General features: G+C 31.2%; 2 protein-coding genes across 2 annotated transcripts; one reads left to right on the top strand and one right to left on the bottom strand.

Annotated features, from left to right (window-relative positions):
• Nucleotides 1-134: 134 nt before the first annotated feature.
• On the top strand, nucleotides 135-13733 carry LOC132724946 (histone-lysine N-methyltransferase 2D-like; the record flags this gene model as incomplete). The annotated part of the gene is given in 10 exon segments (XM_060709930.1): nucleotides 135-247; nucleotides 1101-1344; nucleotides 1830-1945; nucleotides 4470-4596; nucleotides 4717-5016; nucleotides 5532-5662; nucleotides 5945-6119; nucleotides 6863-6979; nucleotides 7537-7719; nucleotides 9473-13733. Coding segments are annotated over 10 exon segments (1599 nt in total), but the record flags the coding sequence as incomplete, so codon positions are not given.
• Nucleotides 13734-15100: 1367 nt separating this feature from the next.
• Nucleotides 15101-38664, bottom strand: LOC132724947 (serine protease inhibitor dipetalogastin-like). The gene is made up of 7 exons (XM_060709931.1): nucleotides 38525-38664; nucleotides 38021-38165; nucleotides 37720-37862; nucleotides 35936-36062; nucleotides 17010-17101; nucleotides 16030-16156; nucleotides 15101-15252 (listed from the first exon to the last, which is right to left on the bottom strand). The coding sequence occupies exons 1-7, from the start codon at nucleotides 38550-38552 to the stop codon at nucleotides 15165-15167; spliced, it is 750 nt and encodes a 249-aa protein (XP_060565914.1). The 5' UTR covers nucleotides 38553-38664; the 3' UTR covers nucleotides 15101-15164.
• Between the last annotated feature and the right edge of the window lie 33425 nt (nucleotides 38665-72089).

Below are 72089 nucleotides of genomic sequence, written 5' to 3' on the forward strand. Positions count from 1 at the left end.
AAAATGTTGTATATTAAATTGATAATTCTGATATATATATACACTCTGTATGAAATTAAAGAGTACGGCAAATTGATATTTTATTAACTTAAGTTAAAACATATAAATTGATGTATATGAAATATATATTTCAGTTATGGCATAGTTTCTCTGTGGCTATAAGACATGATAAAGAGAAGATAAAGGACAAGAGAATATGTGAATTCTGTCAGGAATACAGTGATGGTGACTCTAATGGTTCTGGAAGGTGGGTATTATAGTCACTAATTTATGTTATTAGACTTGCATTCACATATGTAATTCAAGTCTGTGATTTGGTGGTCAGAAGCAAGTTAAGTATGGCTTGACATGAAGTTCCAAGACTAAATATGATGTAACAAGACTTAACATGATGTGGCTGGACATAACAGGATTGGACATGTTGTTGCAAGACTGAACATGATGTTATAGGACTTGGCATAATGTTACAGGACATAACTTGATAAGCAGGACTTGACATTATGTTACAAGACTTAACATGATGTTGCAGGACTTTACTTAATAAGCAGGACTTGACATGATGTTAAAGGACTTGACATGATGTTACAGGACTTGACATGATGTTACAGGACTTGACATGATGTGACAGGGTTGACATAATGTTAGATGACTTGACATGATGTTACAGGACTTGCCATGATCTTAAAGGCCTTGGCATGATGTTACAGAACTGAACATAATGTTACAATGGAAGGACTTAATATGATATGGCAGGACTTGACATTATATTACAGAACTTGACTTGGTGTAGCAGGACTTGACAGGTTACAGGACTTGACATGATGTGGCAGGACTTGGCATGATATGGCAGTACTTTACATGATGTTACAGGACTTGACATGATGCAACATGTATTAACATGACTTTTAGAAAGAATAAGATGAGAGAACATTTTTTATGATACCTGATCTTTATAAGAAATATAAAAATAAGAAATACTGTGCTTGGTGTTAGTGACTCCTTAACTTTATATGAAAGATTAGAAATAAGTCAGATTTTGTCATGTTTGTGACAGAACATGGTATGTTGATACTAATAGTACAACTGTAATTTTATTTCAGGCTTCTGAACATGGATATAGACAAATGGGCTCATCTAAACTGTGCCCTGTGGTCTCAGGAGGTGTATGAGACACTGAATGGTGCACTAATGAATGTACAACAGGCATATAAACGTAGCTCCAAACAGAAATGTGTTGTTTGTATCAAAACTGGAGCTTCCCTCGGTTGCTTTAAGCAAAGATGTAACAATATCTATCACGTAGCATGTGCTCAGCTGGTGGGCTGCATCTTCTTTGAAGACAAGGTAATTGACTTGATTTCAAATAAAAAAAATAATCCAGGTCAACAAGTCCTAAAAGTTTGGGATTTTTTTATCACTTTGTGTATTGTTTGTAAATATGAGAATATAAGATTTATAAAAGGAAGGAAAGATAGAATAAAGTAGAAAAGCATAAAATGTTGCTTTAAAAAAATCATTTCTATGATCCCACTTATATAATTAAATAAAAAAATAAAAATTTTCGAAACCAGTTTGTCAAGCTGTTTGCTGTCACACTGTTCATGAAAAGACTGCTGTCTGTCGGGAAACTGACAATGCAGTGGAATGTGGGGACATTTGTATCCTATGGATGTATTTCTGGTTAATAGAAAATTGCCAAGTACTTAAATGAAGACATAAATTATGTAGAGTTGAAATATTTTTATGTGAAATTATATTGAATGTGTTATTTGTATTAGTTTATGTGCTGTACCACTATAATTTATTATAAAAACTCCAAACTTTTTCAGACAATTCTGTGTCCACCACACACCCCAAAAGGTGTTCAACTTGAGCAGGTACTCAAATCTTTGATTGTACATCGTAGAGTTTACATCAACAGAGAGGAAGATGAGCAAGTTGCCAAGTAAGATTTTAATATTCTTCTCTATTCATTATACTGTATTTATCTTGCTGGTAATTTTACTGGTATTTATGTGTTTTATTTTGTTATTATAACTTGTTCAGAACAAGGACTTGCACAACCAATAATGTTTAGTACAGTCAACTATCGTTATCTCGACATCGCTTTTCTCGATATTTCGTTATCTCGATCAAATTCTGAAAGTCCCGTTTTTTCCCCTTCTTTATCTATATTGAATATATTTCTTTATCTCGATATTTTTATTTCGATTTTTTCAGTATCTCGATGTGATATTTCAATCCCAATAGTTATTTTCACACTATAATCCTTTGTTTATCTCGACAAATAATTGTTTGTCTGCGCCCTCCCGCAGAGGTGTGAAAAACACAAAGCGGACGGTTATCGCTCAAAGCGCGTGTCATAATAATTAATGATGATATGTTTGTAACAAGTCAAGGTGTTTTGAAAGTATTGTTTATCTAATTAGCGTGTTGATTGACTTATGTCGAAAATGAGTGAATTTTCCGTTATGTATAAAACATACGAACACTGTATTTTGAAAAGTGATTAAAATGTGTTTAATACTGTGTGCTATCATTAGAATAAACTTTACTGCAAGTGATATCAGTTTGTAAACTTGTTATCGAATAATCGGTAAATTAAATAAACGTGCTAACTATTCATAAATTGTGTGCTTTTATAAATACGCTATTACTCTCACAAAATGATTGCTATGAAATGTGTTCATGTAATTTATATGTGTTATTATGCAATGTTAAAGTAAATAAATAAATAAATAAAGTTAGAAAACAACGTTTTTGTTTTAGTGGTGTATAACTGAGTAAACCTCACTATGTGTTAATCACATAGCACCTAAATGCTGTATTTCCGCTGGTAAACATCCGTTAAATTATGTAACAAATTGTTATTTTTTATTATAAGGATTGACACAAGATTATGAAACATCGTACTTATTTGACTTATAAGGTATGCGCATGTCTTCTGTAAAAAATTAGTTTTTGACATGTTCACACCCAAATACGTTTATCTCGACATTTCGTTATCTCGATATTTTTTTGACGGTCCCGAAGACTTCGAGATAACGAGAGTCGACTGTATAATATTTAGAGGTGCAACGATACCTTTCGATGCATCGAAAACCGGTTTTATGAGCGCCGATTCGATTCCCGATACCAACTGTAACATTTTCGATTCGATTCCCCACCCAAAAAATAAACATGGAAAAAAGTGAGAGTTTTAGTCTTTCCCTTCGCGCTTTATCACGTTACATACGATTGGCCAGTTAAAACTCGGTCATCCAATCAGTGGGTGCGTAATGTTTTATTTTCGTCAAAATGGGTACCAACATCAATGTTGATAATATAAAATTAAAAAATTCTCCTAAAAAATTAAAATCAAAGGTTTGGGAACACTTTTGGGTTTCGGGAAGGCCAGGACACGGATAAAACTTGCAAAATATGCTTTACGGACATGTCATATATCCAAAGTCCGACAGTACGTCTAATTTAATGCAACATATGAAACGAAAACACGATGTGGACTTGTTTGGTCAGCTTTATCAGTGTCCTGGCCTTCCCGAAATAAGTTTGATTAGTACTACAGTAAGTAGGCATATTTGACATTGGGATTGATTATTATTTCTTTAGTCAAGTGTGAAAAAATGTGAAAAGTTCATGAATTTCATTATTTCTGTATTGTTTACTAGACTAAGAAGTATTGTGTGACAACACTGACATTAGGATTGATTATTCATTTTACATTTTATGGGAATTATAAACAGAATATCTGAATATCAGTTCTGACAACCTTGTGAAACTTTGTTCATTATTATTAACTTTACAATTTACATACTTTGTTAAATTCCTAGTCAGCAGAAGGTATCTGTGATAGTCATGTAACTGAGATGAATGATTATATGCCTGATTAAAATTATTTCTAAATAGACAAGAGCTTTTTATTCTCATAAACAGAATAATTAAGTCAAATAAGTTTATATAATAGTTATATTACAACAGAAAAGCAAAGCACTATAGGTTGAAGGCCACTCACTTTTTGAGCAGACAAGCAGAATTATATACCAAAGATAAAATATTAATCAGTTCTAAATGTATCGAATCGAAAAAAATCGAATCGGAGTGTCTAAAATCGAATCGAATCGAACATTTGGTGTATCGTTGCAGCCCTAATAATATTGCACTAAAAAAAAGCGTGCCTTACTGATATATGTCATTTAGAAAATAATAAATAGGGGATATTAATGCATTTGATAAATATGATTTAGACTGAAAATATGTTCACAATATTTATTTGCAGTGTTCCTAACTAAATTTTCTCCATTGAATGATAAATAATTGTCACTGTTTCTGTCATAAGACCTTGACTTATCAAGATTTTATATTAGATCAAGATTTTAACAGCTGAAAAGGTTAATAGTTGTGTAGAGTTATGAAGTTTTATTTCTTCCAATTAAATTTAATGTATGATTGTGATCTATGTATATTTACAGCATGTTGCTGCAGGAAGATGGCCAGCATACATTACGTCTTGGCTCTATGGTTTTACACTCTATCGGTCAATTGCTACCTCACCAGATGGCCAGCGGCAAGTACAATTCCAGGGATCATATTTATCCTGTAAGTTGATTTTTTCCCCCCAAACTTTTTGAATTCTTGCTGCTACTCTAACTACATTACAAGATGGATTTCCTTAAAACATATGTAGACTGCTTGTTATTTTGACATTTATTATTTCAGGTTGGGTACAAGGCCTCTAGATATTACTGGAGTATGCGTCAACTGTATAAACGTAGCAGGTATATCTGTAGTATCCAAGACAACGAAGGTCAACCAGAGTTCAGCGTCAAGGTCGTAGAGGATGGTCATGAAGATATTGTCTTGAAGAATCCGTCCTGTGCTGGTGTTTGGCGTAACATATTGGAGCCCCTGGAGAAGCTGAGACGGGATTCAGATCTTGTGAAAGTGTTCCCCACATTTACAACAGGAGAGGAGCTGTATGGATTGACTGACCCAAATATTGTCAGATTGGTGGAATCTGTGAGTTTACAATATATATCACTCAATGTGACAGTAATATTATGAACTTTACAATACCTTTAATGCCCCCCACTACATGAATATAGATTTGTCTTTGTCCATCTGCCACACTGTCCTGTTGACTGACAAAACAGTGAAATGTAGGGACATTCATTTCCTATGGAGACATTTTAAGTGTTTATATTATTAGAAGTAGTAAAAAGCAGTTCTATAAGGTATAAAAAAAGATTTTATTTGTTTCAAAAGACTTAATTGCTCTTTATACATGTAGGTCTATTGATGATGGAATTATCAGTTAACATGATATTTTTGTTGTTTTTTATAACATAAATTTTTGTATTATACTGTAAAAAAGGTAAGACAACATAAGTAGTCATTTCACTTGAACAATAATGAAGCAGTGTTTTGAACAAGATATTTTTCCGGCTCATAATAAATTATTTTGAAACCTTGTTACATTGAGAATCAGGTTAAATAAACATATTTTTTAATACAAAATTTGTTGTATATTACAGCTTCCAGGCACAGATCTGTTGAGGGAATATGTGTTCAAGTTTGGTCGTCGCCAGTTGATTGACCTACCTCTTACCATTAATCCATCTGGCTGTGCAAGATCCGAGCCAAAACTCCGAACACACTTTAAAAAGTAAGACTTAAATCAATTTGTAGTATATTTAAAACTGTCCGAGAAACATCCCTCTATTTAAAGTTATGAGATAAAATCACTTTTTTGATCTATGTAATTTAGTACACCTTTTATGATCACATAAACTACAGCCCTGGGGTGTTTAAAGCCATATAATGAAAACAATATTACACTTGTATAATAACACTTAGATGTGACATCGTTTGTGTTACCTACAAACATTAAAGCATGCTAATGTTAGAAATATCCTCTATGTTATAAGTTATTTTGATCTATTTTTAGACCACATACTCTACAGTCAAGCCACACCCATTCCCTGCCATCTACTGTAACAAGCCTTACAGGAGACGTAAACTCCCCATACATGAAACATTTCGTGCATTCCAAATCTCAACAATACCGTAGACTGAAGACAGAATGGAAGAATCTTGTCTACCTTGGAAGATCAAGAATTCAGGTAAGAGTTCACCAGGCCCTTGAATCTTCTACCATTGGATCAGTGCACGCCAAGATTAGCTGGCACATCCATGCAGTCTGATCATGGTCTCCACTGTCACTACATATTTGAAATATTTCCTAACATAATGAATAGTTATTCAGGCTGAAAGATAGACAAGTCCATTTAAGATATTTAACATGGTTAAGGTAAATTTTACTTTAGATTTGTCTTAATATCTTGCTGTAAAATTTGTCATAAAAGTTTGTAACACATATTATCAAGACATCATTTGTTACCATTTGAAGAATTGTTACAAATGTTTCCTTTTTAAGTATGGTACACTTAAACTATCTTTGTATTTTGTTTATTATTTATGACTGGGGAAAATTATTTAATAATTTGAATTTTAGTTTTTAAAATGCTGTCTTCATTTTGTTGTCTTGTCTGCTTAGCTCAATAGGGAGAGCATTAGCTAGCACTCACATTGCATTAGATTCTGCCTTTTCTTTGTTCGACTCATAACAAATTCCGGCTATTTTAACAACTCACACTAAGAAACCAAGTTGCTACAGTCAAATGTAGACCCCTGTTTAGTTACAATAGATTTAACCACAAACATTGACATGTGCTCTTTTGTTAATAAAATCTTGTGAAATTCTTATTTTAACCACTAATCTGATTATTTGAATTAGACAAGTCAGGGGTCTATGCATTAACTAAGAAAAGATAAACTTATAATGTATTTGGTTTTGTGATTGTAGGGTCTAGGACTTTATGCAGCTAAAGACCTGGATATGCACACAATGGTAATAGAGTATATAGGAGACCTGATTAGGAATGAAGTTGCCAACAGGAGGGAGAAGACTTATGAATCTCAGGTAAAATGATCAAATTATTTACTGTCACTGCAAGCAATAAAACCGGTATAATTATGTTCAGCATTACAAGATCAATTAACATGGTAGTTCCTAGAGTGAAAAAGTCTAAAATAAGGACCATTTTCTCCCTATATGTCACTCTGTGGCTCTTTACATCTCATGATCTGCCAAACATAACAAGTTTTTGTTTTTTTTTAGATATTTATATATTTTTGATAGTGAGATTAGCAAAGCTTTATTCTTTGAACATTTTTTATTCATTAAAAATAAAACAGTTGCTGTATTTATATAATAGATTTACTTATTTATAGATTCCTTACAGTTTAAAGGTACGATGTATGGGCTTGTTAAACATGGATGATGTATAATATATGTGAATGCTTTAATTGCAAATATAAGAGTAGATTTAAAAAGAAACAAAGACAAAGCAATTATGAGAAAAGCAAAGTATAATTTTGGTTTCATACAGAAGGATAATATAAGCATAATGTTTAAACATAATGTTTAAAAATGTTGTTATGGTACAATATAACAATGTATATTAACATATATTGTAGAATCGTGGAGTTTACATGTTCAGGATAGACAATGACACCGTTTGTGACGCTACAATGGCCGGTGGGCCAGCACGTTACATAAATCACTCCTGTGACCCTAATTGTGTTGCCGAGGTTGTTGAGATAGATAAAGAAGGCAAAATTATCATCATCACAAACAGGAGGATCTCAAAAGGAGAGGAGGTGAGTAGAATATGGAATATAAAATATGTTTGTTAGACAGGGCTAGGGTGTCCCATGGGTGACAGTAAAGGATCACTGATTTTAGGTCACATCACTGTGACATCTGTAAACTGGAAACTCTTGGAAATAGAATTCTTTCATGTGAGGAAGTTGTATTTTAGCCAACTTATTCAAGATTGTGGTTCTACTCAGGTGCTTGCATGAGCAATGAAATATTGTCTTGTTCCACATTGGACTCGAGGGTCACCATATGACATTCATAGTGTCTCTGTGTTTTTAAACACACTTGTACTAGTTAGATGTGTTCTAAGTTTTCATTTTGTTTCTGATGGTTAAAGAAGCAGAGATTTCTTCTGCTTTGAACCAAGACTTTTGGAATTTGTTTTTCTTTTTGTCTTATATGAAATGAAAAAATATATCAAATCAGTTGAGTAATGTGATTTTCACAGGGACATGGATGTTGCATGTTTGCTTATATATTGCAACAGACTTGCAGAACTTTCCCTCGGAGTTTCTTTGCATGTTAACATGAGTATAACTTATCATAAGATTAAAGTGATACTTGATTTACTTGCATTGTTTTAATTTCTTTAATCAGCTGAACGTTTAACTTAAACATATAGCTTTTGTGAATCTGTGTGCTTGGTGTATTAACTACATGTATGTTTACAAGCTTCAATAGAATGTCTTTTATGTGAACATGGCAGTTGAAATATTGAAAAAGTTGTGCAAGTAGAAGCAATTCTAATTTATCTTGAATATAAATTGTTTAAATGTTATCCATTATAATTCTAATTGCATGTATTGTTCTGCTTAAATGTGTTAACTTTGTGCTTATTTTCATTTCTAATTCATGAATTATTTGAATGTCTAATTTTCTGCATAACTGCACATTCTATTATTTCATAGAGAAATTGGATTAGAAACTTCAAGAGTCAATATTTGATTCATTTGGGTTCTTCATGTTTTGTAGAGAATAAATACTTTTAGCTGCTTACTGTTCAGGATGCGAAAATTAAAATTAAATCTGTTCTATGAAGAAAAAGTAGAACAGTTTTAAAGTAGTGGGGTGTGGTGGGGGAGGGGGGAAGTGTGGTTTAGGTTAATGTTCTACCTGTTTGTAACAAAAGAAGACATGCAATTGGTGATGGGTATTTTCATTGAGAAGTTCAGACTAACTTTACTGCAGCTTTGTGTTTTTTTCATTCTTGTTACAGCTTACGTATGACTATCAGTTTGATTTTGAAGATGATCAGCACAAATACCATGTAACTGCAGTGCTCCAAATTGTCGTAAATGGATGAACTAAGTGACCTCATTACCATAGTGATGGTGGCTTGGCACATCGCCATGGCGACTGAGACTGATGTGGCATCAATATATGTTTACATGGCAACATTGATGAGAGCTTTGTTGCCATAGTGATAATAATTTGGTTGCTATGCAATCTAATATTGAATGGCTTGACTTATATACAAATAAGATATACATGTATAATGATGTACAAGTGAACATAATTCTGATATTGTCATACTAATGGTTTGAAGGGTATAGTCACATGATGTTGTTGTCATGGTGATTTTCTCAACAACCTAGAGTAACAGTAACGAAAGTATAAATAATTACAATTTTGCAATAAATATGGTTGTGAGTATATGTTATCATTATAATTGTGTGTTAATTTTAGATGTTTTATGTTAAATGGGTATACATTCTGTGATAATTCATACGTAACACGCTTTGGTATTTACAGCTGTCATATGACTACCAATTTGACGTGGAAGACGACGCCAACAAGATACCGTGTAATTGTGGAGCCTGGAACTGCCGTAAATGGATGAATTAAAAGGTTACACCCGTCAACTTGTGGCCATAATGTTTAGATTCTGGTAGATGTTAATATCTTAGACTTTGCTTATTATATAAAAAAAAGATTGAATACATGAGGTACATGAAAATTTACTCTAATTAGAAGTTTGAGTTACTTAAGAAACAGAGTACGAAGGGTGGACGTTTTGAAGAAAAAAGTGTTAAATTCCAAATGCATAAGTAAAAAAAAAAATTCTGAAACTACGTAAATTTTTGGATTGTGACAATATGTTCAAGTTTTGTCTGTAAGAATAAAGATGTAAACAGGAAAGTGAAAAAATGATATATTTATTGACTTGCATTTTATGTGGGGAAGGTTTTAAAGAATTAGGAATTTCTTCTGCAACAGATTGATTTGACTATGTTTGCATAAGTCTTATGAAGTTATAATTTGTAAGGAGCAATGTAATTTTCATAAATAAACATAAAATAATTAATATATTTAGACATTAAATATCAACTGACATGTTTTGGACCTGTTTTGATTATTTGAAAAAGCTGTTAATTTTTGTGTTGGGGTTTCGTGTCATATTTTTTGTTGTTTTGTTTTATCTTTTGTTAGAGGTTATTGTTCAAAAGAGTGACATTTGTAAATAGCACTACCTCAGAAAAAAATAAGTAATACATGGCATGGCAATGCCATTGTTAGTGGAGTTTGTGTCAGTGCAAAAACTGGTGTATATAATTGTGACTTATAAATTAAATGTAGTTGTTTTTCGTATTATAATTCAACAGAATTATGTATAGATAGTAATATGTACATACTGGTATTAGTTTCTTATCCTCAATATGTTTTCGATATTTCATTTTGTGCAAATTGTCACAGTGTATATATTTATAGAATATAACAATAATATAATATGTACATGTCAAGGTCTTTTAAACATGTGCTGAACTAGCACTGAAGGTTTAATGTAGATTTTTTATTGAGTCGTAGATATGTCCGTCCGATACAAGAGGTAACTGTTCAACAATTTTTAAGAGATTTGAGAGCATTTTTACTGCGGAATAGTGATATTGTTGATATAAAAAATTGCAGGAAGAGGGGGCTTGGACTTACAGGTCAAGTTTATCCTATATTCAAGGTCATTCAAATGTCAAGGTCACTGAAAGGTCAAGGTCTAAGCATTGCATTGGTGTATCTTCCAGTTGACCTGTTATGTAAAGTTGCCTATTGATATGACTAGCATTATGTGAATTAACAATTTGTATGTGAAGGTATTTACTCCTGGGAAAAAGGATGTAAAATAAAATTGACCTTATTACTTTAGCCATTCTGAAAATTTATTTTTTTTCTTTTAAGAGTTTTTTGTTTTTTTTTTTTTTTTTGTGATTGTCTTATTTTGATTTTTGTGCATCGTAATACTCTGGTTTTATTATGTGTTTATTTATTTGCCAGATTGAGTGCTATTGTATTTGGGAAGTGAAGGAAGACTGATATTTTTTTGTGCTGGTGATTTTGATTTTTTTTCTGCTTCGTAATTTGCTTTATGTTTTCACTTTTATAGAATAGAATATTGAAATGAGAAAATTAACTGTGTCATAATAATTGTTTATAAATATTTATGCAAATGACCACACTTAAAATGATACAGTAAACATTTTAAGGAGTATTATTTAATGAGCATTATAACACATAGAGCAATAATTTGAACAATTGTGCATAAAATGGCCAACATTTTCCCTATTTGAATTCATAATCATAAAATGTATGTACATATTTGGCTGTTGTTTGTGTGCTGATTAGTCGGTTAAAATTGATATAATGCTGTATAACTATTAGCAATAAAACTCATTTTTCCATGCATACATCTTTGTTAAAAAAATCAACATGAATTTTTGACTGCAATTTCATTTGTTTTACTTACAAAATGCGCTTAAAATAATATCCTACAATGATCATACTTGAGATAAAAAAATATTCCTTTTTGAATTATTGAATATAAATAATTTCGAAAAAAGTTGAATCCAATTCTGATTTTATCGTTCCCAAGCAAATTTGATTTTGAAAATAAGGTAAATTTTTCATCTTTTATTATTCCTACATTTGTATTTTGTTATTCTTCATCTTCCCAAATCCATGCAGGTAATTAGTGCAGAATCTTTGTGTTCATTTATTTAATTTGGTTTCTTTGCTATGATTTGAAGATACTGGTAAAGTTCATATCTTGTAGATGTATTTTGTTGGTAATACAATTAGATTGTAACATTGCAAGAGTAGGTAGTTTTTCATCTTTCATTATCATGTTTGTATATATTGCCATGTATAAGTTATTTAAACTTGCAATTATTCCATGGAATTTGATCTCCTATCTCTGAACGAGGCAGCAGGAAGGATTTAGAACAAGGGAAATTACTGTGTTTGTCAAAGTCTTAAAATACTAGAGTTGTGTACCTTTATGATCAAGGAAAGTAATTTATGTAGTTTAGAATATAGGTTTAGGGAGGTGAATTTGTATATTTTGGTTTGTTTTGATAATTTTTTTGTTTCTGTTTTGTTTTTGTAATACTATGTAATAATAAATATGGTTTGAAAAGTGTTAATATTGTGAGTGGAATAATAAGCCAATGGTTTAGGGGTGTTTGTGCAGAAAAGATATTAAAAAAGAGCGTGTAAAATGTATTGTTTTATAAAACACAGGGTTGGGGCCTTCATATAAGGACAATCTTTCTATTTATCAGCTACAATTCAGTTTGAGGAATAGAATGTTTTTTGAATGAAATATTCAATACTTATTTCATCTAGTTAGGTAGTTCTTACAGCTTTAGAAAGTTATTTCTGAATTAATTAATACATGTATAATACAGGTTTATAAACTTAATTTTTAAATTTCTTTTGGCGATATCTAGAATTACGTCTTTGCAAGTTAGTTGAATATATGGTTTAAGAATTTAGATTTTTTCTTATATGCAAAATCTGTATTGGGTTAGTTGGGATCCAGTTTTGAACTGACAAATGGAATTCTGTGAATTCCAAATTTTATATTGTAACAGATAGACTTGATATGTTTATTATATTACAATAAAATTCCACTTCTTAATAATTAGTTGTCTTACCAGTTCTTTTTATGTTTTAAATCCAAGTTTTGTTGTTTGTATGTGAAAGTCTCTGATTTTAGTTCAGTATTCTCGTGTCCAGCTTAGGTTCTAGGTTTGTGTATGTATATACAATATATACTATATATATAGGGACAATTTTGACAAATGTGCTATACCCTACAGTGCAACATTCTTCATACATTTGTAAATATATCATGTCTCACATGAGTTATATCGGCTTGCCTCAAAGTCGATCATTTTTTCTTTACCTAACTTTGATATTCTGTTTCCGTGTTTGTTAATATATATATATATATAATTATACATGTTTATCAACATTATTGAAAGTGACTAATAACATAGTAACTAAACATATAGACTGATTTAACCATGTGTTTATATTAACACTAACTGACAAATCTATTCTAGTCAACTATTTTATGTTAAAAACCACTAGAATATATAATTATACTTGTTAATTTTACTTTCATACAGAAATAAATAATGGATAAAATTTTAATGAACTTAAATTGATACTAGAATCAAATTTGCTTTTTTTATAAGAGAATTTTGACATTTTTACTTGGAAGTAGAAAAATGATACAAAAAATAGATATCTTTTATTAAATTTTGTTTCTATAAATAGACCACTTGTTCTAAAAAATAGACACAATTATGTCTAATAATAGATTTATGAATAATTTTAGAGATATTAAAGATAGTGTAAAATGTTCTTTATTTTGTTAAGATAATATAAAACTGAGCTATGTATTTTGATAATTTTTAGTCACATAAAATATTAAGCTCAAGAACGAGCTTTGTTAAGCTCTATTGCACTGTTAGATGTACATAAAACTGCACATTATTGAAAAAGGGAGACTATTAGAATACTTGTTCCTACATGTAGCTCTTAGTGTAATGTATATATTTGATATATTGTTGTTACCATTTTCACTTACATTACGTACCAGTGATTATGTTTGTTTTGTACATGATTTAACAATTTATTATGTAGTGTTTTTGTACCATTTCTTAAAGAGATTTTATATCCTATGTTTTGAATTGCAAAGTCTGGTACAGTTGATAAATACATTTATAGAAATATACTTGCTTGGTTTGTCTTACTTTGTAGCTAAAGTTTACCTATACTTGCAATTATATATCAAACGGACGACTGGTTAAGGTCATTGACTTCAAACCACTTGACCCTCGCCATTTTTAGTTCGAATCCCTCCAGAGGCTTGATTCCGTCATACAAGGAATTTACCCAGCTAGCTTCGTGAAATTCGGTTATTGTACTTGGTTGCCCGTTCTTGCATGGAAGTATGCAATGAGATCTTCCTTCATCAGTAAAGCTGGAAAGTAGCCTCATGACATCAACTATGTTGGTGCCAGGTAAGAAAACAACAACAAAAAAAACGTATATATTACAAAGTTTGATCATGATCACTTTAAAAGAAAGGGGAAACTGTGTTACACCAGTTATTGAACAGCGGTACTGATTTTGCTGTTTATGCATGCTTGATCTTTGATAATCATTGCCAGTGAATACTTATTCATGCATATGTCGAATGAGCTTTTTTTTTTGCAACTGGCAGCTCAAATCAGCTCAAGTATCGTCAAATAGTAACATGTCCACTAGAAAAGTGATTCAAACTCTTTCGACAAACCAGAGGAAATTAAACCGCTAGCCCCACACGTAGAATTGAGTCATAGTCCCCGTACATTATTGGCCGGTATGTTGGTATGTTTAAGCTTTATCTGCATCGTAAAGGTTTATTTCAAATAGTAGCGAGAAGGGTTTACATAGCGTGTTTCAAGACCATTCTATTTGAAAGACCCTGTTTCAACGAAAGTATTGGGAAACACATTTTTGTCCATTCTTAAGCTAGCCAGATCCAGTCACGGTCGAAATAATTGGCTTTGACGTGCCACATAGATCAAATTTGCATAAACTTTTAAAAAGGAAAAACTTTGTAATATGTTGTCTGGAACTGCAAGATTTAATACAGTGTGTATGTGATTCGTAGTGCTTTAGAGTGTCTTGATCGTGAATATTTGATCAAAATTCGTCTTACCTCTTGGATGACATTTAGATCTATTTATTGTTATACTAGAGAAAAACAATTTAAAAAAAGTGTCAAAACTGATATGACCTTAACTGAACTAGATCTAAAAATTTCAGGTGTGTATGAATCTTGCACGAACTTTAACCATTGGACGGGAATCGTTATACTCAAAATATATACATTTTGTGCATTCCTTCAATTTGAAGTGCTTTTAGTTATTGACCGTTTATATTCTAGATATAATGGTGTGTTTACAAGCATACTAAGAGTATTTGTCTATATCTAGAACCAAACCACCTTGGATTACACTATAATACTGTCGGTGGACAGTGATGGTCTTCCCCCAAATATCGGTATGCAAAAATCGTAATGATATCAGTGTTATGAAAATAAGAAATCGGCGATGAAAATATATTTTTTTTTAAAATCATGTATGGAAACTGCAAAAACAGAATGTACATGAAAATTCTATTTGCCAACAAAAGCATCAACGCAGACCTGTAAACTTCCCGACGTCAGGGCTAGGTTGTCACATTTTGCCATGTTGAAAAAGCATCTGGAATTACAAAGTGAAAATGCTTAAGAGATCGTGTAAAAGTAACTGCATCTTTTCATTGTTTGAAAGTACTCTGTACACCGGAACAGGAATATGTCTGAGAGAAATACAAAGTTCCATGTTCATACGGAATACTGTTAGGACCATCGTTGCTACGCCGTCCTACAATTGCCGTAGTTGACAAAGGGGACGAAATTGCAAGATACTGGTGGCTCTTACGGAATATCAAACCTGCATGGACAGGGTGGTTCACTTGGATAGACGGCGATCTTCTTAGCGAAATTAAGTCTCGTTCTCATGAAGATCAGTGTTGCGTCCCTTAACAAGGCACGAACTAATGCAAACTATTATTTGATTATTTGATATTTTTTGTGTTGTTAATATGAAGTGTACAACATTTAATGACATATTATATTATCAAACAACTACTTAGCAAAAGGTAATAATAATTATGGTGATGATGATGATGATAACAATAATAATAATAATAATAATAAAAATAATAATAATGATAATAATAATAAAAAAATAATAATAATGATAATAATAATAATAATAATGAAATAATAGTAATAATAATAATCCTAATAATAATAATAACAATCATCATCATCATTGTCATTATAATAATAATGATGATGATGATGATAATAATAATAATAGTAATTATAATGACAATAACGATGATAATAATAATAATAATCACAATAAGAAGAAGAAAAAGAAGAAGAAGAAAAATACAAGAGAAGAAATGATGAGACATTTTTTACGTCATACTTGTTGCGATAAAGTCGTCCGTTCGAACCGCATATTGGTGAAGAAGTATCATCCAGGCGACATGTGATGCTATCTTTCTGTGCGCAAAAAACCTGAAGAAATGGGTCTACCGTCGTGCTTGTGACTGCTGTGTGTTAAAACCAACAGAAATCACGTGTGTCAAATATAGCAGTAAAAGCAATATATGAGCCGTGTCACGACAAAACCAACATAGTGCGTTTGCGACCAGCATGGATCCAGACCAGCCTGCGCATCTGGTCTGGATCCATGCTGGTCGCAAACCCATTATGTTGGTTTTGTCGTGACACGGCTCATATATAAATATGCGCTGAAATTCTACCTACGTATGAAATATATGTTAGTAAAATAAAGACATTGTACGTACATGCATTTTCTGCAAGTGCATTTTCTGTTAGTGAACATTTTAATCACAATATCACTATGTAGACTAGATTGGCGTTAAAAATTAAAAGAAAATACATATAAATATGATGGTTATAAAATTACTAGATACTGACATGCAAAACCATTGTACCGTATTGTCTGACAAACATTTCTAATAGTGCAAAATATAACAGATTTTCCAGATTATATTCCTATGATATTTTGAATACTTTTTGTCAGAAATACAAAACCAAAACTTTCTTCCGAGTCAACTAAAGTTTTATCACAATTCTATATAATACATTTCTATATCTAGACTGACAGCAACTGAGAACCAATTCCAAAATGAGTAGCGCAAATGCAAAATTCTGCCTTAACATTTTTGTATTTCTACAATAAATAATATATAGCTTGTTAGCGACCACAACTAATGCAAACACAGATCAGCCTGCACATCTGGTACATTGTCATTAAATTTAATAACCTTTAAAAGATCCAGAGTTAATTTAGATATTTTGCGTGGTTTGGATTAAACAACAACTACATTATCAGCAAAACTAGTGTTTAATCCATCAAACAAAAGGGTTAAAAGTTACCAGTTGTCGGAGGTGTGGTGGCGAATGTGCAATTGCCCATCGCCTTCAAATCGAGTGTATCATCCTTGCATCTTGCCTGTGAGTAGTAACAACTGTAAATGTATATACACGTGTGTCATAACCAAAATGAAGAAAACAACCATTTTTGTGTCACTGCGTGCGTGCGTAATTACGTGCGCGAGCGTATGTGTTATATAGATTTTTACACAGTGTACTTAAAAAAATCTTTAAAAAAAAAAAAAAGAAAAAATCCTAATAACTAAACTTGCCAGAATTGTTTCAGGGTGAAGGGCTTCCAAAGTTGTTCCAATGCAGAAAAAGGGATAAGACGAAGAAATTAAAAAAAGCCATCCGCCTCTCTAGAACCACAAGACCTAGAACATAGATATTTTGCAAAAGGCGTTGTCTTGTATTAGCGTTTGCAGATCAGTTACGTCTATTTACGTTAACACCACTTTGTTGCCTGCAAGGGGCCCAGATCTCCACCCGTATTAGAACATGTTCGTCATATTTTTGCCCTCGACGTATGTCACAGCGTCTTTCCGGTTTCAAATAAAAATCATTTTCAAAGAGCACATCAACGAATAAACTTGTCAAATTCAGATTTACGTAAAAAATTATAGCAAAATATTATTATATCAAACCAATTGTATATAAGTTTTTAGAATTGTTACAAACAGAAAACAAAACTGCTCTTTATAAATTAGGGTTATACTGTAAAAACGCAATGTCTATAAGAAATTCTGTTATTTATATCACGGATTAGTGTAAAATTGTCTTGAAATATTGAACGTGCTATTTATTATATGCCTGTTAGTGTTTATGATTATCTCCCCTCAACACGAGGGCATGGATTTTACAGCTCGTGCAGAAATAGTGATTAAATGCAAATTTAAAACGATTTATAAATATTTTTTGGATATATAGATTTATAAAGGTAGTTTCTCTATGCCGGCGAAGAAAAATAAACAAAACAAAGATTCCAAACGGAAAGAGAAGAGAAAAGAAATTTCTCCATTGTTTGAAGATACAATTACACACGAATCGAGCAGTATAAAACACAGTAAAACTGGTTTAACAGGTGTATCATCACATGACAATATGAGTACAAGCAACAATAACGGTAACGGTACAAAACGACAAAGAAACCTACAATCGGATTATTTTGTGTTTGATACACCAACTATTTCGGGCATCAGTAATATGAATAATATGAGTTTTTCACAACCATTTCAAGGACAGAACGTTCAATCTCCACCGGGACAATTCCAGTTCCCGCAACAAAATCAACCACCGCAATGGGCATTGGACATTATTAGTGATATACAAGTTATTAAACAAAAAGTGGAAAAAATTGATAATACAGTTAATATAATAAATATGAAATTTGCTGACTTGGAAGTAAAAGTGAATGAAATAGACAACAGAGTTAATGACGTTGAGTCCACTGTTTCTATTCTCAGTAATGAATACGATATGCAAGCAAAGGATATAAAATTTAGCCAAGATAAGATTAACAACCTAGACCAGGCACGCAAATCGCTAGATAAAACTGTGAACATGATACAAGAACAACAAGCTGAAATACGGGCAAAAACATTAGATAATGAATTTCGTAGTATGCGAGAAAATCTTATCTTTTACGGAATACCTGAGACCCCCGAAACAACACAGCCAAAGCAACCAACTTCTACTTCCGGTTTGTCACAAGATGAACCGTCTGCACAAACAAAATCATCAGAAAATCAAACGTGTGAAGAACTAGTTAAAGGCTTCATCAGTACAAAATAAGATATTGATTCCGAACACATGTTATTTGATCGAGCGCACCGGCTTGGAAATCCCAAAACAGCGAAACTCCCAAGACCTATCATTGTTAAGTTCCATTATTTCAAAGAAAGAGAAATAGTTAGGGAAGCCTCGTTTCAGAAAAAGGAAAAGCTTAAAGAGATCAAATGTGGAGTATCAGCTCAGATTCCAAAAGAATGGAGGGAGGCTAGACAGAAATTGTCAACAGTTTATCAAGCAGAGAAATCAAAAGGAAATAAAGTGAAATTTGTCGGTGAAAATTTGTATGTTAACGGTGTAATCTATAAATCTTCCCATATTAGTGCATAGAGGAGTCGAGAGGAGCTAAGTATCTTAAGTTGGAACATTAATGGACTTTCAAGGAAAATTTCGGATTTAGACTTTTGAATAATATTCAGTCATATGATATCATCATATTATCAGAAACTTGGATCTCAAAAAACACATGTTACAATTTAGACATAAACGGATATAGTGCATTTCATCTATATGGAAACAAATCCCCAAATACTACAAAGGGACGCTATTCAGGTGGCATATCATTGTATTATAAATCAAATTTAAAGGACAAAATTTCTGTTGTCGAAAGTCACCAATGTGGTATTATTTGGACTAAAATATGTAAAACATTATTTCACTTTAATAATGATGTTTTTATTTGTAGTACATATATTCCTCCATATACATCAAATGTTATTAGGCATAATGATGTAAATATTTTTGATTAATAGAATCAGGTATTGAGAAATACAAATTATTAGGAAAAGTATTTATAAATGGAGATCTTAACTCTAGAACTGCAAACGAGCGCGATTTTATCATTTACGATATGTTTTTAGATTCAAATTATGACTTAGAAAGTAATGTAAATATACCAGAAAGAAAAAACAAAGATAAAGTTCTTGATATTCATGGAAAACGACTTATAAACCTTTGTAAATCTACAAATATCGTTATAGCAAACGGCAGGTAAAAACATGATAACGGTATTGGGGAATTTACTTTTATTAATAATACTGCAGCAACGGTAATAGATTATGTTCTAGCGAACTACAATGATTTCGAGCATATCTCAAATTTTGAAATTCAGTCACCGAATGAATTTTCTGATCACTGCGCTATACACTTTTGCTTAAATTGTAAATATTCATTCGAAGCACGTGACCAAATATCGACGCAAGGCGAACCAGTCATTTCATGGGATTATTCGCGCGCTGTAGGAGCACATTTGTCTCGGAACACATTTGTCTTACGTAAGACCGATGCGTTCGCATTTGTCCCACGTGAGACAAATGGGACCTCAAAATGTCTACCCCAAAACACTCATTTGTGTGACAAATGTGCTCCGATCAAGTTTTTTAAGGGACAAGAAAACACATTTGTCTCATGTTTTTTAAGGGACAAGAAAGCACATTTGTCTCATGTCATTTGTTATGAATTATTTGTCACATATTTTCACACGGTAGATTTTGTTTTAGAAACGAGGTTCGCCATTTTACTTCATCATAAATAGGTTTGCAAATGTTTTTATATAAAATCTTAAACCTAAAACCTACAGTGGAACTATATATTTTAATACCTCTAATTCAAGAAATTTGATTTGCTAAACCTGAAGCACGACATTCCGTGGTACAATGGTAAAAGCGCGATGGCACGATGGTACGATGATAAAAACGCGATGGTACGATGGAGAAAACACGATGATACGAACGTGAAACAACGATTGTATGATGGTGAAACAACAATGGTACGATGGTAAAACGTGATGGTACGATGGTGAAAACACGATGCTACGATGGTGAAAATACGTTAGTAAAATGATGAAACTGCGATGACATTATGATGAAAACGCGATATTATATTCACCATCATGTCAACGAACCATCGTATTTTCACCATCCTGTCATCGTTGTTTCATCATAGTGCCGTGTTGTTTTCATCATCGCACCATCGCGTTTTCAAAATTGTACCCTCGTGCATAGTGGATCAGAGAGACAAACGTTGTTGCTTATGTCCAAACGAAACACCTGTTTAAACGATACAATATCGTGACTCGTTTCGCATCTCGCTGGAATCTCGCGCCTCGCTTCGCATCTCGTACTTCGATGTGAGACAAGAATATCCTTCGATATATAGTATTCCCTTTATAATCTATATAAAACGGACGTTTTTCGAAGATCTACAAAACATAGCTAGACTCATTTTACAGAACAAATCATGACTTATGATAAAACTGATAAAAGTAGGAGTCATGCATCTCTTTAGAAAATGTCTAGCGTCACATTTGTTAACATAAAATCACTTACAAAATCTGCTATGACGTGGAAGAACCTCCAATATTAAAATTGAAATTAACTTTATCAAGTACAACCTTTGCTCGCATTTTTTTTACCAAAATGTCAAAAAGATATCAATGATGAAATTTAAACAGAAAATAACTTAAATTTAGATGTCAGTGGCCATGCTAAGTGAAAAAATGTGGTCCATTACGACAAGGCCAGATGGCTCCGCGCTGGTTCCTTTACCATAGTCAAACCTTTGAGAAGCACAGACACGAAGCGATGCGCGATATTTTACCGAGAGACACGACATAAAAAGCGAAAGTCCGACAAAAACATGAAGTGAGGCACGATATGCTACTTTGACATCTTGTGGTACGGGATACTTCGACTTTGCGAGATCTCGTGTTACAATATCGTGCATCGATTCGTGTCTCGTCGGAATTTCCCGTCTCGTCCGATTCTGCGAGGCCGATATTCCATAATTATTGCATTACCCGGATTATTTTAGGGACTCATACACGTTGTAAGAGCTTTTTCAATGGCGGATCTGTCGGAAAATGGCGATATTTTATCTGACGAAAACAAAATATGTATGGAATAGTTTTCTCATTTTCTTCCTGAGATCATGAAGTGGCCTCCGTGGCCGAGTGATTTCAAAAAACCACTTCCCCCTAACCGCTGTAGGTTCGACACTCCTATGGGGCGTCGAACTATTCATGCGAGGAAGCCCAAATGTATGGAAGCCTTGGAGGGTCACTTTTGAGTTTCGACATACGGATATTTTACTTTTGACTTTCGACTTTTGACTTTTGATTTGTGACTTACGTCTTATGACTTTTGGCTAACCCATTTTACACGTGTTCTAGAAGCTGAAAGCAGCAACTTTGGTTTCAGGTATGTTTTTAAACGTTTTAAATAATTTCATTCAGATTTGTCATGGAGGAAAGGATGTGTTAAGGAGGGAATTTAATATCATTTGATATAATCCCATAGTGGTAACATATCACAGACTTTAATTCCACAAGCGTGACTGTGTGTTTTGTACAATCTTCTATGTTCTAAATATGTTCATTATATTAGTGCTTATACATTTTTTGTCCTTACCACAAAATCTGTCCATGAGTAACAAACAAATAACTGTTTTACAAGTACACAGGAAATCTTAAAATGGCATGGTGCACAGTATTAAACATGTATCGCAATTCAGCATTTTATTTAGCTAACACGGAATTAGTAAAGAACGGCAAGTGCTATGTTCATACACACAAGTACAAAGTTAACTTAAAATTGTAATCGAGCACCATTTGCATTTAGCATCAATGTCTAATTTTGTTGTATATTTTAACAATTGAGAAAAGAACACTTAAGAATAAACGTATATATAGAACCAGTTAGAAAAAAATATCCTACTAGCATTTAAAATATTTTTTCGCACCTATCAATCTTTAAAAATCGGAGCAAAGAGATTTACCTATTTTATATAATATGAATGTATAAAGATTTAGATAAAAGATAAACTCTTATTTCAGACACAACTACTGGACAAAAGGTAACGAGGATGCAAACATTGATGTTGATCTGTGTCTTTGTCATCATACTGTTCTGCATTACCAAAGCTACCGTGCCAAGATACCTACCCTCAACATCTATAACAAACAAAACACTGCTGATAATAGAGTACTTTCTGGTACAGCATAGCATAACGACGTCATTTAGTACAGTGAATAGACTTTTTAAACGCTTAAATTTAAAACGGCGTAATGGAATATATACTCCGTTTGAGACTGTGTCTGATGTTATAAACAGAGAAATACAAACAAATGGACAACGCATAGAATACCGTACAATATGGCGTAGGTTAATGCTGAATTACCACGTGTACGTCAAGGGAGACGACGTCAAAGAAATAATGAGAGTGCTTGATCCGGATGGTATTGAGATGCGGAAAGCTCATCGCTTATGCCGACGCGTATTCTACGCCATGACATATGGACGGTTAAGACAAACTTAAACCATAAGGATTTTATATCCATGGTGCTGTGAATGGGTATAGTAGAAAAATAACATGGTTAGAGGTTTTGGACTCAAATAACGACCCACACCTTATTGCAAGATTCTTTTAGACACCTTTAATGGACATTATCAAGTCCCCCTCACCCGATTACTAGGTTGTGATGTCGGTACGAAAAACTGCATTGCTTTACTATTGTAGCATTACTTCAGACACGATTCTACAGATCCGATAGTTGGTACTCGAAGCCTTGTTGCTGGAAAAAGCAAATCTAACCAACGCATTGAGAAGTGGTGGTGTACATTACGAGAAAAACTGAAATCCATTGGTGGATAATTTTTTTTAAAGACTTACGCGATACATGTGTATTTAATGATCTGGATCCGATACAATGTGAGAACTTAAAATTTTGCTTCATGGACCTCATACAAACTGAGTTAGACCGGATTGCACATGAAATAATGCAACAAAAAAGTTCTTCTGTTTCTTGTGGTAAACCTGACACAGTGTTTTTGTACCAGGTCTGTATGAAACTCACGACTTCGGCAATGCAGTCAACTTGAGAGACGTATATATTTGCAAAGAACATGTTTTCACGCCCAAGAAGACAATGTGAGGAATTCATAGAATTAGCACCTCCTCTGAAGCCAGATCTACAGATGCCATTGGACGCTGATTCAGCACTACAACTGTGTAGCGAGTTGAAAGATTTAATTTTGAGAATAGATATAATATAAATACGCTTTGAAACGACTAATACTGATTTTTTTCCGTGTTATTGATATATACTAGGTTACTATAGGTTAAGTTTCAAAAAATGATGTTTTAAAATCATAAAAACGATAGTCTACGATTTCACTTCATTATATGGTTATTTTAAGACATTGGTTTGTAAATATTGAGCAAATTAAATATATTTGTAAATTATCATTTAAGTTATAACTACTCTAATTTGCACTATAAGGCATTGTAAAATTGACGACATTGTTTAGTGGTATACCTAAAGGACACCTGTATGCAAAATTTAAGCAAAATTTATCGTACGAATTTGGAGTTGTAGGCATTATTACGACTCAGAACATATATATTTAAAAGGCTTTTTAAAAGAAAAACATGTATTGAAAGTCAAAAAAAATATCCGTGTAATCTCATTTAAAACATGTTTTGCAAGTGTTGTTTGTTTAGATGCAAATAATAACATTCTAGTAATAAACTATGCATGTTAAATGCATGACTATTCTCGACACGATAGAAATATGCATTGAAATGTTTCTCTACCCCACCTATTTGAACATTTTTTTATCATATCATTCTAAATTTAAAAAACCACTAAAATTACATTTAGTCAAAGGGCTTGTATCAAAGTTTTCTAAAATCTTTCTAGAAGTATATTGATTCATTCTGTGAAATATGGACGGCTTTTACCGGCTAGTTTGTAATATATAAAGCATTGAAAATGTTGTAATTGTAATTTTCTCTTAGATTTTTTTTAGCATTAATTAGGCAATGAATATCTGTAAAAAATTATAATAATAGAAAACGTGCATATTTTCCATCTTAATATAGCTAGAAAAATCTAAACACATTTATTGTACAAGTTAATTGTCCTTTTAAAGATTTCCAACTCAGCAGCCTGTAAATATTAAATTGTAAAGTTTTTACATCACAATATATGTATGTGCAATTTTGTACTTATTTACGTAAAATACATGCAGTATTTCTTTTTGTTTTTGGCATACGTATTACGAGATTAACTGCACTATATGAATCGACTTCTGGTTATATCTCTTCTATCAAGCCCTTGTTACAAAACGACTGCCCGACTAGGAATAGAACCTCGGTATCCCGCGTGACTGGCGGAATTTTCCCCCTTATCCCATATGTCCAGGGGGGAAAAAGGGATATGCACCCAAATACCGGGATTAAAACCCCGGAACCCCTTACGGGGCAACTCTGTCCCGCCCGGATTGCATACTTACGAATAGTTCGTACCCATAAAAATCTTTTTCGGAAATTTCAAGTTAAAGATTTTAAAATGTTTTAAATTCATTCGCAAAAAAATAGCAAACTTATAGGGTGTTTTTGGTTTTTTAAAAGGGAAATATATATGTTTGTTTTTTCTTGTTTGATCTTTGAAAATAAATTTGTGACTTATTTTCGTTTTATTTTGTTTTTGCCTTATGATTTTTCCTTAAAATTTTCCTTTTTTTATTTTTAACTTTTTATTTAATTTTTGTCTTTTGGCTTTTACTCTTTCCCCTTTTTTATAAACATTATTTTTATTGTTTTAGTTTAAATGCAAAAAAAGCTAATTTGTGATACAATCATCAAACGCAAGGGAGCACATCAACCGAGAGTGGTGTTGAAGTCATAAGATGTTTAAAATTAGAATTATTGCATTCATATGTTTTTATCTTAGTTGATCATTTTTACGTGAAGAATCAACATCAATTGTTAATGTGAAATCATATGTATAGAAGTTTTAATTCGGGACATTCATTTATAAGTGCCGTCTGCAGCATGAAGTATTAAAGTAAATAAACTATTCTTGATAAATAACGAATTTTTTTATTCAGATAAAGCAGTCCTTAGCTATTTTCTAGATGTGTAGCTTTATTACAAACTTTTATTAACATTTTACATCTTGAAATAGATTATTTAATTCCTTGTTTCCTAATGCTACGTAAGACACAGCTAAGATCGGAACCAATGTCAAAAATAATCCGGCATTTCCATATATGGTTCCGTATTTGTCACTAACATAATACGGAATTTTCTATTCGTTGGAAGGAATTTATAGGTATAAAATAAAATTTAGAAAATGGTTTTGACACAAATATGACTTGAAACTCTCGTGATTTCTACTTCAAACTTGTACTTATTTACATTATCATATTAAATCTGGTCCTGAATGATAAAAAGACATTTTCCTCATTTGCTGACAATTTATTATTGTGTTATTGTAACTTTGTTATAACCAAAATAAACTTGCAATTTCCCACCGGAAAAAACAGTATTTAAATGTTACAGAGAATTTAATTTATCTATGTAGAGATAGTGTTCCACTAAAATTGTAAGTAAGAGGTTGAAATGAGCAAAGTAGAAATAGAATAGCAATCACTATAGAATCAGCATATGTAAACAGTGTGGAACCAGCCAACTCCCTCAACAGACTACCTAAATATGCATCTACCGAGAGACCACACTACCAAAGGTTTTTACCTCACGGTCTTGACCGTGACAGGTTGGCAGAGCTATCAATAATTGTTTGGAATAGATGCGTTTAAACAGATAACAACAAACATTTTTTATTCTACAACCGTGCTTTATTTTGTTTAACAAAATTGTTGTCTTATAAGAAAACAAATGTATTAGTTAGGCAAAACAAACTGAATTTGAGCTTCATTATATTTAACTTAAAAACAGAGATAAGAACTACAGAGGTAAGCATTTCTTTTCTAAAATAGCACACATGCCTTACTTTAAAGCTAACACTAAGGAACAGCTAAAATTAAACACTGCCATCAACAAAAACATCAAGTATTTACGTCACAGAAGACATATATACATGCAATATTTCTACAAAACAACACATTGTTGATACGTTACTGATGAAAAACTAAGAAAATCATGAGTGATCTAACGCAGCTTTTGAAAACTTAAGATAAATTAGGTAAACTAGCAACGCTAGAGTGACTGTATTATTATTGAAGTCAAGATTTTTAAAATCATTGTCCAAGCCTTATTTCTTCATTTCTAACTGTTCAAAAGAGAGAAAAAACAAACACAGTCTCTAGCTAAAAAATTCCTAGTTAACTTTAAGAAACTGTATACATTGTATAATGTATATATTAAATAACGTCCACAAGTTCGTTTTTCTTTTCGAAGAATAACCGACTTTATATGTAATGGAAATATCATAGTCTTTCGTAATGAGCATACCTTCAACCCACAGCATGTCGAAAAAAAAGGAATGTTTAACTTAGAAGAACGATTAAATGTTATAATCAAAAGTTTTGTTAAGAACACAATGCACTCTGTCTCGCCAGTAAATTCAAGTTGATGCCTCCAACAGTTTTTGAGATAATTATGAGTTTAACAAAATCTAAGTATAAAAAAGGAGAAAAAAATCAACAACAAAGGGGACTTTCTAAAATGTAGCTATGATAGCAAGAAGTATGTTTCTTTCTGCCTCGCCAAGCTATATGAACATGCAAAGTTTGATTCGATACCTTTCTTTTAAGTTTTAAAATTTACAATGGGCAAAAACTGGAAATTATGAAAGCCAGAATTATGAATTCATGATTTTGCACACTTTTCTCTGTCTCACCATGACCTGTATATCGATACAAGATTTGTACCATATTGGAGGTATGGACAGTATAAAATAAACGTGGCGGACGTTACATTGCGTGTTTCCAATAAAGTGTCCACAAAAAAGTTTGGGGGGGTTAAAAAATTGAAAAATTTTTCGAGCGCTTTAAAAAAGGGGTGAAATTTGGTTTAAAGCTCGTATTCCAAAAAATGTCCCGATAAATTTTCCCTAGACAATTTAAAGAAAAAAAAATTTAAATAGTGTTTTTGGCATTTTGCAAATTTCTAAACCCGTACTACCCTTTTCCCCTCGGAAAGAACGTGTTTTGGCCCTGAAACCCCTTTGTCTTTTAAACTGGCCCCCGAAAAATTGGGCCAAAAATGTACTGCTGATGCCTTTTTGAACTTCCCTTTTTAGTTTTAAAACCCAAATTTGACCCGAAAGTCCTTAATTTCCCACTGTAAATTTAATAGAAATTTTAAAATGAAAAAAAATTTAAAAATATGTGTTATCTTTTAATTGAAAAGAAATACATATTTTATACAAAAATTTAAAAACAAAAAAACCCCTTAAAAAATAAATGTATACAAAAGTTTATATACAAATAACACGTGCTTTGTACTTGGTATGTGACCTAAGTTATTGATACTGAACAAGTGAATAAAGTTTCAATATTATAGCATTACTGGTTTATGGGAACATATTAATTTTCATAAACCATCTGACAAAACATTTTAGCTTTAAAAATGGACATAAGTATGTCAAATTGTGCGCCACTCATACGAAACTTGGTCATTGATCTTAGATGTCAACACTTAATATGTGTTCCAAGTTTCAAAGGATCGCTAAAATAGTGTTAGAGAAACCAGTTTTCATGAAAATTCTAAACCATGAATTCAAAATCGAAAAAGAGGCAGACTTTGATAACAATGCAATTCAGAGATTTCTAACTTAGAGCGTGTTCTAAACAAGTGTGTGAAGTTTCAAAGCTGTATGATTTATTGTTTTTAAATACCATGTTTCATGAAACTTCTTAACCTATAATTTGGTCTATATTCAATATTAGATGGACGAAGAATAAACTACGGGTGAAAACCGATTGTAACTGCAGCAAATAACAATGCGAGACTGGTTTGGATTTAAAACTGGAACCCATATAAAAAATAAAGCGTTTGATTCATACGCTGTATGTCAATTTGAGATTATATATCCCTGTTCCGGAAATCAAAATAAAAAATGGATACCCAATGCAATGCAATGCAATGCAAGGAAAGTATTTTCTTTTGTTAATCAATTTAAAAGGCTTATATAAGAATAACATTCTGTTCTTGCATATGAGCCCACATATTTTGTTTTTTTTAAATAAGTCTCCAGGAAACTTAGGTAAATGAACTTACCTCGTCTGAATCGTTGTCATATTCTGCCATATTTTCCTTGGAAATTATAATTATAATGGCAAGCATGTGGGAAATAACAAAATCCATAAGTCAAAAATCAAAAGTCATAAATCAAAAGTCATAAATCAAAAGTCATAAGAAAATAGTAAAATAAATCGATAAATCGAAACTCAAAAGTGACCCTCCAAGGCTTCCATACAAATGCGTGCGGAATATGTACTTATCCGCGTGCAAACGCAATAACTATCCCTTTAGAAAGTAATAGCTATCGCTTTGCACGTAATAGTATTAGTATTGCTCTGCCACATAATAACTATCGCTTGCGCACGAAATAAATAAGAAAATACAATGTCCCGTTTATGCAACCGTAGATTGCTTAGACTTTTTTTTAATCATTTATAAAGCTTAAAATTAAAGCATCCACAATCAATAACGATAAGAACGGATAGTCTGTATATGTGTTTGGGCTCTGGATACTGCACTGGTAGAAATTTTCATTGTGACATACAGAACAGGGATATTCTTTAAGTTAATATGTGACTCCTATGCAGAGGCAGGAGTGTTTGATTGACCGGAAGTGACCTAAAAACGGTATTATAAATACCGAAAACACAGGACAATTGCAGATAGCCGGTATACGGACGGGCATAATTATTACCTTTTTAGAATTTTATGAAAGACTGTGAGACAAATGTGCTTTGAGTGTCCTTTCTATTGCTGGTCGAACACATCTGTCTCATTTCCAATTTGTCGCAAATATGAATGATTGCGAGCACATCGGTCACACATCGTGAGACAAATGTGTTCCGAGACAAATGTGCTCCTACAGCGCGCAAATGAGTTCTATGACAATATGTTGAGTCATTCAACCGAATTAAATCGTATTACTTTAAATTTAAGCGACAATATTGAATCAGTTGAAGAGTCACTACAATTATTTACTTCACTTTTATGGGACAATGCGTTTAGTATATTTGGTAAATATAAGTTACCTAAAAACAAACGGAAAGTTAATTCAAATAAAAATAAATGGTTTAATACCGAATGTCTTCAAGCGCGAAGAGAATTTAATAAATCAAGAAATAAATATTTACGAAACAGGAACTCTGAAAATAAATTAGAGTTTTTAGATAAAAAACGATTATATATACAAATAAAACGTAAACAAAAAATAAAAAATAAACGTTTAGAGGGCAATCGTATTGCAGAGCTCGCTAAAAGTAATCCAAAATCTTTTTGGAGAAACATTAATTTGCAATATAAAAAGATGTCATCTGATCCCGTAAATGTACAGTTTCAAGATTTATTTGAACATTTCAACAAACTATATGGTGAACGACCCGAATCGAATGAAAAATAATTTTAATGAAAATGAAAGTCAGGAAAACTATATCCAAGATGAAGATTTGGATATTGAATTCACAGAATCGGAAGTAAGAAACGCAGTTTTTGCCCAGAATAATTCTAAAAGTCCAGGAATGGAAATCTTATAGCAGAAATATTTAAAACATCATTCGAACTTATTTCACCTTTTTTATTAAAACTTTACAATAGAATATTCCAACACGGATATTTTCCAGAAAACTGGACTGAAGGGCTAATTATACCCATATTTAAAGGCGGAAGTCAAGAAGTCAAAAATTTTAGGGGCATCACACTTAATAACATTTTGTCGAAAATTTACTCAAAACTCTTAGTAAGTAGGTTAACTAAATGGGCCAAAAAGCATGAAAAATTAATAGACAATCAATACGGGTTTCAACAGAATAAATCCACTATCGATTGTATTTTTGTACTCTATTCACTTATTGCAAAAACTATATCAAATAAAGAAAAATTGTTCGTTGCTTTTCTCGACTGGGAAAAGATGTTTGATAGAATTGACCGTGTACTACTATGGCAAAAACTTTTGAATGCTAATGTAAGTTCTAAATTTATTGTTGCCTTAAGGTCTATGTATACCTCTGTTAAATCTTCCGTTCGTTATAATAATGTCAAGTCAACTCCAATAAATTCATACGCTGGAGTTAAACAGGGAGACCCGTCAAGCAGTTTATTGTGTCTATTTTTCCTTAATGATATTTTGGAAAGTACACGGAATAATTTAGACGGAATAATTAATCTTGGTGATATGCAAATATTTCTATTATTGTTCGCAAATGACGCTGCGATTTTTTTCTAAAAACCCTTACTCATTACAATCATTATCATACGATATAGGATTATACTGTAATAATTACAGTTAATAAAACAAAAATAATGATTTCACACAAATTATGATTTTTACTTATATAACACAAAAATCGAAGTTGTCAAATCCTTTAAATATCTAGGCGTACATCTATTCAAGAACGGACAATGGAAAGTATAGCACAACACGCGTCTTTCGCTCTTCATAATTTGTTTATTATCTTTAATCAAGTAGATTTACCCGTTTCACAGCAAATAAAATTGTTTGATCAACTCTAAATTACGCGGCGGAGGTATGGGGATCACAAATCGCACCCGCTGTCGAAGTTATTCATTGTAAATTTTGTAGAAAAATTGTAGGAACTAAATTATCCACAAACCGAGGAGCGTTATATGACGAGCTTTGTCGAACACTTATGTATAATCAACGGAAAATAATTATGATTAAATATTAGATTAAGTTATTATCGCTTCAAGAAAGTACTATCCTTTTTAAAACATATTCTATGTCAGGAATTGGTGCTGACAATGGAAATCTTATAATGGTAAAAATTGGGCTTACACTATTAAACAAATATTAGATGAATCTGGATTATTATTTGTATGGGAAAACCAATATAACATACAGGTAGATTTTAAAGCGATCAAATTCAGAATTCTTAGTTTGTATTACGAAAAATGGTATACCTAGATAAATAATTCACCACGTCTTGATACATACAGTTTATTTAAACATACTTTTGATTTAGAAAAATACTTAAAGCTTTATCTAGATTCAGAACATCGTCTCATAATTTAGCTATAGAATATGGAAGATATCATAATATTCCAAGAAATGAATGTTTTTTTGAAAATTGCCAATTTAATCAAATAGAGACTGAATATCATTTTTTTCTTATTTGCCCGAAGTTCTCTGATTTGAGAAAAAGGTATCTTAAACGGTTTAACTTCATATGGCAGACTAAGCAAAAGTTTATCAATTTAATGTCTGAATCATCGTTAACTATTAATGGTTTAAGCAAATTTATATATCATGCTAACACTTTAAGAAATTAATCCTATCAAAATTTCAAATGTGATCTGTATTTCATTCATATGATTGTAAGGCTCTTCTGAAAAAAATCCATGTACTTGTGTTGTTTGTGTTTATATATTTTGTACTTGCTATAAACATGTATAAATTTGTTTAATGCAATAAAGTTTTGAAGTTGAAGTTGAATATGGTTGCTTTGGTCAACAGACTGTGTTAGTTTGTATATATGTATGTTAATAGTTTGATGTTGTAAATAATATGTTATTTATTATAAGCCTAATAGTGTTTATATGGATGTTTATGGTCAAACGAACAGTTCTTATTTAATAGATGATGAGTTATATTTAGTTATGAAAATAAATTATAATTAAGCCAAACATTGTTGAAAAGATAGCAAACTTTATATGGATGTTTCTGGACAACCGTACAGTTCTAATTAAATAGATTATTAGTTATATTTAGTTATGAAGATATCTTATAGTTAGCCAAAACATTGTTGCATATAGTGCAATGAGCGTTTTATAACTCGAAATATACAATATGGACAAGATCACATTAATTAACTCCCGTGCGAAATCTAACATATTATATAAAGTTACCTATCGGTGTAACAGGGACACAATCTGTCAGTCTTTATTATATATCATTAAAAGAGTTGTTTCCCTTGGACCAGTCAGTAGTTATGATTTCCCGCCAGTTTGATCATGTGACTATTGTGTTCAGTTTTTTTGATGAAGAGACATGTACATTGTTCTCATGGTTTTAAATTTTTGTGATTTATGGAATATCAGTATTATTTATAAGGTATGTAAAGTTTAAACTGCTTTTGATGATTTTTCAAAGCATTAAGTATTGTTTATCTTAATGTTGTTTTTATTTGAATTATGATAGTGAATTTAATAAGTAATGTAAATGGTTGCTGTGTCTTATTTTTGGACTCTAAAGACTGGTTTAATATTGCAGTATCATATCTTTCTATTTTCAACTAATGAATAAATAAATAATCTCACATTCTATTCATTATTCACTTTAATGTGCAGAATAGTAACAGCACACTGGAGAGAGAGGAGTGTATATTGTATTTGTGTTGATGTAAACACTTAGTTCCATAAACTGGTAAGTGTGATATATTGTTGTAAATGAATTTATAAGTGTTTTATGATATTGTATGATAAAATGTTTGATGTTAATTAAAAGCCACTGGAATGATTATGATTGATTGATTTATGCAATTGATTATGATGATTGATTAATTTATGCAATTGATTATGATTGATTGATTTATGCAATTCAAGAATGTGAAATGTAATATATATTTAGAATGTGTTAATTATGTATGGTTAACTAGAAGATTGCTTGTAATTGTATTTGTCTAACATGTCTAAGATACATGCTGTGCCAACAGAAAATAAAAGAGATACAGAACCTTCCAAAGCCTTGACTTTTATTCACTCTTTCAAACTGTTAAATTTCAAAGGAGTTACAGTATATTAACGTATGTATAGACAACTTTATTGCTAGTTACACAATCGGTACGATACTACTATAGTTATTATATATGTTTGTAAAAATGGAAATATTACTCCTGTGCACAGTTAAGAATTGTATTAAATATATTATTTTGTCTTATGACCCAAGTTAGTCGTAAGGTTTTTTCTTAAATTACAACTTTGCAATCGAAATATCTTTTGGAATAGCCAATTGTTAACCTTCCCTTTCGTTTCGTTTAAGATTAACTGTAGTTTTGGAGTACTATTCCCTTTCAATATAGTATAGTGTGATACTATAGTTGATAATTCACTTGTATCTGGATAAACATGTTTTAAATCGAAATATTACGCTATACTATAGTCTGATTTTATTGACCTGTCAATTATAAATACATTATAGCACACATTTAAATATTCAATCCCACTTCGGTTTTGCCCGTTTATTTTACGAGAATTAATATGGAGTATATATAACTTACGTTTGGAAAACTGCCACTAGCTTAATGAAGGGTTCTCGTAACATCCACAATAGCAAAGTCGGTTAAGTGAGTACCTAATGCATGAGAGGTCCGAGGTTCGATCCCTCTCTTTTTAAATTTATTCTTTCTTTATTTTTAAGTATATTTTAATGAAAATGGTCAAGCCTTTGCCTACACGGATATGAAACAACTTTGTCTACACGGATATGAAACAACTAAGAAACACTGAATTGTCACATTTTATATTGTATTTTACGGCACTGAATTTTAATCCGAATGAATATTCAGTATCAATTCTTAAACAATGTTATATCACAAGTATAGTATTTACAAAAAAGTGCAAAACATATCAAAAACGGAACAACCATAACTTAAAAAATATTGAAAATAGTTATGAATAAGAAAAAAAAAAAAAACTGGAAATACTCAGTCAGATAAAATATACCCGTGGTTTATCCTATTGCTCTATAACGGTCAGTGTAACTTATTCATAGAAACTAGATGAATTTAATCACATCTTACTGCGTACCTCACACGGAATTTACCGAACATTTATCGAATATTAATATATATTCTGTGCATTGACCGTATAATCAGTATGGAATTGACAGGTTAATAAAATCAAACAATACTGATACAGAAGTGTAACCTTACCATAGATGTTATACGTTATATACAATAACTCGTATTATACAATATGGACACGACTACATTAATTAGCTCCCTTGCGAAATATAATATAGTATATATAGTTGTTTATTACGTATGTATAGATAACTTTATTGCAAGTGACACAATAATGTATGTGAAATTCACGCTATCTTTGTCAACGTGTTCGTAACTCAATATTAAACTATGTAATATATGTTAAACTGATTATGTCAAATCCTATACTGAAGGAAACAAAATAGATTAAACTGTTCACCTTCAAGAAATTTGCAGACTATCCATTGATTTTGTGATTGTATATATGTATGTATAAATGAATTTATTATGTAATTGACTTTGTACTTTGAATACGTCAAAATAAACTTTCTGTTCTGTTCTGTTCTGTCTGGCGACCCGCGAAGTGAAAAAGTGACATGGCACATACAGCCACCATAGCTATGTGCCATTTTTTAAAGTTGTGTATTTAACGGGAGGAAAATAATTGTGTTTGATTTAGAGGAATATCATTTGGATTTGTTAGTCATACACCTTTTTAAAAGAAAGAAAACTTATTTGAGGATTGAAACTGACAAAATATAAGTGTTGACAGATGTGAAAACATTCAAAAATGCACATAGAAAAATGGAAAACTCTGGCTCAGGAACGCTGGGTAGTTTACTTATTCTACGAGCAGATGGCTGCCATTGCTTTCCAATTTTTCATAAAGCATACGACAGTAGTTATTGCTCGTAGGATACTTTAATATGCCCACATGTCATCAAGAGCAGTTTTGATTGTGGAAGGAATGTATTTTTCAGACTGTAAAAATTGAAACAAACAAATTTAGAGACGAAATGTGGTGATTGGAATTTGAATGAATAGAAGTAAGTTTTCTTCTTTTTTATTACTTTTGACATTTAAGTTATTTATCAATTTCAGCTTTGCTTTTTCTTTAAACAGCCTGACATTGCCAGAATTGTCAGCAAAATAAAATTGAGGTACCGCATGGGTAAAATCTTAAAAGTAGTTTCGTCATTGAAAAGTGTGAAATTATATTTTGATAATTTTTATTGTGAAATTATCAAATATAATTTTCTCGGATAAATCAGTAATCCACTGAAAAACATAAAATAAAATCTAGGACTTAAGAAGCAAATGCATAAAGTTCTATATGAGGTCACGAAGTAAATGCTTATCTCGTATCTTCATTTGGACCAATGAAATAGTGGCTAACAAGTGTCTCAACGTTTAGACTAATAAAAAAATACTTACTAGTTTCTGTACGTCACATTGTCAGTTCCACAAGTTGTTTCATCCCTTCCTCCTTCATGATTGTATGCCATACAGTCAAGGGACAGCAAGTTTTGACATAGTTGGGAAGCCGAAACAATGTTTACACCTGTGAGGATCAAGCAAATCAACATATAGGGGCATTGGTTTTGCTACACAATGACATAATACACGCCATGAAAAAACGAAAACAGAAACACTCGTTTCTAGCATGATGTCTTTACCATACTTTTATACTCTTACAAAAATGAAAAAAACCTGACAAATATTTATGCGAATTCATCTCTTAGGTATCTAGTCATTCACCACTCAGATGTGGGACATCCATAAAACCATTTAATTCAATGTAACTTAACCAAAACGGTCTTTAAGAATGCTTGTAGCATAGTTTGAAGACCTTTTGCTGAAAATGTGTCCGAGTTGAAACGTATACATATACATGCACCGTATTAGTTACCCGCACTCCAGAGCATACCCATTTATTGGCTCATTTCTGCTAGGGTTTACTGATTGTGACGGCAGAGAAAGAGAAAGCGACATAAAGGTCATATTTAGATGCTCGTTCATTGGTTACTTTTCTCTGGGGTTTCATATTGTGACAACAGGGAACGTGTTTTTATGTTTGACTATGATACAAAAGAGACAGAACATCAAAACACCCGACAATCTGATAGCCTCGTGTTTCGATGCTCTTTCTATTAATAAACATATTTACATTTTCGTAACACGTTGTCAATATTTTGACTTGCAATAACGAGTCAGTAGGATATATGGCGGCATCTCACATCATTTTTTTCCGCAACAATCAAAACAGGTATGGCAAATCGTTAGTGAAAATGTTCCTTAGGAGTTATTTACAAGTCTTTTTCAACGTCGACAAAGAATTAACGTTCGTCTAAGCGCTAACGTCAATAAATAAATACATAAATAGCAATACAAATTGAAAATAAAAATGAAAAAAAAACAAAAACAAAAAAACAACAACAACAACAACAACAAATAAACAACAACAAAAAATACAACAAACAAACATAAAACACGCAATAACAAAATATTGCAATAAATACATTTTTGTAAATCCTTAATCAAATGCCTATAATCTTACAAGACATGTCTTTTCCTATTTGCAAGGAGCATGACGAGAATGGATGGCATATTTCGTTCAACAAACTTGGCAAAATGGCTCACGAGTCATGCAAATGTATAACACCCGCAGGTAAGTGGGTTTGTATGTTATTTCAATTTTTTTTAACAAGCCCATTCATTAAGGCAATACTAAGAGCACATTCGATTTTAGGTTTTAGCGTCCTAGCTTCTGATTTGATGAAGTTATTGAAGATAACTACTTCACGTCCTGCTCTTTGCACATATCTTATTATTTGCAAATAGAATGTGTTAATAATGGTGTTGTTTTCTTTTTTCTTTTTTTTGCAAAGCAAACTTTAACCGAAAAAAAAGCAACATTATGCCATTCTAAGACAACATAATGTTATATATATACATGTATATACGTATCTCTAAGGTTTGAATAATCAGCAAGGAATAATTATGCCTAGTCTATCATCATTTGAGTTCAAATAAAGAGAACAATCGGTGTTATTGTGACGATTCTTGGAAATTATAATTATGATCATAGATATTCGCCACCAACGCGTTGTTCTCAAAGGAAAGAAAACGGTATGGCTCTGGCGTAAAATCATTGAACGATCCGGTCATTAATGATCATTGACTTCTAGCCGGTAAATGAGAAAACCTCTTTAACATACGAGTACTGTCTCTTTTCTTCAAATCCTTAAAAAGAAAAGAAAAGTTGCCAGTTGTGGTCGGATGAGTGGTGGTGATGACACAGTCCCCTAAGTGTTTCATCTGTATTCTCTTATTATTGCATCTCGATTGGGAGAAGAAACACCTGTGAAAAATACAATAAAAGAATATAAAGTGTAGCAAAAGCAAATCTTTGTGATAAAACTTTACCAACAAAACTCAGTATACCGGTAAAATAAAATGTAGGTGACCAATTTTTTTGGTGCAAATTCCACTTTTAGATAGAATATATTACATGCTTACATGTTCCTGTATGTAACACCATCAGTTCCGCAAACCGTCTCATCTTTTTCTCCAGGTATGTAAGAAACAGTACAATCTTCTGTCATGATCTCTTGACACAGATGTGCAGGATCAGGATCCGATATAGCGTTAACAATGCATAAAACTTAGAAACAGACATATAATCAGAACATTATTAACCAGATAAAATCGAAATATTAGAAACTAAAATTTACATTAACCATTTAAAAGTACTTATTTTCAGATATCACTAAAAATAATCGGTGCAAAAATATACGCTAAGACAACATATTATCCGTAGTTACGGTCAGGAAATAACTGGTTTGCAGGTCACAATTAGTAAATGTTGCTAACATTCTTAAAAAGTGAAACTCACAAAGAAAACAAGTTGGTATTGTAACATATTTGATAGAGTATATTAAATCAGAAATATATTGGTGTAAAATGATAAATAAAGAAATATAAAACCTGTTAGATATTTACATATATTGATTACATACTCACCAATGGTAAATAACAGAAACTTGATCATTGTATCCACTAAGCTATTTCCTATTGTTATTCAGATTGTTTAATTTTCATTCCAGTCACGTGACGTTGCATTTCATAATCTTGTAGTAAGTCAAAAACGCGTGCCATTAAAGATAAGCGGATAAAAGTCGAAGAGCAAATATCTACTCGTTTTCGAAATGATGAAATAATGTGTATGTGAGATTATTTTTTCCTCGTCAAAATTTATATTACAAATTTGGCATCAATGCGCTAAAAGAGAATGTCATTTTTCGCCTACAAACAAGAACGATAGTTAGTTAGTTAAATATGTAAACATAATCCTTATTAATCTCTATATCAATAGTAAGTAGCATATATACAAAGTTACATGAAACAAATTATTGTTAATACGTTGCAAATTTAGTCCTCGTATGATTGCTTTGTTTGTTCTCTTACCGAAGTTTACAGGAAAACGGAGGGATAAGTCTAAAATCTTACCGATAGACAAAAGACAGTGCAATACAGTAGAAGAAACAATTACAATAAAGTTTCCTTTTAAAAGGAAAGGCTTGCTCAGTTGTGTCATCGTCCCTTCCCGTTTTTTTGTTTGTTTCAATTTATTCTCACAATTATTTTTGAATTAGGGTATTTGTATATCATAAAGGGTTTATAGGAGCACCTGTGCCCATTTGTTTGAGCACCAGTGTTATGCGTGCAAATATGGACCAAATAGGAACCAGAAGTCCACTGATTATAACTGAACGGGAACATGCTGACTATAACAGTAGCAACTTTTTTTTGTAAAAACGAATATTTTTTGTCAAAAACGATTCGAAATCTGTTCTCTACTGTATAAAACTAATAAAGAAAATAATCAATCGTAAAATACTATCATTGGCTCTCACGTGGAGTACTGAAGGGAAACTGCACACTTCATTTCCACTTTTTTCGCAGAGAGAGTCATTCGTTTTGGCAGTTGCTAATTTCATTTCTATTTAATAAGCATGTATCAACTATGTTACACCTAAAATATATAGGAGATCAGCACGTGATAAGGTTAATGATATGCATGGGCTATTTTTAGATTACCTCACCAAGACGTTTAAACTATGTCAGTAGATCTAAATATAACTTGATCATGCACTAATATTCTGCGTGTTTCGGTCACGATCTTTTGGTAAGCAGGACCGCCCTTTGGAGACGGAATCATTCTCTATTGTATAACACTAATAAAGACAAAAACCAATTATAAAAGAAACTAACTTTTGCGTCTTGAAAAAGAATTTAAACGGAGTCAAGTAAAAATATAAACCCTATTTATATAAACAAACGGGGATATTATAATTAATCTGAAGAGTGACGGAAAGGGCCGAAATGTTGCGATTGGCATGATTGCAGCTGGTTTCCCGTTCAATCATGCACTAAAAAATGTAAGCAGGAAACCACCTAACCGGAACAACTTTTCCAAAACAAATGGGCTTGCAGCCGTGGCTGCAAGCCAAAAATGGAGTAGTTATGAAATTACGATACGTTAGAAGGTTTAATTTACAAAACGTAGCGTAAAATGAGCCTATGGTAAATACGACAATTTATTACATCTGCGCAAAATTTACACTTCAAATATATATTTTTATCTGATTTCGAAATGTATTTTTGCCCAGAAACACGCATGTATGTTGTTTTACAGTTTTCTTTCCTTCTTACTGAAAGTTCGTTGTTCAGCTGACAGAATGCAAATTTATCCATCGTTTGTTTCGCATGCCACTATAATAATACTTAACGATATTAAAATTAAAACTGTAGAGAAAAGTTTATAGATATTCTTTTTTCATTGTCTGAAAGCGCTTATTAATATTCAAAGTTTTTTTCCGACAAAATCGTACGAAATTTGTATTTGGTGGAATGTATATAATAATCTAGTGATAGGTTTTGATCGCTGACGTTGAAACACAACGATAAATTAAATATGTGTTATACCTTCTGTTAATCAGTTAAGAAAGTCCTAAAACGACAAAAGTTAAAATGTTGCAGGCTCGGTTTGATTGAGCTCGTTCATGGACGGTATTGGAAGGTGTAAGTTACCATCCACGCCCCTAGCTCCGGCTTAAGCAGAATTCAATATCATAAAGATTTTTTATTAGTCTAACTTTATATTCTGGTTGTTGCAATTACTGTTGTACATTCGCGATACTTAAACGAATGGTTCAAATATTTTATTTCCGTTTGTATAAATTACACACAAAAATCATTCTAGTGGTTGTGCATGGTACACATTTAATAGAATTAACATTGAAATTGTAGTAAAACGGTATTTATATGATTACAAGCTTAGATATTTACTGTCATCAAAGTATCTAAAACAAGAGAACACCCAGGAAACATTGATTTTGTCTGTATTGATTTTATACTTAAATTTGGAAACGTTTATAAATAATTCAGAGCTAACAGTTAAAACGGGAAGATTTTTGCTTGTGACATTATACACGCAAGCTCATAAAATACTAAAAAACCTTTCCTGAAAACTATTACAATCACCATACGGTGGTTTTCCATTCCATTGTTACAAGCAAAAAGTAAATGTCAATGTAACAGCTTCCACAAAGGTTCAATTACAATATAAATAAAGTTCACTTGAGAAACAAAATAAACCAGATTGCATTAGGATCTTATTCTAATATGGGAACCTTACTTTATATAAAATGAATAACAAATATGGGCATACATTCATTCTTTGTACAAAAACTGTATGGGATTATTGATTCTAAAAACATACATTTTCTCTAAAACTAATTCGTAATTCGCACAGCACCACTTTTCCAGTCAATTGTCATTTTTTGTTGTATAATAAAATAAAAATAAAATTGAAAGTGTTTCGATTAATAGGGAAGGGTTTTGACAATAAAATATTTATAACGTATTTATTATTTATTTACTATGAACGCTCTATTTTAAATCTACCAATTAATAATGTATTATGTATACGTATTTTAAATAATTTGTGTTTAAAACTGCAGTAAATAATGTCATAAAAAACAACATGGATATACTCTGCCCTGGTCATTGTAAATATTAGTAGCTTCCTTTATTGTAGTCATCTATCTAAGATGAGAAAGGAAACTTATCTTACATGTATATTGCATACCGTTCCATGCAGGAGGATTGATATATAAATATTAGAAATTACACTTAAAACAACATTTGAAAACTTTTTATTGGGTTTCACGTAGCACCAACACAGAAGATGTCATATGGCGACTTTCCAGATTTACCGAAGGAAGAAGACCTCGGGTGCCACCCCGTGATTTTATTCCGACACGAACAGGCACCTGAGTATGTCCCATAAGGTAGCTGGAAAACTTCCTCACATGAACAAATCCAAATTTTTTTGCGGGATTTGAAACCACAGCAATGAGGGGCAAGTGGTTTTGGAGTCAACAACCTTCATCTCTCGGCCACAGACGCCACTTCGTTTGGCAAGACAAACTTGAACAGACAAACTAGTGTAAGTGACTCTACAAGTGTTGTGAATGAAGGACTTCAAAAACAAGCTTCCAATTTTATTGTTAGCAAAAAAATGTAGTTAACTGTTACCAGTTTTTGAGAATTTCCGACGCTATATTGTAAAGTGCATTAAGCTCTTTGATTTAGGTTTTGGCTAGCTGTAATGAACTGAATGAGAGATTAATGTTCACATTAAGAAAAAGATATCCTGCTATTATTTCATTTTGATGTAGAATAAATTTTCTATAAATTATCCCTTATTTGCACAGAATAATTCTAAACAGATTTTAAAGTTACATGTTTAAAGTCCACTAAATATTGAGGAATTTAAAAGCTTCCATAATTCAAATTGACAAGTCAGTATTTTTGGTTTTTTTTTTCCACTATACAGATTTAAATACATTACCTGGGTTTTCTCCACTTTTTTGTTTTTAGACATATTTTTATATGGTTCTAACTAAAATTAAAATATCACAGCGCTTCACAATAATGTGCTATGGAAAATCATTTACTTTAAATCTTATGTTCTGTCCATTTTGAAATTGAAATTTAAAATTAAATCAATGTAATCCGAAAGCTAAAGCTACCGACTTAAAATTTTCTCATATGGTATGTATCAAAATACGGAGCTTGACATTTACGATATGGACAATTTTCGTATAAGTTTTGGTGCTAATGCACCCGAGGGATCTCTGCTTTCCCAAATTTTAATTGGCTATTTGAGAAAACATCTATTTAAATCCAAATGAAAGTGTGCGCAAAACTTCGCATTCTGTCAAAGCATCTATATCGTTTGAATTGATAGTAACACAACTAAATAAATTAGAAGTGTCGCGTTTATTCGATTAAACGGGTACGGTCGTTTTTATGCAAACCTCCCACCCCTCCAAAAAAAACCAGATATGACAAATATTTGTATTTTAGTTGTACTCAACAATGTTTTTTTCTCTCGATCTGATCTAATACAGGACGACCCTAGCGGAAAATAGTTACTCCATATTCGGATATATGTTTGAGTACAACAAAATATGAACAAAATGGCAAATTTTGTCATAAAGAAACAAAGATAGAACAATGTTAAAAATCTAAGGATTTTATTAGTACGGTCGGTGAAACGCTTAACACGGTTATTACGTCGACTTTTAAACGCATAGCATTTTTTCTAACCGTGACATCCCTATAATAAATGTTCAAATATTTAGCTTCATATGCTAATAACGTGAAGCATGTCAATTAAGTCATGAAGGTTATTGAAAGGATAGATCCTCCCAGAACATTAAATCTTTCCTCCCAGAACATTAAATCTTTCCTCCCAGAACATTAAATCTTTCCTCCCCCAGAACATTAAATATTTCCTCCAAGAACATTGCAAACATGACCGCCGACTCGGTTTGACTGAGTCTGTTCATGAGAACATAAATCTTTATTCCCGTCTTTACCGACAACAAAACCAAAACCAACTAATGTAGGTCCAGTCGTTTCGATTTCAACCCAAACATTTTTGTTTCCAATATTGGCTATATTGTCAGTTAGGAGAATGTAAAGGTTTGCGTCCAGTGGTTAAGATATAGTATCTTTGTGTTCTCTTAAAGATACAACCCAAGAATGGATTCAACGCTTATGAAACACGTTTCAATATCTAAATTAATTAGTCCTCTTTTCTAAAAAAGGGATTGCAATTCATACAAAAAGTTTTAAAGGGCCATTACAAAGTATTTGATAAGCGAAATCCACATAACTATCCTTAATGGACCTGTCCTATTATCAATCTGGACAAATTATATCTCCTTTTAGGAAAATGTTTCAAAATTAGCACTGACTTAATTGTGAATATTGCAGACATTGGTCATTTAACATGAATATGCCAGTTGATCTTGGTATGCATTGATTCGCAGGGGTAGAACTTGTTGCTGCCAGCAGGCTAAGGGTTTTTAAGCAATATAATGCTCACTTGTTTGGAGAAGTATAATCAAATCTAAACAAACAAAATTTTGATTTAAATTGTCATTATACTTGACAATACACAAGGTATCATAGGAATCCGATTCGTGAAGCTAGAAATGATAATTTCCAAACATTTCAACATATGATAACCATGTGTGTCAGTTTCACATATCATATTCGTATTTATTTTAAAATGTCAGCACTCACTTTGAACATATAATACGTAATATTTCTTACCAGAAATTATATTCTTTGATATTATTTGGTCATTGAAAATATATTCAGTCATCAACTATATAACGATGAGGCTTGTCTAGACACTAAAAACAAAATATATCATTTGGGAATATGTGATTTTGAGGTGTAAGTTGTTAACTTATTTCAGGATCATTTTGTATGTTTAATTTTCCCAGTATAGTAGCCTTTATATCAGAAATCATTCTTGTGTAATTATACTGTCTGACAAGGAAAGTACATAATATTTGCCTGTCGTCATTTTCTGATATTCAAGATCATGATGTATACTGTAAACCTGTTTGTAAAATTTTATATCAACTGATCACTTCCATTTTGCCAGAATCATCATTTTTTACAGTGTAAAATGACCTTAAATTAAAAAAATGTTTTATCATTTTTAACTAAAACCATACTAAGACTAACTTCAAACATTGATTTCCAATTTAGTTCTGAGCATCATTGTCATGTTTTTTTTTGTTGTATATTTTTCTGTTTTAAGTGTCCCAGTTGATCTTTGTATGGACTTTTAAGAGAGATAATTGCTGTAAGGTTTTGTTTTGTTTGTTTCTAACATTATTTCTACAACAGTGTTGAAAAAGTTTTTCTTGTAAGATTATATGTGTCATTTGTGACTTGAAGTAATTTGTTTGTTACCATATGTAATCTTTTTTGTAACACTATTGTTTATTACATGTATACATAGTCACAAATATGTTCCGTTATGTTTTGTTCTACATTTATAATGAAGATCTTAAGGCGTTTACAATTCTGCCATATTGTTAAAATGTCTAAAGCTATGTGTCTGCTGCAACAAATATTGTTTGAATGTAAAAAAGCAATTTTTTTCCATTTTATTTATGAAATACATATGATAGTGAACTGCCTTAAAACTGAATGGTGTATGCACTAGATAACAGATAAACTCTACTTAAACTATCAGATGATAATTATTTTGTTCATAAAAATTTTATTCTCTTTACGTACAATATCTATGTGTGCTAAATAATAGAGACACTCTATGTAGTAACTCTCTGAGAATCGACCATAAGATAATGGAAGCAATATAATTTTACTGTTGATAAATTTTATTAAAAAAATGTTTCGTAAGATAAAGCTTTAAAAAAGAACATTTACGACCCAGACAAATGATTTGCAACTTCAATATATAATTTATTAGTTATAAAAAATGATCAGACTGTTTCATGATATATAAATCTTTTAACATTTTCAGAGGAATTCCTAAGAAAGAGTGTTAAATTTATAATACTTTTTATAAACAATTAGGCTTTAAATTGTGACTTAAGTGGCTAAATATACAGGTATACTAGGACGTGGATCAGTGTAGTATAGATAATAGCTTTCACACCTTAAAGAAGGCCCTTTATCCTGTAATTACTAAATGGTATTATTTGTGCATATATATACTGCTTAATCCAAATTTTCACTCAATTGATTTGTAATCATATTTGGCTTAAGTTTATGTTAATACATCATGTCTAAATACAGTTAAACAGTTAAATTCAGTCAGTGACATTCAACAGTAATGTATGAAAATTGAACTAAAGATGTCAACAGCATGAAATGTATGACACTCCCGAATCCTCAATACAATGTAAGTTTCATACTTTATATTAAATGAATTTACAGTAATGTTAAATATGAACAAAGTATAAATTTTCAAAACTAGTTTTGCAATAGAATATTTATATTGTCAATACTCTTTAAATGTTATTTTACTGTAACTAAAGGAATTTGCTGAGTAACTGTAATTCCAACTTTACTTTTATTGTGGCTATAATGTTACTTTACATATTTTGCTTTTATTGTTACTGTTACAATACTAAAATTGTTTTGATTAATTTACTAATCATAACTGTTATTTTACTTTTTCTGCTTCTTTACTTTCTTGTTTTGTTATAATTTCTTTACTCTTAGCATTTTACAGTTACAATTACAAAAAACTGTTATTGTTTCTTTACTTAACATATTTCTATTCTGGTATAGTTCCTGTTTAGTGCTAATGTTCTGTTGTTGTTTCTGTTTCTATACTGTTATACTTTCTGTAACTGTTACTGACTGTTCTGTTAAAGTTATTCACTGTTAATGCTCCGCAAATGTTTCTGCTTACAACTGTTGAAATATTTTACTGTTCTGTTATTGTTCCTGTTACTTTACATTTATAGTTACTTTACTATTACTGTTCTGTTATTGTTCCTGTTACTTTACTTTTATAGTTACTTCACTGTTACTGTTCTGTTATCGTTACTGTTACTATACTGTAATAGTTACTTTACTGTTACTGTTCTGTTATTGTTCCTGTTACTGTTCTTTTACTGTTCCTGTTCTGTGTTCTGTTATAGTTACTTTATGTTTACTGTTGATTTTGTTCCTGTTCCAGTTATAGTTACTGTTCTGTTATTGTTCCTGCCCTGTTACACTTCTTTACTGTTAATTTTCTGATTGTTCCTATTAACAACTGTTATTTACGTTGTTTTACAGTTTTGTTATTATTTTTGTTACTGTTCTGTTTATAGTTATAGTTACTTTTCTGTAACTGTTCTGTTACTGTTCATTTATTGTTCTTGTTACTGTTCTGGGTTCTGTTAAAGTTACTTTACAGTTACTGTTCTGTTATTGTTATTGTTACTGTTCTTTTTACTGTTATTGTTACTTTACTGTTACTACTGTTACTGTTATTGTTACTGTTCACTTATTTGGTCTTGTTACCGTTGTTGTTCTGTTATAGTTACTTTACTGTTAATGTTTAGTTTTGTTCGTTCCTGTTTCTATACTTTTATAGTTACTGTTCTGTTATTGTTACTTGTCTGTTTCTGTTTAGTTTAGTTATTGTTACTGTTCTGTTTACTGTTATAGTAACTTTATTGTTACTGTTTTTTGTTTCTTTTACTAAACTGTTATAGTTACTGTTCTGTTACACTAACTTACTGTTACTGTTCTGATTGATCCTATTAACAACTGTTATTTAAGTTACTTTACAGTTCTGTTATTGTTTCTGTTACTGTTCAGTTATTGTTCTTTCTGTTCCGTGTTCTGTTATTGTTACTTTACAGTTACTGTTTAGTTTGTTTACTGTTCTGTTTACTGTTATTGTTACTTCACTGTTACTGTTCTATTATTGTTCCTGTAACTGTTGTGTTTACTGTTATACTAACTTTACTGTTACTGTTCGGTTATTGTTCCTGTTACTGTTCTGTTAACTGTTCAGTTATTGTTCTTGTTAATGTTCTGTTAGAGTTACTTTACTGTTAATGTTCAGTTATAGTTCTTCTTACTGTTCAGTTTACTGTTATTGTTACTTCATTGTTCAGTTATTGTTCCTGTTACTGTTCTGTTAACTGTTATAGTTATTTTACTGATAATGTTCAGTTATTGTTCCTGTTACTGTTCTGTTTATTGTTATAGTTACTTTACTGTTACTGTTCAGTTATTGTTCTTGTTACTGTTCTATTTACTGTTATAGTTACTTTAATGTGACTGTTCTTTTATTGTTCCCGTTACTGTTCTGTTTACTTTTATAGTTACTTTACTGTTACCGTTCTGGTTTTGTTCCTGTTACTGTTTTGTTAACTGTTATAGTTACTTAACTGTTACTGTTCTTTTATTGTTATTGTTACTGTTCTGTTTACTGTTATAGTTTCTTTACTGTTACCGTTCTTTTATTGTTCTTGTTACTGTTCTGTTTACTGTTATAGTTTCTTTACTGTTACCGTTCTTTCATTGTTCATGTTACAGTTTACTTTTATAGTTTTTTACTGTAACTGTTCTGTTATTGTTACTGTTCATTTAATAATCTTGTATCTGTTCTGTGTTCTGTTATAGTTACTTTACTGTTCCTGTTTAGTTTGTTCTTGTTATTGTTCTGCTTACTGTTATAGTTACTATACTGTTACTGCTCTGTTATTGTTACTGTTCAGTTATTGTTCTTGTTACTGTTCTTTTATTGTTCTTTTTACTCTCTTGCTTACTGTTATAGTTACTTTACAGTACTGTTATATTTTTAATGTTAAGTTACTGGTTACTTTTATGGGTTTTTTCCCCTGTTTTTGTAAATATACTTTCATTTTAATTACTGTTATGTTACTTACTAACATTTGTTAACGAGTAGATTTTAAATTGTATATTGCAGGCATCACGTGACAGCAACATTTGATCAACCATACTGTAAGAGCACTGAGGACTCACTAGATTTAAAACATGGATGCTGACCATTTTGCACTGAAGTGATTAAAGAAGGAGCCCTTGAATATTTAGCTGTTCAACAAATCTTTGAAACGATTACTTCTTTGCTTTGCTGGAACACCAGGGTTGAGAACACAAGAGTTTGAAAGAATATAGCACACACCAGAGAATTACACAGGTATTAAATTTGAATGTCTAATTGTTTTATGACCCTGAATGGCGGCATATTGAAATCGCACCGTCTCATGTGTCGCGTCTAAGACCTCAAACATCGAGGTCAAATTTACAGTTTGTAGGTTCTCACAATTAGAGTAAGATAGAACACACATTCGTTTCCGGACAGTAACTTTGTCATACACAAATGGATTTTTAAATAACCTTGCGTATATGTTAATCACACCAAGACGACATGTCGCGTCCTTACCTTAGAGGTCAAGGTCACACTTATAGCTTGAAGCTACTCATTCTCACAAGAATAGTCTGAAGATACACATTCGTATCAAGACTGTAACTTTGTCATGCATTTAAGGGCTTTAAAATAGTTTGACAAAAATATCTACCACACCAAGACAACATGTCACTTCTATAGCCTATGCTACTACCTTGAATATCAATGTCAAAGTTAGAGATTGAAGGATCACATTTGTGCCCGGACTGTAACATTTTTATGTATTGAAGGATTTCTTAAGAATGTCTACAACATTTAGATGATGTGTCGTGTCTAAAACAATGTCCCTTTCTCAAAGCTCAATGTCACAAAGTTTTAAGGTTCATATTCTCTCAATTAGTGTTTAAAGGTACAAACATTTGTGTTCGAACTGCAACTTGTCATGGATGAAAGTATATTTAGATAACCTAACCTAGCTTAATATCACATATATTTAACACATAAAGACGATATATCGCATCCAAGACCCACGCTTCTACATCTACAGTCAGGGTGATAAGTTTTCAATGAATAGCATGAATAACACTTCATTTCACAACAACAATATTAAGCAATTAGTTTATTCTTATTTTAATGTCTTTTCTTTTCATAATATGCATATTTATGAAATTATTTTTGAAGGGAGAGGGGGGGGGGGACATTTGTCACTTTTGCGCGTGACAGCTTATGTTTAATTATTGTGTCCAAAAATTCTTTTTGCCAGTGTAATGGTGTTTGTCTTACTTGTGATCATCACAACTGGTATATGCAAAATTGTGTGATGTACATGTAACTCACAATATTTCACAATCTTAACCAATCAAAACCATGCATTCATTGTCTATATACTGCTGCAAACTAGTATATAACTTTTATATAAACAACCATAGTCTTTATATGTACATAATCAAGATAATCATACTGATAATTAAAAAAGTCATGCTGCAATAATTTAAATTCATTTTCTAATACATAACTTTATAAATTTTTATATCACAGATTGAACGATATACCTTAAAAGACAAAAAATCATTGTTTTTGGACTGAACAAGGTGAAAAAGGTCCTATTTGCATGTTCCTCATATGGGTTCATTTTTCCACATATGAATCAAATGTATCAATAGAGAACAAAGTTATGGCATAATTGTAGAAAAACTCACAAATTTAACCTGACGATTCAATGCTAAATTGAATTTAATCTTCTTTAATGTTTTGTCCATAGGATTGTTGTACAAAATTGTGAAGACAAAATGCCCTCAGATCATTAACTACAAAATGATAGCCAATTATTGCAAAATATTTCAAATTACAATTATTTGACCTTCAAGGTCAAGGTTACTTATAGATTTATGCGAAATTGAGTAAAAATCTTTGTGAAGACAGTATCCGTTAAGTATGACAACCATCCATTCATAGCCAATTAATTATTCAAGCGCGACCAGTTATCACAAGTATCGCATCATGATAGCAAGCTGTTACGTTGGAGTAGTAATATAATTCTTAAGTTTGGCTATTAAAACGGTGATTGAGCAATACTTGATAATGAAAAATGTTTATGATACAATATAAAAACTAACTGACTTATAACGCTATTCGCTCACAATGGCTAGAATAGCACAAAGATACAATTTTGAATATATTTCTGAGCATATTTCTTAATAACTTTTTGAATATCTTTCTGTTTTAAGTGTCCCGACCGATCTATGTAAGAAATTCAAATTTAAAGTAGTCAGGCTTTTGAACCTCAGTGGAGTTCCTTTAAAAGGTAAGTTTGTCCAATGATCTCGGTAAAAGCCGTGTTTTCTCTGATTATGATTTAGCTATATCTTAAAGTAACCATCTGCTCATTTTTTAGCTGTCAAGTTAAGTTGGAGTAGTAATATAGTTCTTTAGATTGGCTATTAAAACGGTGTTTGACCAATACTTGATAATAAATTATGATACAATATAAAAACTACCTAAATTATAAAAGACTGCCACACCTTTTTTTTTTAAAGAATTATGCATGACCGAGACATTCTGATTCATTGGTCATGTTGATCATTGATTGATTTTTAAAAGTAAAATATAAAATTGAACAATTATGTCAAAGTGTCAAGTTATTTTTTTATTTAAATAGTCCACTGACTATTCACACTTTGATGGGTATATTGTCACTTTTATATAAATCTATGTCACAGCTCTACAATTAAAGTCAAACAGTATAATCATTCCATTTCAAAAATAGATATACATTGTAGTGTGTTCCTCATCAGTTTGAATATCAGCACTTGTTACTATCAAATTTGGACAAATACAGGGTGTCCCAAAAGAAAGGTAACATTTTCAATTATATTGATATTTAATATTCAATGTTATCTGATACATTTCAAAATGTGTAAACTCACGTTTTATATAAACAAACACTGAAAATATCTAATTCACACTTTGACGTCATTTTAGTAATTGTCAATAACACAGCCGCATGTTTCCTTGTTGATTTCCCTCACTTTTATATTGTATATATAATTGTATTTAAAGTTTTCATCAGCAGTTGATACATAAAAATGGTTAAATATTAATAATTAACTGAATTATTACTTTTACTTTTAGTATTTTACTTACATAATTGATTTCAGTCACAATAGCATAATTATATATTTTGTTGCTGACCGATATAACTAATAAGATGGAGAAAAACAGAATCCCAAAAGAAAGCCCAACACGTCAAAATTGAAAATGTTGCAGGCTCGGTTTGCTTGAGCCTGTTTGTAGACAGCACTGGAGAGTGCAACGTACCGTCCACGCACCCTAGCACTGGCTTAAGCAGAATTCAACATTTAAACACAAATATTGTCAAATTTTGAATTTAAAAACATTTAATAAACCATTTAAAACTTATTATTGCAGGGTTATGCCAGAGGAGGAATTTGGTAACATTTTTTCCAGAAGAAAACCCAAATAAAACAAAAGGTGAGTTTTTCAAAGAATATTCGGTTTTATTTATTATTTAAAATGACAATAGAATACTGGAAGTGAAGAAAATTGTCAGTATATTTTATGGAAAGCGTATGAAAGCACAGCCACATAAGCTAAAGATACCTGGATAAAATTGAAAATGTCATTGCTTTGCATGTAATATCTAGTTATATTTCTCTAAAAACAATGTTATATGTTCATATTAGGCTGTGTCACTCATGAAAATACATGTTTCTATTTTGGTGTTTCAGTTTGAAACTGAAACAAAATAATATCTCATACAGTCTATATTTTTATACAAGCACTTATATTTTATGAAATACTAATTTTTAAAGTCATATATGAATTATATTGTGATAAAGTAAGTTACTGATGTCAATCATACTGAAAAGTAAATCTTCATGTTAGCTCAACTCTGTAAAATTCAATTGAATGTTTAAGGTTAATCGATAAGAAGTGTGAAATTGGCATTTTTTTTTTTCAGTTAATAAGCAAATCAATGAAAAAGAGAGGATAGCAGCAGACATGGAAAATCCATACTACAAGAACTCGAAACGGCGAGGGAGGTTATGAATAAACTATTAATTGTCATGCTTAAGAACCAGTCGCCTACCTCCAATGTCAAGGTCACAGTTTGAGGTCAAAGATTACCATAGTCTGTTATAGGGTATATTTTGTGTCAAGTCCATAACTTCTTCATAGATCAAGGTATTTTGAAATTACTTAACACAAATTTTTACAATAATCAGACGATGTGTTGTGCGTAACATCCAGACCTCTACCGCCAAGGTCAATGTCACACTTGAAGGTCAAAGCTTTATATGGTCTGTGGAAGGGTATATTTTGTTTACAGTTTATAACCAGATTATAACCAATATTTTAATTATCCACCAATGCATTTTGAAAATACTTAGCAAAATGTTCACAATAAGGAGATGACATATTGTGCGCAATAGCCAGATACCTGTCAAGGTCAAGGTCACACTTGGTGATAAAAGGTCAACATTGTCTGTTTAAGTATTTGTGATGTCCGGTCTATAATCGTTTCATATTAAAAGAGATTTTGAAATTACTTGGCACAAATGTTGACAATAATTAGACGATGTGTCATGGACAACATCCGGACCCTATCTGCGAGGTCAAGGCCAAACCTAGAGGTCAAAGCTTAACATGGTCTTTTATAGGGTATATTTTGTGTATTGTCAATAATCTTTTTATTGTTCAAGAGATTTTAAAATTACTTGGCACAAATATTTACAATAAGGGGACGATGTGTCATATGCAACCACCATATTTTTGTTCGCATCTGAAGTTAAAATTACTGTAAAGTAGCCAGTCCATTCTCAAAAAATGATTTTGAATTGAATTGATTAATTTTATTATGTAATGTGTAATCAGCACTATATCTAATTTCTTTCAATTTGATATATATACTATTTTTGTGTCCGTTGTTTGACGTGATACTCGTGGCGAAAATGCGGCGCCACTATCTCATAATTCCTGTGTTATTTTTACATTTCATATTCATTCGTATTTGTCAATTTTCATTTTCAACTGCAAGTAAATGTCGACAAAAGCCGTGTGTATTTGTTATTATATTAAATTAATATTTGACAGACTTGGTCTTCGGGTCTACATTAACGACCTTGATTTTAACACACCTTCTGAGTTTTCATCCTTTCCAGTATGTTTAAACATACATTGTTGTTATTGTATTTAGTACATGCAAGAGTTACCTTTCTTTTTACGAGAAAGATAACAGTATATGAAAGGTTTATATAATATTAATTGTTGTTTGATGTATTTTGCACTTAAAACATGCTCATTATGTATTGTACATGTATTTGTGTATGCTTGTAGTGCCACCATGTCTGGGAGAATAGTCTTATGGAATAAATGAAATAAACTCTTTTTGAAGTTAACTTGTCTGTCAATTGCTGTCACTCAATTATCTAGCACTGGGCTCGTGTTGCGTATTAATTCAAGTTTATATTATGGTTGTTGCACAAACTGTATATTAGATAGAACCAACATGTATGTACTACAACAACATACTAACGTAAATGTTAATACAAGAATGAATATTTACTGTGATTAAAAAGTAGCACAATTTAGAGAGCACTTTGTTAATTTCTGCTGTATTGATTATGTTCCAAAATGGAAACTTTTAAGAATAATTCAGAGCTTAGAGAATAATAGTTAGTTTCTGTTTGCTTGTGACACTATACACACCAGATAATAAAACTCTAAAAGAATATTTTAAACTTTTTAAAACATTACAGAGTAACACGTGAAAAAGTAGAGATATCTCATTCCAGTGTCCATTTGACAATATCAAACAGTTCAGTGATATAAAATAATTATTTGCAAAAACAAATTTTATATACATGTGCCGTCAACCACCAATCCAGTGTTGACAAAGTATTTGGCGGTCTTGTGAAATGACGTTAAGAATAATAGTTTGGCGTTTTTCTCATGGCAATTTGGTTTATACAGAATTTATGTTGGTTCGAATGTGTAGGAAGCTGTAAGCTTATAGACACACTTTCGAATCCGTTCCTGGAACCAACCAGTACTGAACATTTTCTTGAACAAAAATGAACTGTCATGACAGTTAAATATATGGTTGTAAAAAAAAAGCATATAAGTATTTTATTAATGACAATACATTATCGTTCATTCGAAAATTTGCAGAAGCACACTGAAAGTTTAAGAATAGATAAACAAATTATGTAAAGTGAGTAGCAATTCACAAAGTTTGACAAGTACGATCTGTAGTTTGAGAAACTTTAAATTAACATCTATTGACCCCCAGGGAAGTTTGTGCAAAGCTTACATTGTTTTCCATATCATCTATATCGTCTGCTTGTAATGAAACCTTGTAAATGTTTACACATAATGCGACACATGTTAACAAAGTATAGAATGTCGAATAAATGTAAATATTGGAGTTGGTTTTAAAGTCACATTGACATTATTAAAGGCCATTATTTATGCTTAAACTGAAACTGAAAGTTATAAATTGTACATTTCGATTTTAATCTAAAAATGTTACTTTGGAACTATAGTTTTGTTGGTTACAGATAATATCAAAACATTGTTTACGTTTAACTGTAGCATCTTTGAGTTCTGACATGCTTAGAAATATACGAAATTGATGAAAAATGGACTTTATTAACGATGAAAAGGCAAATAACTTCTCAATGCTGTTAAGGTGACAACGGAGTCAATTATCACTGAAAATACCTAAAATGAGATTTTTTGCTTAGTAGATTTATCCATCTTTTCTGAACACATTCGTGATTTAATTTTGGGAGCAGTTAGTCTAATAATTGTGTTTTTAAACGTTTTAAAACGGTACCTGTACCATTTTTATCTGCTATTCGCGTAACCTGTCAATTATCGATAACGCTCCGCCCCCTGTTGAGGCAACAATGAGGGAAATCGGTAGTTCCATATATGCGTGAATTACCGGTCCATACTGGTCCATACTACTCGTAATTCATGTATCGTACAAATACCGAATATCGTCTACCTTTTATTTAGCCTTTTTTTTTATAAAATAAGAAATTGTCGGCAAATGTACGTAACATAATGTATGAAACATAAATAAGCTATCGTCGGATACCCACGGCCGAACCATTAGCATTTATCATTTATTGCATGTTATGTGACATGATTATCAATCGTGGGTATCCGACGATGAAATAATTAAGCATAGCGGCAAATCGCACGACCACGGGGTTGATTAAAAATATAGTTGCTAAAATATCCATAATGTGTGAAAATAATTTGTCTGTCCCGTTAATCTGATAGATATTACATTGAGTTTATGGACTTTGTACGGATTCAAGGGCTTGCTTTACATTCAACCTCATTTTCTAACAATGTCAACAAAAAACAGACATCATTTTTAATGTGAACGCCTATATGACTTGTGGTAAGGTGTCCCTGACAAATTTCTAAACCATTTTAGGTTGTCTAAGATTTATATCAATTTGGAGGAAAAAATATATAATATCCCGTTCTTATTTGTACATCTACCATGGACTTTAAAAGACCGCCAGAAGCTCAGTTTTTTGTTATTTTAATTTATATTTTAACGGAATTTCATAAACGAATACACAAAGTGACACTGGTATAATATAATAATAATGCTGAAATGCTGATAATAATAATAATAAACTTCAAAAGTGAAACAATTAAATACCCCGCTAGCGGTGCGCAAATACGTTCCATTTCCCCCCACCGAGTGCCTCAAATTTTACCGAAAGTCACGTGACATGTGCGACCGATACCAGACGGACGGTAAATCACGTTAAGATTTGAAGAAATTTCTGTTATAAACTGATATTAATCAGCAACTTTTTAATTGGTCAGATGTCACTGTGTCATAAAATGTTGTTAGAGTAAGTTACCGCAACTTGTGACCATCACTGGTGCGATATTTGTGTATTATGCAATTATTTAGCATGAAACGTAGGGGTCCGAGAGAGAACAGCCGATTTATGACACTTCGTTTGATGCGGGTCGGACTAACTTTGAATCGGCATAACTTTTTTAATAATCAAGCAATTAACATGCAATTTAAAGCACATGAAAGGGAATTCAATTACGGAGGGAACCGTGTCAGGGATTTTTGTTTACTCAATCAGCGGCTTAATTATCTTTAATTACGTAATATGTTTGGTGAAAAAAGTCGCATAAAATGTTTGACGTTACGTAATATTTTTTTGGGAAAAGATAGAAAAAATTTGAGACACGGTTCCCCAGATATTATAAGTATGTTTATTTTCCAAAAGTTTGATGACAAAAAAATAAAAAATGACTTTGATATGACGATTTGAAATTTTAGGATTTTTATTAAAAATCAATCATTTACAAAGGCATTTTTTTCAAATATGTTATTTTTTATGATGATCAACGACATTTAATGCACAAAGATTAAATAAATAACAATTATCACTAAAATAAGTTGGTTTAAATGACATTTATGTGAGTACCACGGAAAGTGTCTGTTGTCACCTTAACAATAACCTATTACACCCACTTAAATCATAAAAACTGCTACCATTTTATACAATGCATGCTCAGATCAATATAAAATCAACAATTTGCACTTTGCTTGTCGCAATATTTCTGTAGAAACGAAAACTGAAAGCATTTAAAAACACTCAAAATGGCATTATAAATTTGTTGCAGAGCCTATTCATGAACGGAAGTTGTAAAGTAAAGCTACTATCTGAACTAGTATTTTATAGAGAACAAAAGAACAAATCTGTGTTTATTTCAATATCAATAGCCATAAGGGCGGAAGATTATACCGACATAGTATTAAACATTGCTTTAATTCACTAAGCTTGTTGTCCTATGGTCTAATAACAATACACTCAAGATATAACCATAAAAATTAAAGAACTGCTTATTTCTTTCAGGAAAACCTTCAAGGATGTGATTACATGTTTTGTTCTACAAAGGGAGTCGACTGACCTGAAAACACCTTGATCATTGAATTACACATAAGCCTTACGTTGGATATAATGTTTCGCATTTGACTTGTACAGACCTGTCGTTGAATTCTGTTACCTCTTGGCCCGAAAGTGTAACTTTGAGTTCCAATTGGAATACATATTTAATTAGATATGATCTGACAAAGGCGATACGTAAAACATATTAGCAACAAACTGAAGGAGAAATAATTAACAATAAAGATAAATAAAGGAAATAAAATGTTATTAGTAAAAAATACTATTATTCATCCTATAAATGTACACACTAGTCTACTTAGAACTTCTATTAACATTTTTTATTGTTTCTATCTATATTTGAAATACTTATGGAAAATGTGCCCTGTAGACATTTTAAGACTATATTTGTTATTAAAACAATAAATATTTGTAACTTTAACAACATATTTAATTCATTTAAAAACATTTATAAGTGTCTGCGTTTAAATGTAAATATCATGCATTTTTATTCATTTTTCGTAAAAGAATTTCGTAAAAATGTAATAAGAATAACTGTCACTGTTGCATATACCCGTACAGCTCATTTCGGGGAAGGTAGTGGTACATGGGATCATTTTATTTCAGGGAAATTGGAATTAATTACTTTTATCCATGAAATATGCGCAAAACCTTTTGTACGACCCAGTGGTGCTGTTACTGATACACTTTTACTGACGTTAATTTCTAAAGCAGAATTCATCATTTGAACAGGAAATAGAACCTTCTATGTGACACAATAGTGCCTTTAGCGGCGTATGGTCCCCAAGTACAAGAATGCGTGTGACCTAACGAGAAACGAACCAAGGATATATTTTTTTTGTAAAAATAAAGAAGATAAGAATTGCAAAAGGACGTGCAAAATGGCAACATTAAAATTTTGCCAATGCATAAAATATTTTTCCAAGTTAGTAGCTTTCTCAAATTCGACTTACACTTTCAAACGATCTAGTATTCATATTTTCACATCCAAAGAACAAATAATAATGGTTCTTTTGTTTGTTGGAACTGTTATCAATAATTATGGTAGGGAATTTTCTTTCGTTTATGTGCATAATCCATGTTTTACATGTACTCGTTAATCTTCCCGACTTAAAAAGGCTCCCATAATTCAATTTTATTCCTTTCTGTTTTCATTTCTGAACAAATATAAGATACATTATTTGGAACAGACACGTTTTATTGCCCTATAGATGTGTGGCTGCTTTTAGACAATATGCACTGTATATTTTGCTCGATTTTCTTTTCAGTCCTGTAAGAGATGGATGATAATTGAGTCACGTGATGATGCAATGTTATAAGTTTCAACATTTCGTTTCAAAGAAAGATATGAATTTACCTTATCAAGCATTTGGTATGAATTTCTGCAAGAAAACAAATTTCAACTTAACGTGTACACTTCTTATTTTAATGCCAAAGGTTTGATACTCTGTACGTCCCAGTTATGTTTTTATTAAGCCCTTTAATATCAAACTGCCTAAACCTTCGATACTGGGTATTTTCAGAATGTCACTGGACTGATACCGTATTTCATAGAATAAATGTGTAAAGATAACTATTTAAGTATAACATGTTATTAAGATATCAAGTACAAATAATCTATATGAATATTACATATTTTTATTATTATGCAAAATTGTGAAAATTATCAGTTTATCGTATGTATACAAGTACTTCGTATATTTTCATATTCTTTTGATATTCATTTTGTCATGGAAACCGAGAATCATGAATTTGTGTCTATTTTTTTAAATAAACATATATTTCTTCATCAAAATTTGTTACATGTCTTCAATTTGTTTTAATAATATATAAATATTGAAAATTGAAGTACAATATTTGAATACTTGCTACAGTAACATTGCTGAGACGGAACAACTCTCTCAACGCAGGGTTTAATGAAACATTTACCTATAGATTGTGTTGTGTAGGTAACCCGGCGCTTCTTTTGTATGTACAAGGAGAAAACAAAATATGCAAAGCAATGTATAAAGATTTAGTTTATTTTATGCATTAATTCATTTACGGGAAATCTGTTCTATGCGATTTGGAGGTCTAGCGGTACTCCACACACTGTGAAATAACAGAAATTTAAATCCAGTGTAACATAGGAAAGGGGCGTTCATACTATAAAAAGGAACAGGAAATTCGCGACTGTAGTATTATGTTTAAACTTACTTAAAACACCAAAACTTACATATTTATATAATTCAACTTTTTCGGACAAAATTTCTCTGAGAACAGTTTGATTTCCTGCAAAATATATATCTAGATACTAGGTAGGATTTTCATTGGCCATTATAAACATACAGACTGAAATAAGGGAATCTCATTGGCCATTCAAAAAATTAGTATAAAATATAAAGGATCTTTCTAAAACGTATGCATTTTTAAAAAGTCTTCAGGAAACCAAATAGAGAAAACCAGATTCCCAAAGAACGCCAAAACGACTAAATTGAAATTGTTGCAGGCCCGGTTTGATTTAGCCTGTTAATGGATGATACTGGAAAGTAAAACAATGTCTCGGATATTTGAGATTTGTTAGCATGAAACAGTTAACGCTGCTTTTAAAATTTCATTAATCCTCTAAAAACAGCCTTTTAACATATACATTTACTGTGATATAAAAGTTTTTGTCTAACATAATGAGACCACCAATAACACTAACGATCCAGGAAACCCATGTGCTTGAAATAGACACAACAGTACGCACTCAAATCCTTCTGGTACTCTTAGCATATTATGTTCTGTGTTTATGATATTATATTATTATTGATGTGTTCAATAGATTTAAATCTCATGATTTTCATACATATATATATTTGCATATAAATGAAGCACATATGAATTTGTACATAGTACATAAATACGTCAGTGTAAGTAACAATCTGATTAAAATCAGCTCCTTAACAACGCTACGCAATAGGATCTGAGGATCATCAATAGGTTGTCACCTTCTCCAGTCAATCATTGGCGAGCTTTCACAATTTTGAAAGCGATGCTGTTTCAAGTATTAACTGCCGGAAGACCAATACTTAGTAGGTAATATTCACGGTGAGGACAAATATACCGATGTTCATATAGCCGGCAGGTAAACTAGTAAAACAATCTTGCACATTTAAAATTGAGTCTATTATTTCCAGTTTATTTGTTAACAATTTTCTTTCCTGACAAAAATAAACAATTTATCTTACTTCCACGACCAACGATATTTTAATACTTCGTGTAACGCCTATCTGTAAAGAACGATTTCATTGCATTTCCTCCTATTAAATTTCTATTTTCATTTCATTTCCTTAAATAACGATTCACATTGCAAACTCATTAAAACTCTATACACGAAAAACATGTAGAGAAAAATGAATTGAAGCGAAACTGTTGTGTTAAACTGAAGGACATTGCATTATACAGTTTTATGTTGTGTAAGTGGTGGCGTCTTAAATAGAAGACTGTCATTATTAAACAGACGCTAAAGTAACATTTCTTTATGGTTTCAAAACTCCGAAATAATATAGTAAAATAAATAATAAAGTAAAATCAGGTATACTTTGACCGAGTATCATTTTTAAAATACTTCTTATTTGAAGTTGTAATGTACATTCGTTATGTTGGAAAGACGAATTAGGTCTAACTCTTACGAAATGCCGTTCATATTATAAACGTGAAAGATGTTTTGGTTAGCATCAACATTAAAAAAAAGATTTAATTTATAAATACTACAAGTATCAAATGCCTAAAAGATAATGAAAGAAATGTTTCTGTGGTAGAAATGGTTTATATAAAGCATAATTATTTTATAAGACAATTCTAAATCTTATTTAGTAAAACTAGAAATGTGTCCATAGGACACGGGTGCCCCACCGCGCCACTGATCTGTCAAACTTTTTACTAAGTCAAGGGAAATAACTCTACAAATACTGGATAAATCCACAAGCAAAACCTCAGGTGCAAATCTAAATATGCTGAGCAACCTGCCCATAAGGTTTAATGACTATGTCAAACTTTTTTGAGTAACTTGCGACACAAGTTGAAAATTGCAAAAATTTTCTAAGTGAAGGGCAATAACTCTAAAAATACTAAATAAATCCACACAAAAATACCTGGTGCACAACTGCACATGCTGATCAATATTCCCGTAAAGTTACATGACTCTAGGTCAAATACTTTTTGAGTTACGTGCGACACATGTTGAAAATTGCAAAATTTTACTAAGTCAAGGGCAATAACTCTGAAAATACTAAAAATATCCAGACGAAAATACCCAGGTGCACAGCTATACATGCTGAGCAACATTCCTGTAAAGTTTTATGACTCTAGGTCAAATACTTTTTGAGTTACATGCGACACAATTTGAAAATTGCAAAATTTTACTAAGTCAAGGGCAATAACTCTAAAAATACTAAAAATATCCAGACGAAAATACCCAGGTGCACAACTACACATGCTGATCAACATTCCTGTAAAGTTTCATGACTCTCGGTCAAATACTTTTTGAGTTACGTGCGACACAAAAGTGAACGGACGGACGGACGGAAGGACGGACGGACGGACAAGGGTAAATCTAAATGCCCGCCACTATCGTGGGGGCACAATAAAGCGGCAATTAGCAACTACTCGATGAAATCTCGATAAGCTAAGCTAAAAAAAGTTTTATAGATAGTGTTAGGTCTATCATGTTGCGATCAAACATTATCAATCATTTTCATTGCTTTAGAAACATAATTGACATAATGCTGTATTCAAAAGGGCACGGTTTGTAAAGCATTATTGATCATTAACGCAGAAAATGTTTCAAAACTAATTCATCATTCAGAAGGTACTACAGCTGCAATGAATTTGTCATTAAAGTCAATATTCTAAAAGTACACTGTAATATTGCATAGGAGAGGCCAGATTGTTTATTTTGACGCAACCCTAATTGTGCTCTTTTATAATACAGCCTTGATAGTCACTCAGAACAATGAAAACAAAATTTAAGTTGAAAAGTGCAGACTCTGTTTAATTAAGGCAGTATGCCTCCAGATTCATGCTTATTTTCTTGGAAAGTTTCGAATTGTTTTTTAAGTAAAATATTGCGAAGTGAACAAAGACACTACAGAAAGAGGTTAATTCTATGCAAAAAACAGCACTTACTACGTTAGTCAAGCAGTGAAATTATGGTGATAATTACTGCAAAATCAGTCATTAATTGCATATAACATATATATTATTATTTGAATTTTTACTTTTTTAAAAATCTAAGTACATTTTTCTCAAGGTATATTTTCTTGAAATATTTTGTCTCTGTTTGAGGCATGCAGTTTTAAGTCTGTTCGTCATTGACAATGGAAAATGCAACTTCTCTTACGTCCCTAACACCGACTTTTATTTATCACAGGAAAGCATCGGAATCAGGAATTAGGACAAGAATGCATATCAAAATTAATTGATCCTTCATGCATAGGCATACAGTGATATTGTGGCATAATGAGTATCATGCGTGTATTGGGCGAATACTTTGTTTTATTTATTGTTAAATTGCATGTGTTATTTTCATACATATGTTTAAACTTATAAAATATGTACCAGATTGTACGTTTTGTCAATGGAATTTAACAAACTATATTCTTTTTAACATGCACTATAATACCTTTTATAGATCTATCATATGCCAGTCAAGATAGTCAAAGTTTAGAATAAGTTTCAGCAGTTATAATCCAAATTGAACTGCTTTTGTTTTTGTAACAATTGTTTTTGTTACGATTTTGCACAAATATTAGATACTTTACATGAAACGGACACATTATGTCTGTCTGTCGAGGAATATTTTTTCTAAACAAATGTGCATTAAGATTTTTGCTCGGCATAAGTTTATGAAAACTTATTCTGTGGTTAGTATCTACCGAAAATAAACCATTACGGCATTTAAATCTATGGTACTTAACAGTAAATTAGAGAGAAATTGAATCACTAAAGAAAGCCCAAGACGGCAAAATTGAAAAGGCTTGGTTTGATTGATTCGATCATATAACATTCGATATAACCGTCTTTTATATATGAAAACAATATCATTCATTCGGATATCTGTAGGAATAAACGGAAAGTTATCGTTTTGCAAATCTAGACATTTAGGATCTGCACTTTTAGATATTGACTATATAAGTGAACATCTATTGAACTCCAAGGGGTTTTTGTGCAAAGCTTTCCATATCGTCTCTATCGTCGACTTGTTATAACACTTTGCAAATGGTCACACATAAAGGGACACATGCTGTAAATATATGAGTTGTGTTCTAGACTATATTTGCATATTAAAGGTCATTTGTCTTTTCTTTATTCATGCCTAGACTAAAAGTTTGCCACAGAAAGGTCATATAAAACATGTCAGTTTTAATCTATATAAATAACTGACTTCAAATGCATGCACATGCATGTCCTTTACAATTCAACATTGAATGTTGAACGAAAAGTCATCGAATCTTCATCATTTTCAAGAGCAATTTATAATAGTGCCAATATCTAATAGTTTCTGTTGATTCGGTAATCTGTCCGGTGTAACTTAACCAATACGAGCGTTTCATAAATTTTTGAGATTTAAAGAATTCTTATTTTTCTATTTCCTGCAACTACATGTAGCTAATACTTTATTTGAAATACGAGTAGAATTATATTTAATATATTTATTCTGCGGTGGGAGTCTGACGAAAATTACATATAACTACAGTTTTCTATGTGGTACTTAACAGTAAGCTGCAGTATAAGTATTTTAAGGTACATTGAGATATTTAATGTCATTCGTTATTTCTTTTGCCTTTACTGAAAATAAATGATTTTTTTGTGTTTCCAATTTCAATACGGAAATGTTATTTTACAATTACCATATTGTCTGTTACAGACAATAATGAATACTCTTTTTCATTTTACATATAGACTTCTTGTGTTTATACATGTCTAGAGATATGCCAAAGTAATGAAAGAATGGACTTTATTGACGAAGAGAAAGCAAAGCACTTGTTAATGCTATTAAGTATACATTGTTACATCAACATGCATCATACAAACGGCTGTCGTTTATAATGATGCACAGATCAATGTTAACTGTTTAAATAAACAAGCTGTACCACGTTTGTCCAAAGTTTACAAAAGAAAAGAAATCTTGAAACCGTTAAGAACGCTCAAAATGGCACCTTTAAAAATATTGCAGTTTGTTGATGAAGGGTTTTTGAAAATTTCGCTTAAGTCCGAACAATTAATTTATAGAAACAAAAGAACAAAATCTTTGTTTCAATTTTATGTAGTTAGTTATAAAAGACGAAGTTCATAGTTTTAAATTTAAATGCACTAGGTTTTAGCTGTTGAGAAATAAATTTTGAAAATTGAAGTCGCACATGATACTTCAGCAATCTGAAACAATATAATAAATAGTGAATTTAAATTCATTTACCTGGTAACAGTTATCTTCTGTAAGCAATGTTCTATAGTTTGAAGCTGTTAAAACCAATCATAAAGAAAAGAATAAATCAAAGCGGTGGGAGAACAATGTTTAAATTACCAAGAATAACTGTGCACATTTAATTTGAAAATTCATTGTTTGCCACAGGAAATGCCATATAAAACATTCGCGCGTCAGTTTCATTCAATATAATTGACTTCAAATACATACTACTTTTACGAATCGATGGTAGGATAAACCTGAAAGATTGAATGAAAAGTCAACGAACACACGTTATTTTCAAAAGCTATTTATAACTAATCCAATATTTTAATAGTTCATTTGATTTAGCTCGCTGTTATACGAGCGTTTCACATATTGTGATTGTTTATAGATTAAAAGAGTTCTAACCTAGTTTTGCCAATGGCTTATATATGATAAAATATAATAAAAAGATGCTCAAAATCAACGCCAGAAGTATGTTTGCTTGGAACTTATATATGCATGTGATACTGTGAACAGAAATATTTCAGATTTAAAATATTTTCAAAAGTTCATTCTATAGTTGTAGTAATTTTCTATACGGAAATATTCCTTTTACAACTCATAAAATATAAGAAGACTAAGTGTAAATTCTTTCGAGGAACTGGACAAACAGTTTAAAACAGCTTTCTATGTCAAAGCTATATGATAGGAGATAGAAATTAAATAAATATACATAAAACTTGGAGATTTATATGACATTGTCTATGTGTAACTCCCGACGATTAAACGTTATTTTCAGACGCAAAATTGATAAATCTGTGATTTTCATAGATGTTTGTAACCGGTCTTACTAATAGACATAAACATGAAAACACTTTATATGCATGTCACAAGGTAATTTTATGTGTTATAAGTTCTTCTCCTCACTATGATAAATAATTGTTCCCATAGAAAGATGGCTTTTCGAGTGGATATATTTTGTTTGCATTCACTGAACTAATATTTTTTTAAAATATGTGATTATTTGGAATTAGATGCTGGATTTTTCTTTTCATCTTTCAAGGTAAGAATAGTAGAAAAGTATAGATATATTCGATTTTTAGTGCAAGGTAGCGAGCTAATACGATGTTAATTGTATTGTAAAGGATATATGCAGTCCATACGCTTACGAAACAATTTCATTACTACTATCACATAGTGGTTTGACGATTTTTTTTGATCTGGATGAGTGATAGCGATAGCAGCTTTAAGAAACGAAAACTTTACATATTGTCGCAGAATAAAATGAAAACAATTTAGTTGTCTATTTAACATTTACACGGAAATACATGATGAATACCGACATTATTGTTTGATTCTAATTTAATAAGAGTTTGAATGAGATATGCTCTAGTGGTTAATGTATCGTTCTAATCGAAATTTTCAAACAAATAAATGTATATATTAATTTGTAAAATCAATTAAAACAAGATCTCATCACCAATTAAAATAAATAGAAATTATATTTTATTGTCATGAAGAAAAATGTAAATGGCATGCGATAATAACGATACATTAAGGTATTTATACAAACAGAAGGAACAGATCTGTCAACAATTTAAGCCAGATTATTAAACATTCACATATTATGTTTCAAATATTCAAGTTCTGAAAGTTGGTTATTTTACACAAAATATGTACAGCAGGAGTAGCGCATGTATATATAATACAAATGCTGTGTGATGTTTCGGTTAACATTTCGGAACACCTCTGACAAAATTGATAAGGAAACGGGCTCAGCTTATTGTATACGAAAAACGTAGAAGTTTAGAGATTTTGAAAATGGCTTAATGTCTACTGGGTTTCTTTAGAAAAGTATAGTTATACCTTATAGTTATACATAATGAACACTTCAAACATGTACAATGTCATTGTGATACCATTGCAAACTTTTGCAATACTTGGATAAGAAGTATAACTAATCAAGTATATTTTATGTTTTAAAACGACCGTATTTATTGAGATTTTCGGAGAATATTGAAAGATACGTGTATATGTAATTTAAACAAAGCAACAGTATGTTTGTAGATACTTGAAACTGGTAGACAACTTAATGTTTCTATGTAAAGCAAGAAAACAAGACCCTGCATCGTAAAATACAACAATTTACTCCCACGTGTGCCGTTCCATTAAAGTTTAAGCATATCAATAAATTAAAAGTATTCTGTTAAGCTATTTGCATTTCTTTGTTCCGATGAACTAGTAATGTACCATTTTAAACAAAATACCATCAGAACAATTATCTTCATCTTATAAAAAAATATGTTCATATGCAAATTTATAATTTGCCAAGAGAAATCCTAAACAAAATATTTTCATAACATATGCATACAAAAGTCTATTTGATCTGTGAATGGAGTCAGACAATATGAAGGAAAATCTGTACATCCACAACTTTCGTTTGGACAAAAAGTGACGACGGCAATTTGGTTTGTCTGTGTGTTAAATACACAGAGGAAACAGTTATGGTTTCTTTAACCTGAACTAAAATGTTGACATGGCTGGTAAAGACTTGTAACCATTTTGGTTATATCCAAACATTGAAAAAGGCTGTGAATACAAAATTAGTATGCATATATTTCTAAACGAACGAGCAAATGTTGTAATTGTATTCTTTGCTCGAATATATGTAGTTACGGTAGAGCATCTTTTTTTGCAAATGTGCACGCTCCATGTTTAAATCCATTAATAGTGCCGATTTAAAAAGCTCATATAATTCAATTTAATATATAATTTTATATTTATAAATAATATATTGCTAAAACTTGAGAATTTGCATGGATAAATTCCTACTTGTTACTTACCACGGACGAGGTAGACCAATACAGAATTATTTATTTTTATGTTAAAAGTCTTTTTAATCTACTTGACCCCTCTGGTGGCTAAGAGCTATGCTCTTAGTACATGTAATATATTTTCATTGACAATTTATGTTAAAGAAACATTTGTTGTGACTGGCTTAAAAACAAAAGTTAAATAGTCAATAGTTAAAAATAAACAACATTTATTTCTATGAACATTCCTACACTTAATGGTCTAGTTACCCAATTCCTTTGATTTATTTATCCTGTTAGCTGTCATTAATTGAACGAAATACCATCTAAAAAGGGAAAATCTTTAGATAAAGAATAACGTTTCAATATATTATCTCTAATTGCAGGGAATTCTTCTGAACAGATGTACAATTTACATGTTTAAAGTCCATAAATATTCACGATTTTAAAAGCCTCTATAATTCAAAGTAATTGTTTTTGTTTTTATTTCCCACAAATATCAAGATATTTTATTTGAAATAGATACATTATGACGATAAAGCCGAGATATCAATTTTGTCTCAACATCAATGTTCTGATACTAATTGTTTTTGTTATTATTTTACACAAATATCAGATATTTTATTTTGAAATACACAAATTATGACGATACAGTCGAAATATCAATGATACGACTTTACTCGACATTAATTTTTAAAAACTTATTCTGTTGAAAGCGTCTGACGAAAATTAACAGTAATTTTAGTTTATCATATGGTGCTATGAACCTGTAAGTAAGCTGCATGAAATAGAAAAAATGCATTTACAATTCTGTATGACAATGGTAAGAAATAATTTACAAAGTTCTTCAGCTTGAGATATTTAATATATCTCAGGGACATTGGTGCAATACAATACCTTCCATATCGTCTATATCGTCTGAGTGTAATAAAACATTGTAATAGTTTACTCATAAAGCACGCATGCTACCAAAGTATATAATGTCGCTCAAATGTAAATATGTTTTGTTTGTTTTAAAGTCACATTGACATAATATATATCATTAGTATTTATTTATGCTTAATTTGAACGTTTCGATTTCAATCCGAGAAAGGTCTTTATGACCGACCATTTATTGTCGGTTACAGAGAACATCAAACGATCTGTTAGTTTATATAAAGCATTCCTGTGTTCTATGATACTTAAGCATACTAAATAAAATGAAAGAATTGACTTCATGGACGAAACTGGAATCCTTTAAGAGCACTCTAAAGTTTAAATTTAGAATTGTGGTAGGGCCTTTTCATATAACCGTAGAAATATTCTTAATATAGTTTGAATGCGTTTAGTTTTAGTTGTCCTATATTCCTATAGAAAGATACCTCAAGATAATATCTATGTGGATAAATATTTGTTCTACAAAATGCGCGTCGACTGAATCATTAAACATCTAGAACATGCTCACCTATTGAGCTTAATGGGCCCGTAATAAAGGTCAACGTTAATGACAAACATTTACCCAGAGAACCAGACATCAAATATGGCATCGACAAACTAGACGAAATAGGATTAAAAAACCATGTGCTGATATCTTTTGGCATATTTGCAACATTTAAATATTTAGTAAACTATTCATTTACTTATTTATTGCAGTAATTATTAAAGGAGCTAAACAGCACTTAAAAGCACATGAATAATGGCTTATTCAACCGTCTAGTTTAGAAAAGGTCTACGCCTTCTCAAGTACTAAAATGATTGCTTGCCTAAATGTAATTTTCCACACTCGCAAAATATACGTCACACACGGGACGTCAAAAACATGAAACCTAAAAAAAGAGAATACATTTCAATTCATTTGACAAGTTAAAAGTCCGCCTGTAAGCAACATTCAATATTTAAAGTTGTTAGAACCAATCATAAAGAATAAAATAAATCAAAGCGGTGGGAGAACAATGTTTCAATTACCAAGAATAACTGTGCACATTTAATTTGAAATTTCATTATTTGCCACAGGAAATGCCATATTAAGCATTTGCGCGTTAGTTTCAGCCAATATAATTGACTTCAAAAACATACTACTTTTACAAATTGATGATAGGATAAACCTGAACGATTGAATGAACAGTCACCGAACGCACGTTATGTCCAAAGGCAATTTATAACTAATCCAATATTTTTATAATTTCAGTTGATTTAGTTCTTTGTAGGGTGTAGCTTTAACAATACAAGCGTTCCACAAATTTCGATTGTATATAGATTTAACGACTTCTAACTTCATTGGATTTCAATTACGACACTGTAGTTTTGCGAATGATTTATATATAATATAAATACAATTTGTGGTCAATATGAATGCCATTGGTTTGGAACATGGTCGTTTATAACAATTACTCCATTTGATACATAACTATTTTAAACGTTTCGAATGTTCATAAAATATTTTCATATGCTAATTTAATAGTAATAATGATTTCTTTAACGGATATTCATCTTCTCCTACTTACATAATTCATAACAATATTAAGTGTGAATTTTTCAAAGAACACAGTTTTTTAAAAAGGCTTTTTAATTTGAATGACTCTACATGAAAATTATATATACATGAAATTTTGATGATATGAAATTCATTATATAAGTGTAAATAGTAAAAATATAAGTTGACGTTTTTGTCAGACGCAATATTGATGCAAAAGTGTCTTACATATTGGATTTAATTGAATCTGTTTTATTTAACAGACATATGCCGGTGTATAAATAACACTTTATATGTTTGTCACAAGGAATTATTTTGTGTTATAAGACTGTTAACATTGATGTTATAGTTTCCAAAGAAAGATGGCTTTACGAGTGAATATTTTTTATCGGATTGAATGAACTTATATTGGGTTTAAAATGTGAGAATTTGGATTTAGATGCTAGCATTAACTTTTCATTTTTTTAAGGTAAGAATAGTAAAATAGTATGAAAATCCTTTCATAATTTTTAAGATGATAAAACAGTATTTTATCTGTAATGCAAACTATAAGCCTATTTCATATAAATTGCATAGCATAACATTCATATATTGTTAGAACTTTTTTCCCCTTTTCACCAGTTCATTAACAATGTAAAGTTAAAATGCTAAATTTGTAGTTGATGACATTTCTTATGTCAGAACACTATATTAATAGGCCCTATCGGCAGCTGTTATCTTCTTAGAACATGGCTTAATGAAGATTTCTTCCAGATCTATACCATTTCAGGAATTGAATTTAGAAAGACAATTCCACATTTATTTTGACAGTCGTAAAATTATACAGTCCGAATAAGAACAATCATTCTACACGTCTATGAATCAATTATTCTATTAATTTCACATATTGCTTTGGGCAAATTAGGTTTTCTCTAAAGAATGAGACAAAATTTATCAATGGAAGTTTTGAGAATCATAAAGAATCACACAGTATCGGGGAATAAAATGCAGAATGGAATTTATATGTTAAAATGTACATGTCAAAAAGTATAAAAGGTATTTTACAGATATTTTTGCCTTAGCTTAGTACTATAACTATTCATATGAGGGATGGTGTAGTTGGTAATATACTTTCATATTTGGAATTTACGCAACAAATAAATAAACACCAATGTGTAGAAACAAACCAAACATGTCATCATTCAAACCATTTAAAATACTATAATATTTATTTCATCTAGAGGAAACATATAGATATGAATCGATTCTTATAGAGAAATAGGCCATTGAACCCAATAGAGCAAACTTATTCTTTACTCTAAGCCCATTATGCACAGCTGAACAAATGATGATGTTTGTGTTATTTGCTGGAATACAAAGTAGAAAATAATTCTTTCGCAAGTACGCACACTTCATGTTTTAATTCATTAATATTCCCAATTTTAAGAGCTTTCAATATTGGCACTGATTGATTTTTGTTTTCATTTCTTTAAAAATATAAGATACTTTATTTGAAACAGACACGTTTTATTGCCTTAAGCTGCCTGTAAAATTTTTGCTCGATCTTATTTTCAGTCGTCTTAAAAAATGAATAATTAAAGGGTCGCGTGAACATGCAATCTTGAAATAATCATTTTTTTTACATTCACAATGTGAAGTTACCTCCATAAACATTTGTATTAATTTTATCCACGACGCTAGAAAGAACCTAACTGATTTAATTGCTGTTTCAAAGCCAAACAAAAGGCCCCGTGGCAATCCGAATCCTTCCGGCGTCTAGAATAAATGCATAAAAAACTATTGTTGTGTCAATTGTTATTAATATATCAAAAGTGAATATTCCCTTTGTCATTGAATCCATAAATAATGACTTTGTGTCTTTAATTAAGAAAATATCTATATCATCATATCTTAAGTGAATAAATAAATGAATTAATTAATTAATAAATAAAAAATAAATAAATAAATACATGTATATAGATAAATAAATATATATATAAATAAATATCCATTTGTTGTTTCATTTATCAATGCATAAATAGTGTAAATTAAATCAAAACATTTAAGGTCTTGCTGCAGTAAATTTACAAAGAGGCGGAACAGCTCACTCAACACATAACAGAGTTTATATAAACATTTACCTATACTTTGTAGATGCTCTGGCGC

The sequence above is a fragment of the Ruditapes philippinarum genome, unplaced genomic scaffold, assembly GCF_026571515.1.
Source record: "Ruditapes philippinarum isolate M1 unplaced genomic scaffold, ASM2657151v2 ctg117_1_1_1_1, whole genome shotgun sequence".
NCBI classification, from domain to species: domain Eukaryota; kingdom Metazoa; phylum Mollusca; class Bivalvia; order Venerida; family Veneridae; genus Ruditapes; species Ruditapes philippinarum.

Bases quoted from the DNA above. Each gene is read 5' to 3' on its own strand.
- LOC132724947 (XM_060709931.1), bottom strand. From the start codon at position 38,552: ATGATCAAGTTTCTGTTATTTACCATTG. The intron at 36,063-37,719 runs GTATGTTAAAGA...TGATCCTCACAG, and splicing joins GAAGAAAAGAGACAGTACTC to GTGTAAACATTGTTTCGGCT. The intron at 16,157-17,009 runs GTAACTTTTAAC...TTTAACACACAG, and splicing joins CACCACACCTCCGACAACTG to CAGTCACAAGCACGACGGTA.